Consider the following 50690-nt stretch of genomic DNA (forward strand, 5'->3'; position numbering starts at 1 on the left):
ACAAGGGTTTGCAGTGTAGTTCAGGCCCCACGTGGGCTGGTGCTGGCCCTAGACTTTGCCACTCCTCAGCTTTCGGTTCAATGTCACTGCCTGAAAGAAGTTTTCCCAGGCTGCTCAGACCAAGGCCTCCTCCTCGCTCTCTCTCGGATTGCCTCCTTTCTTTACTTTGTGTGCCCTTGCACAAGAGCGCAAGTCCTCCGAAGGCAGGGCTTAACCTGTGCCCTCTGGGGACCCCAGAGTGCAGCAAGGTCCCTGACACGAAGGGGTAATTAGTGATATGCGATGTCCACATGGGCACTCAGGTCAGTTGTGGGCCGACCCGGCCAGCTCCTAAGCGGATCACTCGGGTCTCATCCCTCCCAAGGGTGCGGGGGTGAGCCGCTCCTCTGGGCGTGGGTGACGCTGCCGCACCACTTTGTCCCGGCCTCCTAGGCTGGGGCTCCTCTTCTGACCCACAAGCCACAACACGACAAAGTCGGCCTCCCAGGTAGGGCCGCAGTCACTAAGCCTGAGGAGGCTCGCCCATCTAAGAGCCCGGCCGTACACGTGTGCCTCCCGACGTAGGCCCGGAAGCCACCAGCCGGGCAGAGGGCGGCCCAGCTGCCCGCAGTTTCCCCCAGGCCCACGTGCAGCCCAGCGCAAGCCGCGGCGCACATGCACTTCCGGCAGCGGTGCACCATGGGCCTTGCAGTACGCGGACAAAGGATGCGTCCCGGGCGTGGCGGCCGCGCTGCATGTTGGGAACTATAGGCGCCGCGTGGCATGCTAGGGGCGCTAGGCGCTGAAGAGAGATGCAGTCCCCCGGGGCTCGCTTCGTCCGCCGCCCTACAGGTTCCCGGGGACATTTGCCCCGTGCTGTACGAGAAACCGGGTCTCGGAACCACCCTTTGCCTTTACTGGGCGACCTCTTGACTTAGACGGGAAAATGGCCTCCCCCCGTCGTCATTGGCTGAGGGCCCTGTTGCGTCATTCTGAGGCGCCCCCGTACGTCGCCGCGCCCGAGGCCCAGAGGCTTCTGGGTAGCGGTTTACCCCCGCCCCCTGCGGCGGTGCTTTCCTTTCCCTCCCAGACACCGCCGGGGTTGCACGCGTGAGGCCTCTTCGCCGCCGAGTGAGTGTGCCGGCCGGGCCGCGGGTGCTGGGGCCGTGGAGGTGGGAACGGTCCGCGGGAGGGGGGCCTCGCTGGGGCGGGGGCCTCCGGGGTGAGCCTCGTGCGGCCTCGCTCGGCCGGTGCGGCGGCTTCGGGGTCGGGAGGCGGGAGGCCGCCGGAGTAACGCCGCCGCCGCGCGCTCTCCACCTGCCTCAGGATGCGCTACGTCGCCTCCTACCTGCTGGCTGCCCTCGGGGGCAACCCGTCCCCCAGCGCCAAGGACATCAAGAAGATCCTGGACAGCGTCGGCATCGAGGCGGACGACGACCGGCTCAACAAGGTAGCTGTCCCCGCGGGCCCGGGGGTCTCACGCGGGTGGACTCGCTGTTGCCTGACCCAGTTTTCCGCCGGGGCAGCGCAGTTAACGTGCTGCAGAGTTGGGAAGCGGTCTGTGCCCGTCGGGGTGGTGCTTTCGTGGGTAGCCAAGTGAGCAGAAGGGAGTGGGAGGCAAAGCCCTGACCAGCGTAATTCAGAAGTTTAACGCAGGCGGGTTGTAGAACACAAAACAAGTAAGAAAAGGCAAAATCCATTTCAGTTTTTCTGTATTCCATGCAACTTGTTTGAAACAGCTTTTTTTTTTTTTTTTGATACAAGATCTAGTTGTGTCTGCCAGGCTAGAGTGCAGTGGCGTCATCACATCTCAGTGCAGCCTCAAACTCCTGGGATCAGGTGATCCTTCTGTCTCAGCCTCCGGAGTAGCTGGGACTACAAGGCTTGAGACACCGTGCCCGGCTAATTTTTTGTTGTTGTTAGATATAGGGTCTAGCTATGTTGCCCATGCTGGTCACTAAAATGTTTCGGTGCCTAGTCAACATAAGCAACAAAACATTCTGTACTTTTTTATTCAGTATGGTGTCTTAGAATTTTAGTGTCTAGTTTGCACTTAGAGCACATGTCAGCTGAAAAGAGTCACATGTGGCTAATGGTTGCCTGTTGGTTTAAAAGCTCAGAGCATTTTTCCATGTAGTACCCCTACCCTAACTCTAGAAGACAGGGTCAAGGCCAGGGATGCAATTGCATATTTTCGGTAACTGTTGGCTGTGGTTGTGTATTCCAGGTCATCAGTGAGCTGAATGGAAAAAACATTGAAGATGTCATTGCCCAGGGTGAGTTTATGTGGAGAGGATGTTCATTTTCGTGGTCCATCCTAATCCCTGCTGGCCTCCTGTGGCCTGCCAGGTTTCGCTTGTGGACTAGAGCACCCTAGAAGCCTCACCCAAAGAGTGAGCAGGGCTTCAGCTAGCTCATGACAAGGATGCTTCTAGACATTAGTAGGAGTAGGGCAGCAGGGGGTGCCCTGCACTTTCACTGGACCTGCTGGTGGCCTGACTGCTCCTAGCCCTGAGTCCTTCCCCCAGGATTTCTCTGAAACTTAGCGTCTGGACAACTGAGCTTTCGTCAAAACAATTCTCACCAAGTTCTTTCCATGAAGGGGTGGGACTAAGAGTGCCAGGGATGGCCACAGGCTTCTGACCTCTTCGCTGGGCAGATGGTTTTCCGTTGACGTCAGGCTGGAGCTGACGGGATTTGTTTGGAAGTTGAGCTGTTGGGACAGCCACTCCTGTCCTGTGCGTGTGACCTGGCGAGGCCAACTCAGCAAACAGCCTATTCCACGAGCTCATCGCTGTGGCAAAGCTCTGGGTGCTGGGGCAGCAGACTGGTTCCCTGCCCGGTTAGAAACGTGTTTGTGTCAACTTATCTCCAGGGCGTGGGGGCAGAATTCCTAGAAGGCAAATTCTAGACAGAAGAATTGCCTTGGTTGGACAGGGTAGGGCAACAGAGAAGTGTCAGGCAGTGAATGCCAAGGAGTCTCTGGGTGTGGCAGGGTGGGGAGTGACATCCTGAGTCCTGGAAGAAGAGGGGAGCTTTGACACTGGCCGTGTATGACGGGGCCCTGATGTGTTCGGTTCACTGTGCGGTGCCTGGTGCAGTCTGGTTTCCCCAGGTCTCTAAAGCCTTGTGGAGCAACCTTCCAGACTGGGCACCTGCTCTGCTCACTTTCCGTCTCCTCATGTAGGTATCGGCAAGCTTGCCAGCATACCTGCTAGTGGGGCTGTGGCTGTCTCTGCTGCCCCAGGTGCTGCAGCTCCTGCTGCTGGTTCTGCCCCTGCTGCAGGTGAGTGGAGGCCTGGGAACGGTCGGGCCGCTGAAGGGGCCTGAGGCTCAGACCAGGTCCACCGGGAGTCTGGCCCTGGCAGTCGGGCTGTGGGCTGTGGGCTGTGGGCTGTGCTCTGTGCTCTGTGCTCTGTGCTCACTACGCTGTCTGCTTTTCCACAGCAGAGGAAAAGAAAGAGGAGAAGAAGGAGGAGTCCGAAGAATCAGATGATGACATGGGATTTGGCCTATTTGATTAAATTCCTGCTCCCCTGCAAATAAAGCCTTTTTGTGTATCCCTTGAGTGTCAGAGTCTGTCCTTAGCTGCTGCCACACCACAGCCCAGGCTCCATCACAGGGACAGGTGTGGGGCTGCAAGGTGGGTGGGGAAGAGGTTGTCTGTGCAAAATGAGCATGAATCAGGGAATCTGGTCATCACAGCTGCCTGAGGCTACTTCCTTGGACTTTGAGCAGTTTCCTGGGTTTGGGGGACACTCTCTTTAAAAGTGTGGACGGCAGAAAAGCTGATAGGAAGTGGAGTGCCAGGGTGATATCCAGGGCTCTGCTGTGAGGGTCTTGGTACCTGGCCAATGCCCGGGCTGGTGGGCTCTGGGTTTTGCAGATGGAGGCAGGCCCTGAGCCTAGCTTGGGGATTGGGGTGTGTCCCTGGGTTTCTCTGCTGTGGTCACAGCTCCATCTTAACATCCTGAGCTATGTGGGCAGTCACTTCTGGGCCTGTTTTCCTGCTGTTCATGAGCCAGCCATTCCCTGTTGGGCAGGTGTGGATGGGGCTGGGTGGGCCACATGCTCAGCTTAGTAAGTCCTGGGTGGCCTGCCAGGGCTGCACAGGCTCTGGCCTGGAATGTGGAACTGAGGGCGGAGGCTGCCTCCACTTGTGCTCACCCATGCAGGCCTCCCCCATGCTCTGCCCCTCCCTCCCTCTGCTCAGCATCCTGCCAGCTGGCTGTGTGAGGTGTGTCTACTGTGTGCCCGGTCCTCTGGGAGCTGGGGCACTGTGGTGCCTGCCTTAGTTGTGGGGGTTCGTAAGATAAGACAGCTGGGGTGGCTCCAGGCAGACCTTAGGCTGGAGCCAAGGCCTGGAGGGGGCAGAGGCCTTGGAGCAAAGTCCTCATGGGGTATGGAGGAGAGGCAGGAAGGCAGTCCTGAGATGAGGGGCCTCTGGACTGTTTTTAAGTCTCAGCTGGGCATAGTGGCTCATGCCTATAATCCTAGCTCTTTCGGAGGTCGAGGCAGGAGGATCGCTTGAGGCCAGGAGTTCCAGAGCAGCCTGAGAGTGAGATTAGCCCTTGGCCACAGATGAGCCTGGTGTGGTGGCACCTGTAGTTAGGGGGATCACTTGAGCCCAGGAAGCCCAGAAATTTGAGATTGCAGTGAGCTATGACGCCACTGCACTCTGGCCCAGGTGACAGAGGGATACCCTGTCTCAAATAATAAAAGGCCCCTCTGGTTGTCCACTGGAGCAGAGACCAGGGTGGGCTGAAAGCCAGGTGAGGTGTGGAAGAGGCTGGAGCCAGGGTGTGTGTGTTGGGGGAAGGTTACTGGGGATGGGGGGTGAGAGAAAGAAAAGACCAAAGCAGGGGCCCCAGCTCTGCGTGCAGTGAGCAGTGTGCACCATGGGGCTGGGGTGAGGGTGGGGCTGTGGACACCCCAAGCTTGGGGAGGAGCCCTCAGAGGAGAGGACCCAGGCTTCGGGGTGCAGAGTCACAATTCCAGGCTGAGACCCTAAAGGCAGGGCCTGACACTGCGGAGGAGGGGAGGCCTTCTCACTGGGCTGCGGTGGCCTTCATGCTTCTGGGGGACGCCCAGTCCCAGCCAGGGTTCTGGGAAGGACAGCTTTGTTCCCGGCATCCTGGCCTCCCAGGGGCCTGGAGGGAGCCATATGTACCGAAAACAGCTGTGGAAATGGGGGCAGAGGTTTCTTTGCACTAGGGCAGTCACCAGAGTCACCAGCCAAGACACAACAGTCCCTCAGATGGGGGAAGGGCCTGCAACCTGGCCCTTGCTGGACCTCTCCTGGGAGCAGGTCGCGCAAGGACCTTGAAGCGCTGGCTTCCCCCTCCGTGGTCACTCTGATGAGTCCCTGGACTTCCCAGGATGGCCTGGGGGGTCTGCCCCATCCCCACTGTACAGCACCCAGGAGGCTAGTCACCAGGGGTCTCCTGGCACCCCAATCATGCCAATCCAGCTGTGCCCTCCACGCCGCTCCAGCCCTCCTTCCCTGCTCTCCGGTGAGTTTGCTGCACTGTACCTGCATCCAAAGCATTTGGGGGACGGCCCCGGCACAGAGAAGGCCTCTAAGTCAAATTCAGTCCCATCGCCGAGCTCCACCCTCTCCCACTGACCTGGCCCCAGCTCCCCTCCCCTCGGTCCCCCACCCCGGGGACTTGCATGTGCTGTTGGCTGCCTGGGCAGCCCTGTGACCTTGTCAGAGCTCGGTTCAGCGGCACCTCCCCAGGGAAGCCCCCCAGAATCTCTGTGGTGCCCACACACCCAGCTACCTCCTCTCACTCCTCATTTTGAGCTCGTGTAGACAATGCCCACTGGCCCCCCGTAGGGCAGGCCTGGGTTGACCTTCCTCCACTGTGGGATGGCTGGGAGCACGTGGGGAGGACTGGGTAGCATGGCCCTAGGAGGCCCTGTCCTGGGGAGGGCCTGCCTGGACTTGGTGGCCTGAGCCTGGGTCGGGGAGAGCCCCAAGCCCTCGACCCTTCGCAGCGCTCACACCAGCTGGGGCAGAGCTGAGCTCCCGCCTGGGCAGCGAGTGTTCCTGGGGAGACAGGGGCACGCCGCCTCCCACCACCCCAACCTGGGCAGGCCCCTTATTTGGGGGGGGGGTGCAGTGAGGTGCTGGGCTAGATCCTGGATCCAAGCCAAGTCTGGCCTGCTTGTCCAGGCGAAAAATGCGGAAAAGGGGAGGAGGGTGACATCACCCGAGCGTGCTCCACCTCCAGGGGCAATTAGCTGGGGCGGGGCGGCCCCAGTCGACCCAGATAGACCCCGCAGCGCGAGGGGCCAGGGTCCGACCCAGCGACAGACTCAGGTGACAGGCGGAGGTACCCAAGGGCTGCGGGGTGGGAGCGAGCCGACGCCCGGGACGTCAGGGCGTGGGTCAGTGGAGCTGGCGTCCCTCTGGGAAGGGTTTGTGTGACTCGCGTCAGCCTTGGGTGTTTACAGAGTCCGCAGGTGAACCAGTGGGTCCTGGCGGCCCCGAGACCAAGTGGCTGTTGTCGGGTCCTGATCGGCCCTGTCGCTGGGTACCTGTCCCGGGCCAGCTCCTCCGTACCCGGGTGGGTGCGTGTGCGGCGGGCAGACCCCGGAGGGAGGGGCGGCGGCTGCCCCTCGCGGGCGCCCCTAACCGTACGAGGCGCCCCAGGCTCCGGGCCCGGCTCGGCCCTCCGCACCCCGGGCCCGGCTCGGCCCTCCGCACCCCAGGCCCACGGTCGCGGGGAGGCCGGGAGGGGGGGCGCGCTTGGCCCGCGGTGGCTGCGGCTGCGGGCGGCAGGTGTCGCGGCCCCAGGGCCAGAGGGGCGGGCGGGGCGGGGCCCAAAGGGCGCGGCCGTTCCCCGCGCGCCCCGATTGGTCCTCGCGGGCCGGCCCGGCCCCGCCCCGCCCCTCGCCCCACACTAAAGGCGCCGCCCGCGCAGCGTCTCCACCCGGCCGGCGGCGACTCGGAGCTATACTCGCAGCAGGACCGGCCGCTCGCGGAGCCGGAGCCCGGCGCCGCCGCGATGTTCCCCCGAGAGACGACGTGGAACATCTCGTTCGCGGGCTGCGGCTTCCTTGGCGTGTACCACGTCGGCGTGGCCTCCTGCCTCCGCGAGCACGCGCCCTTCCTGGTGGCCAACGCCACGCACATCTACGGCGCCTCGGCCGGGGCGCTCACGGCCACGGCGCTGGTGTGCGGGGCCTGCCTGGGTGAGCGGGCCGGGGCGGGGCTCCAGGCGAGTGCGGGGCGCCCACTGCTCGTCCCCGCGCATGGGATCCGGCCCGCCGCGAGTGCAGTGGGCGCCGTGGGGAGGCATCTGCCTCTGCCCTGGGGGGGTGGCCGAGGGTCCGGTCCGGCGCGCTGGCCCGGGGGCGGGACCAGTTTTGTTTTGCTTCGAGGGTGCCCAGGGATTGGGGTCAGGCCCGGCGCGCTGCAGAGGACGCGGCTGCCGCCCAGGGCCCGCCTCTTGAGCGCAAAGCTTGGGGGGCGGGCAGGTGCGGCAGAAGCTGTTTCATTGGAAAGCGAAAGTCGCTCATGGGCGGGACCGTGAGAGTCGGAGGAGGGACCTGAGCCGCCCTTGTTGTCCTGGACATCCGACCCGGTGCCAGCGATCACTGTGTCCTAGGGCTCCGCTTCCCAGGCGGCCATCCCAGGGGCCCTGGCATGGGGGTGGCCTCCGAGGGGCGCTTGGGCACTGTGGCCTAGTCCCTCCCGAGGGCCCCTGGAGGAGGGCCTGGCTCCCCAACTGTGGGCCACCATTTTGCCCACGTCATGGGGTAGGGAGCTGGACTCTGCAGCTGGAGCGCCTGGGTCTGCGTGTGCCGGGCTGGGCTTCTCCCCTCACACACCTCCGGCCACCACGTGGGAGAGATGTTTACGGCACACAGAGCACTTGGGGCATCCTGGGAACTGCTGCCCAGCCCTCAGCCTGTGAAGGCAGCCAGGGTGACAGAGGTGCCCTGCTCAGAAGGAGCTTGTCCAGGGTTCACCCCTGCCCTCTTCCCATGGCCTTTGTTCTGGGTGGGGGTGGAATGAGCACAGCTCTAATTGTCAGGACCTGGGGGGCTCACGTCTGTGGCTCAGCCCCCTTCCCTCACAGACACCCTGGCCAGTGCCTCTCGCCCACCTGCTGGACATACCTAGGTCCCTGGGACCTGAGTGGAAGGCACTGCTCCCACGGTGCTCCCCCCCAGCAGGGCTCCTTCTCACAAGTGGTCTCGGGCAGCCGGAGCGCCCAAGTTGGCAGCTGTTGGCTGAGGAGAGGCCCTGGCCCCACACTGCCCCACTCTGGACCAGGGTGGTGGTCCCCGAGGAGGGCATGGTCCTTAGCACCTCTCCTGGGTGCCCTGACCACTCCTGGGGAATGGCTCTGTTCTGGTGTTGTCCTGGGGGTGCCCATGGGTCCCCAAGAGGAGTGTTGGGGGAGCTTGCTCTTGGCTGCAGTGGCACCCAGGTGTGCCATTGTGCCTTCCCAGGTGGGAGGCCCCCACTACTTCCAGCTCAATGCTCCCAACTCTGCTACCCCTGGGCTAGGCTGGGCTTTGCGGCTGTGGCCCCCCTGGATCTCGCCAAGTGGGTGAAGGCTGAGGTCAGTTAGGGCTGAGCCTCTGCCTCCCCCCTCCTCGGCTGGATGCCACGCCAGGCCTGGTGACTCATGGGGACAGGCAGTTGGGAAATACAGGGCAGAGGGCAGGTCCTGGTCCCACTTGGCCAGCCCCTGCTGCCTGCTACTCCAGAGGTGGTGGCCTGCCTCTCTTTCCCCAGGGACAGGTGGCAAGTCTCAACTGTGGGCACTGGGAGTCCTCTGGGTTCAAGGGAGGGGCCACACGTCTGTGTGCCATGGGACCCTGGGCATGGAGCCCCAGAGGGAAGGTGGGTCGCTGAGCCAGGAGTGCTGCCCTCTGAGCTTGACCCTGCTATTCCAGGTGAGACTGGTGCCAACATCATTGAGGTCTCCAAGGAGGCCCGGAAGCGGTTCCTGGGCCCCCTGCACCCCTCCTTCAACCTGGTGAAGACCATCCGTAGCTGCATGGTGAAGACCCTGCCTGCTGACAGCCATGAGCACGCCAATGGGCGCCTGGGCATCTCCCTGACCCGCGTCTCGGACGGTGAGAATGTCATTATATCCCACTTCAGCTCCAAGGACGAGCTCATCCAGGTGAGGCCTGGTGGGGCCAGTGGGGGTGCAGCGTGTACCCCAAGGCCCCTGCTCACCACCTCCCTCTCTTCCCTGCCCTGAAGGCCAACGTCTGCAGCGCCTTTATCCCTGTGTACTGCGGCCTCATCCCTCCCTCCCTCCAGGGAGTGGTGAGTATTCCTGCCTGGCCCAGCCCTGGGCGGCTTTTGTGGGGTGATGAGAGTCAGCTACTGTCTGGGCTGTGGGATGGGGGAGTAAAGGAGGAGGCCATCAGAACCCTGTCCCCCACCCCTCACCGTGCCACCACCTGTTGCCTCACTTCCCTGTGTTACTCAAGAGGCAGGCCAGCCCCGCGGAGAGGCACACTTCCTGTGGCTGTCTGTGCCCTGCCCCCACCGTCCGGCCATCTGCTCAGTGTCCAGGCTGGCCTGTGGCCAGTGCCCAGTGGGGAAAGGGCTCAAATCAAATAGCCACTGGGCAGGGCCCCTGTGGGCTCAGTGGGGTGGCCCGCATGCCCTGCAGGCCCCTCACCATGTGACCCTGTGTCTGTGTCCTGCTGAAGCGCTATGTGGATGGTGGCATTTCAGACAACTTGCCACTCTATGAGCTGAAGAACACCATCACAGTGTCCCCCTTCTCGGGCGAGAGTGACATTTGCCCGCAGGACAGCTCTACCAACATCCACGAGCTCCGGGTCACCAATACCAGCATCCAGTTCAACCTACGCAACCTCTACCGCCTCTCCAAGGCCCTCTTCCCACCCGAGCCCATGGTGAGCCCGCCCTAGTGTGACTGTGGCCTGCATAGCGTCTCACTGAGCTCCAGGGGAGACAGCTGCCCCTTCGACTTCTCCCGAGTGCCTGGGGGTGGGCTGGGCTGGGGATACGTGCAGCCTCTTCCACTGTGTTGTGGCCTGCACAACCTCTCTGGGGCAGTCTGTCCAGCCTCTGTTCAGCCTGGATCTGGATCTTGTTCTGGGTCCAACATAGGTTGGTGGGGGTTGGGGGTGGGGGGTGGAGGTGGCTGTTGCAGGGAGGCCAGTGGATCTAAGGGGCAGAACAGGGCATGTCTGACCCCCTCTGCTCCAAATCATCCACCCCCCTCCACAGGTGATGCGGGAGATGTGCAAGCAGGGCTACAGGGACGGCCTGCGCTTCCTGCGGCGGAACGGTGCGTGGGCTCCCCGGCAGGCCGGGCACACCAGCTGGGGGCCGGCTGGCTGGGTGGGCCAGGCCCGCTCTGCGATCCTGCCCTGTTCAGGCAGTAGGGGCTATGGCCACACTGATCGCCTCTCCCTTTGCCCTCCCACCCCTACCCAGGCCTCCTGAACCACCCCAACCCCTTGCTGGCACTGCCCCCTGCCCACCCCCATGCCCCTGAGGACAAGGCCGAGGAAGAGGCCGCAGAGAGGGCCCAAGAGGAGGATCACCTGCAGCCTCCTGGGGAAGATCACATCCTGGAGCATCTGCCTGCCCGGCTCAATGAGGGTGCACACCAGGGGAGCGGGCAGAGTGGGGAGGGGGAGACTGTGGGAGAAGCCGAGGCCAGAGTGGTCCTGGGGCCCTCAACCAGCCGCCAACCTCCCATCCGTGTCCCACCTGCAGCCCTGCTGGAGGCCTGCGTGGAGCCCAAGGACCTGCTGTCCACCCTCTCCAACATGCTGCCCGTGCGTCTGGCCACAGCCATGATGGTGCCCTACACTTTGCCTCTGGAGAGCGCCGTGTCCTTCACCATCCGGTGTGCGCCATGGTGGTCAGGAGAGGGGTGCTGGGGACTGAGCTTCGGGATTGTCCACTAGTGGTGGCCACTCGGGGAAGGTGGGGGCGCAGATGCCGCCTGAGGACGGCGGGTGGGCTCGAGGGCCTGGCCGTAGCCCTGAGGCTGTGCCCTTCGCCCCCTCGGCAGCTTGCTGGAGTGGCTGCCTGACGTTCCTGAGGACATCCGGTGGGTGAAGGAGCAGACCGCCAGCATCTGCCAGTACCTGGTCATGCGCGCCAAGAGGAAGCTGCGCAGCAGCCGCCTGTCCACCCGGTGAGCCCGCCTGCCTGCCCTGCCCACCCGCGGCTCGCGCCAGGGGCGGGGGTGGGGGGTGAGGGTGGGGTGGGGTGGGAGGTGGGGTGGGAGTGGTGGGGGGAGGGCCCACTGAAGCCCTCCCTCCCGCCGTCCCGCCCCTCCCGCAGGGTGTCGGAGCAGGTGGAGCTGCGCCGTGCCCAGTCGCTGCCCTCGGTGCCGCTGTCCTGCACCGCCTACAGCGAGGTGCTGCCCAGCTGGATGCGCAACAACCTCTCCCTGGGGGACGCGCTGACCAAGTGGGAGGAGTGCCAGCGCCAGCTGCTGCTGGGTCTCTTCTGCACCAACGTGGCCTTCCCGCCAGATGCCCTGCGCATGCGCGCGCCCGCCGGCCCCACCCCCGAGGACGCCGCACCCGGGCCGGGCCTGCCCCCTTGCTGAGCGGCTCTGCCGAGTCCCCCGGCCCCCTGGGATCCGCGGGCTGAGCACCTGGCCCCGCAACATTTCTGCCCCGTGAGTCGGGCGGGGGCTGGCCGAGACCCGATCCCAGCCCTCTCCCCCACCCTCTGTGGAGCGAGGAGATGGCCCGTCGCAGCTGCAAAGAGGGGGCTTTGCCGTGAGCCACTCACGCGCCGCGGGGGTTGGGAGGATCGGAGTTCCTTCGCCTCGGCCACGGAGGCCTCACCTGTGCCTTAACCAGTGCAGTGCTGCTCCTGAGAACTTTGCACCTGCTCCTCCCTCCCCATTTTTCCCGTTTTGCTGAAGACTGTGTGTTAAGATTTATTTATTTTCGCCAAAGCAGATGTAATAAATGCCACAGCTCAGCCTCTGCCTACTTCACTTGCATAGGACTCCCCTCCTCGCTAGAAGGCATGGCAAAGAGGCTGCTCCCAACCCCCAGCTGGCCAGGGTCTCCACACACAGCCACATGGCAGGTCTTCTAGGTCGAACTCTCTGCTGGCATTGGGGGCCTGGGCCAGGCCCTCTCCTGCAGGCTTGGGAAACTGCGGGGTTCCCACCCGCTCCTCTAGCTGGGACCACCCGCCCCAACACTGCCCTGAGGCCCCCTGGCTGACCTTTGGGCACAGCTTTGTGAGAACCAATGGAAATATTTGGGACCAAGATCCTTGTTAAACAAAAAGTAAAATGTTTGCAAAAGGTGGGGTCTGCACATCCACTCCACACAGTGATATGGCTGGGGCGTGCAGCTGCTTTTGGGGTTGGATGGCTGTGGAGGGTGAAGTTCCTGGAGCTGAATGCCAAGGTCCTGGGAACGTTGGGCCCCTGCTCCACCTTGGGATTCTGGCCCAAAGCTGTGTTCCTCTGCCATCGTTGCGAGCCTCCTCGGCCAGGTGCACCTGCCTTCTTGTTCCCCTGGCCCCACACAACGTCTCCTGCCAGTATATGGGAGGGGTCTGCAGTACTGAGGCAGGTCCTAGCTGAAGGGCGCTCAACCTTGCTCTGGAAGACACATGGTTCCCTGAAAGCATCCTCTGTGGGGAGTGGGGCCGAGGCCAAGAGAATAAGTCCAGCCCCCCCCCCACCCCGTAACCAAAAAGGAACCATGGTGAGGGGTGCTGGCGCAGGCTTGGCTGGCTACCCAGATCTCTTAGCACTGCCAGGCCCAGCCCCCACCTGCCCCTCCCAGAAGGCGTGGGGCAGCTGTGGCCACAGCCCCCAGCCAACAATAACGGTTGGTTGTGGGACCTGGGACCTGGGACCGGGCGAGCCGGCCAGGCAGGTCCCTGGTGAGCCTGTGCCAGGGGCCACCCCCCTCAGTCTCAAGGTCCTGTCCTATAGGCCCAACCTGCGGTGGTTCAGCTGTATCCAGGCCCCTTCCCTCGAGAAGCAGAGGCCTCACCGGGCCCCCAGTACTGCCGGGCAGGACAGCGAGGCAGGCCCTCCAGGTGGGTGCAGGTGCCAGACTGGGGCTGGGAGGGGACCCTTGGGAAGTGGATGGGGCTTCCTCCCCCAGCAGGAGGGCGGCATTCAGGCTTCACCCAGCTCCCCTTCCAGTCCTCCCCCAAGGGGAACTCCAGTCAGGGCTGTGCCCCAAAAGAGTGCTGTGGGGCCTGGGGAGGTGGGACCTTCCTCTGCCCCCACACTCCCCCTCATATGCACTCAGCGCTGGTAAGTTAAATACCGTTTTCTAGCATATATGTATATTGTTTAAAAATAGGACAAACCAAAATTGAGAAAAAGTAAAGCCTCCCCACCCCTAGAGATAACCATTGAAAGCATTTGGTCCATTTCCTGCCCGGGTTTTCCTACAAACTTTTTTGGCGCCTTAGTTGGGCTCCTCCGGACAGGGGCGGCCCCTCGCCAGACTCTGGTGTCAGCCCCCCGTCCCTGGCAGCCTTGACCCTGCTCCGGGAGGGTTCCCAGGACTCCAGGGGACATCGCTGCCCCACTGCTCTGCTGGGACAGACGCTCTGGCCCGCTGGGGGTCGGGACTTAGTCCTTCCGAGAGAAAGGGACGCGGCGACAGCAGCACACGGCGGCTCCGCCCGGACCCAGCCCACGCAGGGGTCTCGGTGCCTGCAGGTGCCCCAGGCGCGCAGTCAGGGTCCCAGCGGGGCGGGGCGCGCCGCGCGTTTCCGGGAGGAGAGGTCGGGGCGCACGGCAGGTGCGGCGGCGCAGCTCGCAGGTAGGAGCTCGCGGTCCGGCCGCTGAGGTCCCACCGCCGCGCCCGCCCGGCACCCGGCCGCCCGCACCGCCCCTCTGGGCCGCCGTGGGGGACGCGGACCCTGCACGTGGCGGTCGGGGACTCTGGTTGCCCCTCGGGGCGCGCGGCGGCAGGGGCAGGGGCGGGCTTGGGCTCCAGAGGTGCGGGGAGCGCGAGCTGCTCGTGGGCCCCACCGGGCCAGCCCTTCCTTCCCGCTCCCTGGGGCCCAGCTGCAGCGCAGCTTCCGGCTGGAGGGACCGCCGGTCCAGCCCTCAAGACGCCGGCGGGGTGGCGACCCTGCCCCGGTGAGGCGACTACGCGGCCTGGGGGTCAATGACCCTGGTCCCTCGTGTCCCCTCCTCTCGCCCACCGCTTCCTCAGACCTGCCATCTTTGGAGATCTCCCCGCTCCAAGGAGTATCCGTGGGGGAGGATCCCAAGGTCCAGGTCTGGGGGGACGGGAAGTAACTTTGGGAAATCCGGGGTCAGGACGTTATGGGAACAACAGGTGGCTGTGATTAGGGGGCGGAACGTCCCTGCGAGGGGTTGGGGAGGGAAGCCCCAGGAGGTTCTGGAATGGGGAGGGGGCAGGCCCTAGTGGGAGGGAGAGCGGGTGCTAGGCCCAGAGTCTGGGGTGTTTCAGACAAGGGCTGTCAGGCACGGGAACCCAACGTTGGGACCTTGAGTCTGCACCCACCCTGGCAAGTGCGGGACAAGGGAGGAGTTTCCTCTGCCTGCCAGCTGTCGGAGGACAGGGTACACAGGCCCCGGCCAGGCACTGAGGACACGGTGGAGTCCTCCCGCCCAGTCCCAGCTGGAGTTGTGGCAGGCTCCTCCCTCGCAGACCACTTCCCCCCCCCCCCCATCACAGGGTCTCCTGCAGGCAGCTCCGGGGACTGCCCCGCCCCAACTCTCCCTCCCGCTCTCCTCGGGCTCCAGCCCCCTGTGATGCCACAGCCCTGAGCCTGCATCTCCCCACCAGTGATCCCCCAGCTCTGCCTGGCCTTCCACCCCCCTTCCCACCCACCTGGCTAAGCCTTCTGCCCCCTCCCCCCACTTAACAGCACGAGGCGGAGACCCTCTGCTCCCATGGCCAGCGCTGGGAACCCTGGGGCCCGAGAGGCCCAGGAGGAGGACGGGGAGAAGGCAGGGGGCTCTGCTGGGCCTCGAGGGCCGGTGCTAGAGCAGGCCCAGGAGCTGTTTTTGCTGTGTGACAAGGAGGCCAAGGGCTTCATCACCCGGCACGACCTGCAGGTGAGTCCGCAGCCCCAAGGGACTGGCCAGACCCAGAGAGAGCTCACCTCGGCTGCTCACCTCTGCCATTCTCACCTGACCAGGGCCTGCAGAGCGACCTGCCCCTCACACCCGAGCAGCTAGAGGCCGTATTTGAGAGTCTAGACCAGGCCCACACCGGCTTCCTCACTGCCCGCGAGTTCTGCCTCGGCCTGGGTGAGTCCCAAGCCCTGCCCACCCCAGCTGCCCAGGAATCTGCCCTGGGATCCTGAGGCCCTAGGCCAGCGCCTGTGGCCCTCTGTGGGGCAGCCTGTCCCTCTCCTGCACCTCCCTGCAGGGCACATGCCAGTGTCTGTACACACAGGTGCCATGGGAGCCCCCACTGCCGTGCAGCCTATGATGTGGCCTTTCTGTCTCCCCACTCCCTCTCCGGTGCCAATCCCTGTTGGGACTGGGAGCATGGCTGTCACCTCTCATTCCCAGGCCAGTAGGACTAGAATAAGGAAGAAAAACAGGAAACTGGGCCCTGAGACAGGGCAGGATATGTGTTGGGGGAGAGTGGGACCGAGCCAGGGTGGAAACCGCATCGCTCCTTCCCACCGGCAGGGAAGTTTGTGGGGGTGGAGTCGGCCCGGGCCGCGACGCCCTCCCGGACTCCTGAAGAAACCTTTGAGTCGGGCTGGTCGGCTGTGCGGGGCACCGGGGGCGCTCTGGAGGAGGAGGAGGAGGAGGAGGAGGAGCGATTCTACGCTGCGCTGGAGCAGCTGGGGGTGGCCCCGGTCCTGGGCGAGTGAGTCGGCCGCGCTGCCCGGTTCCCTCTGGCGCGCTCTTTCGGTCTGCACGCTCTGTCCCCGTCGCCCGCGTGTCTGTTCCTGCCCAGGTCCTGGGCCCGGTCAGGCCCTGCCGTTCTGTCAGCTGTGACTGCCTGGGAGGGGCCTGGCGTGATTTCCCGCAGAATTTGCATTTCGGGAGGCGGCAGCTGCGGCTGCGGAGAGGAGGGGCGGCTCGGGGCACTGGGCAACACACACGCTGGCACGGCCCGTGAACACACACCCCGCGCGGGCCACGCACAGATGCCGGGCAGGGGCGACGGCATTCGCGAGAGGGACGCCCTGCGCGCGGCACGCACGTCGGGCTGTGCGGGGACGTAGGCGTCTCCTGGGGGATTGCCCTTGGCGGAGGGGACCCCGCCAGCTCCAGCTCAGTCCCCGCGACAGGCAGCGGGCTGTGAGGACGCTCTGGCTCCGGCTGCAGCGCGAGCGACCCGAGCTGCTGGGCTCTTTCGAGGATGTTCTGATGCGCGCGTCGGCCTGCCTGGAGGAGGCGGCCCGGGAGCGGGACGGCCTGGAGCAGGCGCTGCGGAGGTGAGGGCTGGGGGCCGGGCGGGGCCTGGGGGGCACTAGAGGCTGCAGTGCTGGCGAGTCTTCACCGGCTGTCGGCCCTCTCCCTCGGAGGCGCGAGAGCGAGCACGAGAGGGAGGTGCGCTACCTGTACGAGGACATGGAGCAGCAGCTCCGCGAGCAGCGGCAGCGCCTGCGGAGTCAGGTGGGCCCCAAGCCCCGCCCCGCCGGGCCCCGCCCCCTCCGGATCGGCCCCGCCCCCAGCCCTGGGTGACCGCCCCCAGCCCGCGGGGACAGTGCCCGGCCTCTCTCGTCGCCCCGGTCCCGCCCCACCCCACTCCCGCCCCGCCCCTCCGGGAGCCTCCTCTGCATGGTCGGCGGCCGGAGGAGGCTCAGGGGCCCGGTGCGTCCCAGAACCTCCCCCGGGAGGAGCGGAGAGGTCGTCTGGAGCTGGAGCTGCAAAGCCGCGAGCAGGAGCTGGAGCGCGCGGGCCTGCGGCAGCGGGAGGTGAGCTGCGGCGCCCGGCCCGCGCCCCATCCCCGGAGACACTCTCGCGCTCCTGGTGTCCTTGAAGCCCTCCGCGCCTCAGTGTCCCCGCCCTGGGATCGTCGGGAGCCGGGGAGAGGGGCGTTCCTCGCCAGCCTCCTCTGCCCCGCAGTTGGAACAGCAGCTGCAGGCCCGGGCCGCGGAGCAGCTGGAGGCGCAGGCTCAGCACGCCCAGCTGTGGCGGGCCCACGAGGCGCTGCGGGCGCAGCTGGAGGGGGCGCAGGAGCAGCTCCGCAGGCTGGAGGGCGACGCGCGGGGTCGCCAGGAGCAGACTCAACGGTGTGGGGGCGTGTCCTGGGGGGCGGGGCCGGGCCCTCCCTTGCTCGGACCCGGGACACTTCCAACTCCACCCAAGTCCCCGGCCCGCCCCCAGAAGCCTGCCTGCGTCTAGGTCACCACCCTGTCCCCGCAGAGACGTGGTCGCGGTCTCCCGGAACATGCAAAAGGAGAAACTGAGCCTCCTGAGGCAGCTGGAGCTGCTTAGGTGCGTTCAGGCCCAGGCCGCGCCGAGGGAAGGGGCTCAGTGGAGCTTAACACTCTCGGCCGCTGCCCTGTCCCACGGTGGAGGTCCCTTCCTGTGTCTGCCTTCTATCCCTCATGCTGAGGCCCCAACCGGACACCTGTCTTCTGGCCCGAGGGGAGCCAGGGCCCGCCTTCCGCACCCCAGATTGCTGCCTCCTCTAAACCTGAGACCTCGGCCTCTCAGGGCTCGCACTCCCTCCCCAGGGAGTTGAACACTCGGCTGCGAGACGACAGGGACGCCTGCGAGGCCAAGAGGCTGGGCGGCAGCCGCAGGAAGGGTCTAGCCACCGCTCGCCTGCCTGGGCCCACTTGCTGCTGCTGCTGCTGCTGCTGGGCCCGCCCCGCCAGACGCGGCTCCGGCCACCTTCCCAGTGCCCGGTGACCGGGGGACCACAGGTGTCACCTGGAAGCGCCCCTCGAAGGCGACCTGCCGTGACGCGGGGTTGCCCATTCTGGGTGTGGGCTGCACTCGGTGGGCCCCGGGTCTTCCGACCGAAGACGGGAAGGACACAACCTCGGTGGCCGGTGGCCCGCTCTCGTGGCCCCGCTGACCTCCACCCTGCCCCCACCCATCAACTCCCCTTTCCGTTCAGCGGAAACACTGCCCCCCCAATAAAGTCCCCTGACTGCACCGCGTCGTGCCTGCTTCTCCGAGTCTGGGACACGACCTGTGGCACACGGGGGACGTGTGGCAGGCACTCGCCTGGCGCGGGCCCTGTAGGGCCGGGGGAGTCTCGGGTCAGGCCCACTGCGGCCCGTGGAGCGAACCCACACTTCACAGAACTGGGGGATCTGGAGCCACCGGTGGCCTCCAGGTTGCGGGTCCCCGAAGCTCCGCCCCTGTTCGCCCCTCGGTCCGCACCGCTGTCGGCGCTCGCCCAGGGGCCGCAGGCCGCGTCAGAGGAGCTCAGTCCTCTTGCGCCGCGCGGGCGACTCCCGCCCCGGCGGGCCCATGGGAGGGCGGTGCGGTGGGGGCGGGCCCCGCGGCGAGGGAGGGCGGCGGGGCGGCCCTGGGCTGTGGCGCGCTGGGCCCGCGGTCCCAGGTCTACGCCCGCCTGTGCCGGCGAGGGCGGGGCGATGCAAGGGGCGGTGCTACGTGGGCGGGGCCTGCGGGCCGGGGCGGGGCCGTGGAAGGGCGAGACCGGCCTGTGGGCGGGGTCTGCGGGCCGGGGCGGGGCCGTGGAAGGGCGAGACCGCCCTGTGGGCGGGGTCTGCGGGCCGGGGCGGGGCCGTACGTCCCCTCGCAGGTCCCGGCGGTGCGTTCTCTGCGCGCCGAGCTGCCGCCCCCGCAGCTGCAGCTACCCCCGCCCGGACTCCGACGCGTGGTGGGTGAGTTCGCCGCCAGGTCCGGCCGGCCGAGGGGACCTAGCGTCCCGAAGGCCCTGCGCGCCCCGGTCCCGGGGGCTCGGTCGCAGGCGCCCGGAGGGCCGGAGAGGCCGCTCCAGCCGACCCGGCCCAGCCCCTCGCCGGCCCTTCCGGGAGGGAGACGAGCGCCCGGCCGGCGCCAGGTGGGGGGGCGCGAGGGAGAGGCGCTTCCCGGGTCCTCGAACAGGCCTGGCTGCGCCCTTCGGCCCAGGGGCCCCCACTGCGCAGCCTGAACGCCCCACTCATTGTCCCTGGACACCAGCCCCCTCCCTCCGCCCGCAGGCCCGCCCAGTGCCCGGGTGCAAGTGGGCGGGGAACGGCGGCGGTGATTTCATCGCGGTACCCGGTATTCCTCACCGAGCCTGGCAAAAGCAGTCCCCGGTTTGGGGCGCGGGCCATCCAGGGGCCTGGTGCAGGTCCAGGGGCCTGGGGGTGGGGCCGCAGGAGCTATTTCTGGCCGGCCCAGGCTCCCACGCCGGCCCTTTCCCAGTGGGTTCACATCCACCAGGCATTCCTGGGAAGAGGGGCCACTCAGCGCGTCGCCTGCGTCCCGGCTGTGGGGGCTGGATCCATGTTCAGAACCAGCACCCCCGGAAGGCCTGGGATCTCAGAGCCAGGCCCGGACACATCCGTCTGGCTCAGTGGCGGGGGTCTGCCCGCGTTCCCCTCCGTGATGGGCGAGTTCGGGCCCAGCTGAGTCATGGAGGGCGCGTGTCCCGCCCAGCTCGGGGGCTGAGGTCTGTGCCTTCTGTCACAGGCTGCAGCAGCTGCTGTTGGGAGCAGGGGGCTAGTGACAGGGCTGGAGCTAAGGCCAAGGGTGGGACACCTGGGGAAGGCGTGAGGTCCCTCCCAGGATCAGACTGTCCAGAATGTCCTCTGCCCTGCCCCGCCCCAAGCAAGACCAAAATACTGGGCCTGGCCGCTCCTCTTGCTGCCTCCGGAGTAAACCCTGCCTGCTCTGGAAGTGGCTGTGGCCCACAGGCCAGACTGGTGACCTGTGACCTGTCCTTGCTCTTCTAGCCAAGTGTCCTGGGAACGTCTGTCTACCTGTCTGTCTACCTGTCCTACGGGAGTCGGGCCCAGCCAGCCTGGTGAGTGCTGGGTGGGGCAGCACCTCTGCGGTGAAAGTCCAGCCCGTGGCAGCAGTGTCTGTCTGGAAACGTGGCCTGGGGCGCTCAGCCGCTGTCTGCGCTCCTCCCCCGCCCAGAGGAGCCGACTCTGACTGAGAGCAGCAGGGTGCACCTGGGGGCCTCTGGCTGGCACGGCTCCTGCCTTTCCAGGAAGAACCTCTCCCCTGGGTCTGGAGGAGCGCGGGTCTGCCAGGCTCCACCTGCCAGGCCTTCCATTCTTCTCGGGCTGGGAGGAAGGGCTGCCTTTAACAGAAAGGACGCAGGCAGGCCCGGAGAGCCTCAGCAAGGGTCCCCGCCCCTCTGCTGCCTCTGGGGACGTGTCTCCGAGTGGCCTCCTCCCCCTGCCCCCTCTGCAGGCCTGTAGGGTCCTGCCTGTCTAATGTGAGGCCCAGGGAATGCTGCGGGGCGGGCGGGGCCTAGTGAGCTCACCCCGAGGTGTCCACTGCAGCTTCCTCCCCTGGCTGCCAGCAGGGTGAGTCAGCCGGTGATGGCTGGGGGTCCTCCATGACGCTTTCCTGTCTGTGGACACACCAGGGGTCCGCCCTGGCTGCTGGAGGTCAGGGCTCCTGAGCAGGCCACTCTAGGAAGTGACTCATGTCCTGCTTCTGCCAGGACAGGTGGTCGGCTCAGCCCCCAGCCCCGGGCCGGCCTGGGCATCTGTGTCCCCGACTCTGTCCCCACTGGTGTCTAGGTCTAGCTGTCCTCCCAGGCAGGGCCCTGGTGCTGTGGGCTATCTGACTCCCCGGCCCCAGGATGGGTGAGTTCAGCGAGAAGAAGGAAACATGCGGCACCGTCTGCCTCAAGTACCTGCTCTTCACCTACAACTGCTGCTTCTGGGTGAGGAGGGGACGCCCTGCCCACAGCCCCTCCCCTCCCCTCCCCTCCCCTGGCCCGCTGCAGGCCAGGGCCAGAGGTGGTGACTGGCGTGCACTGCTCGCAGCTGGCCGGCCTGGCCGTCATGGCCGTGGGCATCTGGACGGTGGCTCTCAAGAGTGACTACATCAGCCTGTTGGCCTCAGGCACCTACATGGCTACAGCCTACATCCTGGTGGTGGCTGGCGTTGTCGTCATGGTGACCGGTGTCCTGGGTTGCTGCGCCACTTTCAAGGAGCGGCGGAACTTGCTGCGCCTGGTCAGAGGCTGGGGCGGCACGGGGTGGGGGTGACGGGCTGGGTGCCCAGGCGGGGGCTCCTCACTAGCTGCCGGGGGCTGATCCGGGCCCTGGCGGGGTCGAGTGTGCCCCTGCAGGCTGTGGACAGGGCCTCGCTGTGCGCACCTGGGGGCAAGGTCCTTCCCTGCCTGCCCAGTCATGTGGGTCCCCACACCCAAGCTGCACCCGCCGAGGGAAGACACCCGCTTTGTGAGAAAGGGTCAGGGAGTGTGGCAGCTCCCAGCCCCCCCTGCTGCTTGGAGGCCTCAGGGGTGACCACTTGGGAGCTGGGGTCGGGCGTGCTCTGAAGTGCCCGGACACGGGGAATCCTGACTGTCTCCGCCCCCCAGTACTTCATGCTGCTGCTGCTCATCTTCCTCCTGGAGGTCATTGCCGGGGTCCTGGCCTACGTGTACTACCAGCAGGTGAGGGGCCACCCTCGTGCACACACCACCCCCACCCCCACTGCTCCAGAGCCAGACGGCCTGCCCACAGCAGCCAAGCTGCCTTAGGACCCACGGAGGGTACAGGTGTCTGTGTCCAGGGGGTCTGGAGACCCTGCCTGCCTCTCCCCATGGTCACCCTGGTGACACTCCTCGTCCCACTCAACCCCCTCAAGCTGCTCTCTGACCCCAGCCCTCCTTGGGCTGCTCTCCCACAATCCTGGGGCTCCCTTGTCCCACCTGGGAGGGCCTTGGACTTTGAGGCTGAAGTTCCCCGCACCACCCCCAGCTGAACACAGAGCTCAAGGAGAACCTGAAGGACACCATGACCAAGCGGTACCACCAGCCAGGCCACGAGGGTGTGACAAGTGCTGTAGACAAGCTGCAGCAAGAGGTGAGTGGGTGGCATCGGGAGGGCCGAGTGCTGCCAGGGCCTCCCCACCGCTCGTCGGGGACACTGTGTGGGGAGCACCGTGTGTGCGGGAGCACTCTGTGTGTGCGCGGGAGCACTGTCTGTGCAGGGGCCTCTGGCCTCGAGGCTCACCCGCTGCTCCTGCTGCAGTTCCACTGCTGTGGCAGCAACAACTCACAGGACTGGCGGGACAGTGAGTGGATCCGCTCGGGGGAGGCAGGTGGCCGAGTGGTCCCCGACAGCTGCTGCAAGACCGTGGTGGCTGGCTGCGGGCACCGGGACCACGCCTCCAACATCTACAAGGTGGAGGTAGGTGGGCACCCAGGGAGGGGCTGAGCTGGCTGGAGCCTGTGCCTGGTGCTAGGCGTGGGTGTGGCCACACCCCAGATAGCTGAGACCAAGGGGGCCAGGTGCTGCCACGTGAGAGGAGCCACCTGGGCCCCCTTCAGCACCCCACCCCCCACCCCACTAGGGCGGCTGCATCACCAAGCTGGAGACCTTCGTCCAGGAGCACCTGAGGGTCATCGGTGCCGTGGGCATCGGTGTGGCCTGCGTGCAGGTGCGGGCTCGTGGGGGACTCGAGGGGCCGGGGGCCGGGGCCCCACAGAGCCTGCTCACCCTGTGCCCGGCTCCTCACGCAGGTCTTTGGCATGATCTTCACGTGCTGCCTGTACAGGAGCCTGAAGCTGGAGCACTACTGACTGCCTGGGGCTTGGCCCCGAGGCTCCCCACGTCCTGCCGCGGCTTCGTACCCGACTACTGAGCTCCAGGTGGCTGGGGTCCCGGGATCCCACCCACCTGTGCCATCACTCTGACCTCTGGGGACCCCAATGCCAGAGGTGGCTTCAAGTGCCTTTTTCTGCACTCCAACGTCCTGAGGCCTGAGGAAGGGGGAAGGGGTGGCCGTCCTGTCTGTCGGGGCCAGGTGGGGTGGGTTTTGACAATAAGGCACCCTGTCCCACAGGGCACCTCTTTTGTGGTGGCCTCATGGGGTCTTAGGGCCCCTCCATGCCTGTGTTCAGCCCAGGGGAGGGGTTTGAGCTGGGCTCCCTGGACATACTTCCTGCCTGGTGGCTACAGGCAGCTGGGAAAGGGCCCTGCTGGGTGGGTGCTGGGCAGGGCCAGGCCCTTGGTGCCAGTGGCCACACGTGCCCAGGCCCTTCAGGTGCTGGCCTCTTCCTGGAGCCATGTGGCCCCAGGGCACTTGGAGGAAGCGGAGTGCTCCCCGACCCTTGGGCCTGTGCCTCCCTCCTCTTCACAGGGCTCAGCCGCACCCCTAACGGCCAGAGCCCCCGCTTTTTCCTGTTGCTGTCACTACCCTGTAAAATGCCACGTGTCCATTTGTGCATTGCCGTGTCCCCATGTGGGGGCAGGCGTTTACTGGTTTGTTCACTGCTGTATCCCAGGTGCCTAGCACTGCCTCTGCCACACGACAGTGCTCAATAAACCTGCTGTGGAGTGGATGGTGGCTTGCTATGTTGCTGACAGACGTTTGTCCTCGGGGCACGCATGGAAGCCAGGAGGGCCTGTTCCAGGGTCCAGGTTGGCTAGTGTTAGCTGCAGGGAGGGGAGGTCCCATGGCAGGGACAGCACAAAGGTGGTGGTGTAGTCACAGCCCCTTGGGACAGGAAGAGTGGCCTTGGACCTGGACAGCAGAGTTGGGGGTGCATGAAGGAGGCCCCAGGCCTGGTGTCTGGCAGGATGTGGGGTGGAGGCGCCCTGGAGATGGGAGCCAGGGCTCAGCCACGGTGCCCATCAGCCCTGGGGGCTGCCCTGGTTCCTGTCCCTGAGGCTGGCTTGGATTGTACACCCCCGGGCAGACCCCATCCTCCCCCCAGAGGACCTCACCTGGGCAGGTGACGGCCAGCACTGACGGTGCCCAGAGAGGAGCTGCTCCCCCCACTCCCGACTGGTACCCTCCTGCCTCTGCCAGCGGGAGGGCAGTAGGGCCCATCGGCCCCCCAGCCTTGAGTCACAACTCCCACCTCTCTGGCTAAGCCCAAGTTGGAACAGGACAGCAGGGCCCTGGGGGCATCGAGCGTTAAACCCGGCACACTGGGAGCCCAGCTATGGGGGGCTTGGGGCCGGCTGTGGAGGCTGGACACTGCTCTCGGCCCTCCGCACGAATCTGGCCAGGGGTGGGGCCGGAAGTGCTCTGGGAGGAGGACCTCAGGAGGGCAGCAGGAGGGCAGGCAGCCGTGACTGCAGCAGACACTGTTCAGGGCCCAGATCTGGTTCGTTAGATTCTGAGAAGACACGGGAGCCTCTGCTCGGCCCGAAGAGCACCCAGAGTGTGGGGGGAAGCAAGGGATGCCCCAAATAACCCTAACCCTCAAACGCGCCCGGCTGTCTGTGCCTCGGTTGGGCCACAGTGAGCTCGCTGCAAACGGAGACTCCCTGCGGGCTTGGGGTGGCCGGTGGGGACGGTGCTACCTCCTCCGGGGAACGGCCACCCCCAGGTGCCCACCAGACAGCAGGCATGAGGGGCGGGTGTGGAGAGGCCGCAGAGAGCCACAGGTGGAAGGCTCTCTGCGATGCCGCCCACAGGGGCACCTGTGGGACAGACCAGCCCCAGAGCCTGGAGGCGCCAGGACCAGCCAGCTGGCGTTCTGCCTACTGCCGCAGGCTCTGTGACAGTGCCAGGGCTGGGACCAGGGAAGCAGAAACAAAAGTCCCCAAGACAGGCCAGGCAGGACCAGCCTTGGGGGAGGAGAAGCCAGGCGGCAGAGGAACGTGGACACAGGGAGCCCCACAAAGCCAGGCCACCAGGGGGACCTCGTGGTGGTTCTGACTTTACTGGGTGTTCCTTCCAGAGTGGGGGTACACGCCCCCGTGCTGTGGCGAGGCATCGCTCCCAGCTCCTGACACCGGGGTTTAATGAGCTCCGGGCAGGACGCTGACTGCCCCTGGGCGGCGCCGCGGGCAGGGCCCGGCTCCAGCGCAGTCACTTCTCCAGGGGCGCGTAGTTGAGCAGCTTCTCGATCAGGTCCACGTGGGCCAGCAGCATGCGGCGGCAGCAGTAGCGCTTCAGGCCCAGGGCGTCCAGGGCGTCCCTGCATCAAGGGGTGACACAGTGAGGCCAGCTGTGGTGTCAGGTCTGCACAGGCCTGAGCCCACGTCCAGGCCACCTCGGGGCACTACCGCCTGCTCACCGCAGCCCCTTGGCTCGGGCAGGGTGGACACAGCCGCGGGGGACCTGGGACTGAGGCCCAGCAGCAGGATCCCAGCTGGAGTAACCTGGAAACGCCCGAGAAGTGCACCCAGACACCTGGGGTGCAGCCTGGTGACCCCCACTCTGGCCATATTTGTGTGTGTGTGTACACAGATATGTAAACATATATAATGAATGCACGTAAAATAAAAACAAAAAGTCATCTGAAGGAACTTAGAAAACCAGGGCCACCAAGCTGCCAATTCCATGAGCCCCTCATTCAACGCAGGCCCCCCACCAGTGGCTCTCCAAGGGCTGTGCCTCAGTTCCCCTTGGCACCTGAGAAAGTGTACCAGTGGGCTTCCCCCTGGCAGTTGCCGCCAGATGCAGGTGCCGTGCCCTGGCCGGAGCCAGCCCCGCTCCGCTGCTCCAGGCTCACCTCTGCTCCCCAAACCACGGCAAGAGACTCTCTACAGGGAGCCATCGCTCCCACATCCCAAGCCCATCAGAAGCTTCCATTTCCCTGGGACCTGGTCCCTGTCAGCCTGAAGGCCTTCAGAACATTCCCATGGCAGCTTGGGAAAGGGAAGGCCAGATGGGGGCCCCCTGCCCATCTGTCCCTGGGAGAGGGGCCTGGACTGGCCGCCAGCCACACACTCCTAACCTGGTCACCCCTGCAGCCTGCCCGCCCACGCATTTGCTTCCCTTGCTCATGTGACACACTCACAGCGAAAGCCTACGGTGCCCTGGCACACATGACCCCCAAGGCTTCAAAGGTGACCAAGACACACAGCCATCCACAGGGGGCAGAGGCTCAGACAGGCATGGTGGTTAATTGCAGTACTCAGGGACAAGAACAGGAAAAGCTCGATGATGATGGCCAGGTGGTCAGGAAGTTTGTCCTGCACCTTAAAGGACTAGCAAGGTTTGCAGGACATGGGGATAGGCCCTGTAGCAGGGACAAAAAGTTAGGGAGGGCCGGGCGTGGTGGCTCACGCCTGTAATCCTAGCACTCTGGGAGGCCAAGGCGGGTGGATCGCTCAAGGTCAGGAGTTTGAGACCAGCCTGAGCAAGAGTGAGACCCCGTCTCTACTAAAAATAGAAAGAAATTAGCTGGACAACTAAAAATATAGAGAAAAAATTAGCTGGGCATGGTGGCGCATGCCTGTAGTCCCAGCTACTCGGGAGGCTGAGGCAGAAGGATTGCTTGAGCCCAGAAGTTGGAGGTTGCTGTGAGCTAGGCTGACGCCACAGCACTCTAGCCCCGGCAACAGAGTGACACTCTGTCTCAAAAAAAAAAAAAAAAAAAAAAAAAAAAAGATTAGGAAGCAAGTGGAGGAGGCTGAGGGCTATACTGTCGGTCAAGTGGTGCCTGTAACCCGATAGGACACCTGTCTTGGGAGACACCAGTAGTTTGACGCCCACTCCCCTCATCTCTCTAGACTTTGGGGAACAATGCTCTCCTGAACAGGTTGGAGCTTGGATGGAGGAGACCTCAGGCCTGAAAATCCTGACATGAGCGCCCCAGCCCCCGAGCCAGGACCCTCCCCACGACCCCGGCCCATCCCGCAGGCTGGGAGCACCCCCCCCCCCAGGACCCCAGCCCATCCCGCAGGCTGGGAACCTCCACCAGGACCCCGGCCCACCCCGCAGACCGGGTCTCCCCCTCCCCACGACCCCGGCCTGCCCCGCAGGCCAGAACCTCCCCACCCCACGACCCCAGCTCACCCAGCAGGCCGGGACCCCCACCCCACGACCCCGGTCCGTCCCGCAGGCCGGGTCTCCCCGCCGCGCTCAGAGCCTCACCCCTCGGTGTACTCGGCCTGCAGCAGCCCCAGGTAGGCTTCCCACTTGTTGCCGACGATCTTGCCGCAGGTGAAGCAGCGCACGGGGATGATCATGATGGCAGCTAGGCGACCCGTCTCCGCACTGCGACCCCGGCGCGACTGCGCTGCAGGCTCCGCCCGGGCGCGTCCACCGGCGCGGGGGTCCTGCTCTGCCCGGCCCGCCCGGCTCGCCCCGGCCCCCCGGCCTCGGCGCCGCGGACGTTCGGGCCCCGCCGCGACCCGCTTGCTTCGCGCGGACGGGCTCCCGGGGCCTGCGCGCCGCGGGAGGAGCAGACGGCGCCCCCCGCCCGCCGCTTTGGTACGTCCCGGCGCGACGGCGTCCGAGCGGGGCCGTAAGAGTGCGGCGGCGGCGGTTCGCGATTCTCGTGTCCGCTTGACTGACAGCTGCGCGGCGGGAGCGCACTGGGGAGCGGACGGCGCGGGCGGCGGGCGGCGCCCAGGTAGGTGCCGCGCGGGGGTGCGGCCGGGGTCCCTCCGCCCGCCGCCCGAGCCCCGCCCGGCCGCGCCAGGACGCGAGGTGGGGCGCGCGAGTTCGAGCCCCGAGACAGACGCAGCAACAAGTGGGGGGCCGGGCGGGGGGCGCGGCGATGCGCGCGGGGCCGGGACGGAGGGGCTGTCGGAGGTCCGGCGGCCGCGGGCGGGCTTCCCGCCGCCCCCGCTGGCCCTGTCGGGAACGCGGTGTCTCCGCCTGGAGCCCCCAACCGTGGGGTGCCGGGGCTCTGCCGCCGAGTTTGGGGCGTTTCATGCTTGCCGCGGGCCCGGACCTTCGGGGCGCCGCCCCAGCCCCCGCCACGCTCGGGCCGCGCAGGAACGGCCCCCGCCGGGTACTTACCTGTAGCCCCGACGGCAGGGGACGGATGGGGGCGGCGGCTGCTCGCCCTGTACCGCCTCTCTGCGCCCCTGTCTGCTATCTTCCGGCTCCTTCCAGGAAGGGGAAGGGGGTCCGCGCCATCCCGGCCCTCGATCGGGGCATCGGCGCTCAAATGCACCTCCGAACACGGGGACAGGGGCCGGGGAGGGAGGTCCGGGAGGACGTGGTTTGTGATCTTGGGAAAGGGCACCCTTGGGCAGAGTCCTGAAGGCTGTGCCTGCAGGACCAGATGACCCCTGGAGGTGATGGGACCTCTGGGGACTTCAGGGATGGGGTGCTTGTGTCTCTGGGATGGGGTGTGGGGAGGCTGGCACCGGCGACCTTCTTGCTGTGCTGGTGGGTGACCCTGGAGGGGTGGGGTCAGTGCAGGGAGAGGCAGGGAAGTCTCCTTGGAGGAGGTGAGCTGTGGATTGTGGGGGCTGGGGTGTTGCAAAGTGGCACCTGTGAGGGCTCAGGGCAGGTTGGGGCTGTGTTGGGTCCCGGGCATCAGCTAACTGCTCTCTGGGCAAATGCTGGAATTTTGCCCTAGTTGCAGGGGAGGGGGATGAAAGGTCTCATGGGGCTGGCCAGAGCCACTGTCCATCTGGGGTTTTTGGTCCCACCCTGGCCTGGGCCCTGGGCAGCTTCCTCCTGGGCATTAGCCGTCCCCCACCCAGCCACGTGCAGAGCCACGAGACACGAGGCCACTTCCCTTCCCTTCCCCCTCCCCTCAGGCTGAGTGGACGCACAGCCTGCCCTGGCCTGGCCAGGGGCCTGGGGTCAGATCTGGCTTGGCTGCCCAGGCTGCTGGTGGCTGTGGAGGTGAGGGGGCGGGGGCGTGGGATCCAGGATGTCAGGAGGGTGGGCCCTTGGGAGCGGGTGGGGGCTGAAGGCTTCCTGGAGGAGGGACCCTGGGCCTGTCCCCCCCAGTTCCTGCCAGGAGGAGTTGTTTACTCTGGGAGACTTGGGGCAGCGAGCCTCCCTCCCAAAACCTGGCTGAGCCAAGTTGACATTCCTGGAATTCCGAGCGTGTGTGCTCCCTGATTTCCCGGGAGGGCCCTGGGAACTCAAGGCTACCCCTGTGCACTGCCACCCGCCTCGCATGTCCGCATAGGCCCCCACATGTGCACGGAGGCCCCTGGGCTCCTCCCTGGCTCTGCTGTGGCTCAGGCCTGTCCTTTGCCCCCACCAGGCTAGACTTGAGGACCCTGGGCAGCCTCAGAGGTCTGCCCTGCCTCGGCCCTGGGTGGCCTGTCCCCCCCGGCACGTGTGTTTGGTGAGCAGGGGTAGGTGGGTGTGCAGTGTCTGTGGGGCCTGGCCTGGGCCTCTGGGAGCATCGGGTGGGGTTTCACAAGAATGGGGCGTCCAGTCCCCTATGGTTGGCGTCGAGGGGCACAAGGAGAGGGAGGGTTTTCTTACATGTGGTTTGGAACCCGCTTGAAGGGGTCACTTCAGGGAAGGGGACAGGGGAAACTCGTGACTGGAGTTTCAGTTGCCCAGCCCCTCCCACCCTGGGTGTTGCCATGGAAATAGGCCAGCCACGGGGGAGGGGAGGGCGCTAGGCAGCTGGGTGGAGCACTGGGCTGGGATTGGGCAGACCTTGCACCCTGGTCTTGGATCACAGCCTCAGTTTCCCCATCTGTAAAGCTCTGGTCGGACCAGAAGCTGCCCACCAGGAGGGTCTGCATCCCCAGGGGGTGTGGTGACAGCCCCTCTCCCCAGCCTGCCCCCACTCCTGTGCCTCTGGCTGGGCAGGCGCAGATGTGTGTTCCCCCGGAGGGCATACCGTGGAGGGCCGTGAACGCGTGTGCCGAACACCTCCCTGGTGCACACACGCCCCGGCCAGCGCCTGCCGCACCCCGGACAACACGCGTTCAGCACTGTCCGAGTGGCCCTCGAGACCTGGCAGTGTGGGCAGTGGTGTGTGCCTGAACCTAGTGACCCACACCTCTGGTGGCATTCGGCCGCCATCCCGCTGCCTGGGCTGACGTGCCCCTGAGACTGTTCTGTAGGGTCCAGGTGACATGGGTTAGGGCCAGGGCTGCGGTGGGATGGACACCTGAGGCTGGGCTGCTCCTGGAGCCTGGGCGGGTGGAAGGGCCCCTCGGCCCCCACAGCCCCCGCAGAGAAAGACCTGAGGGTGCTGTGGAGGGACAGGGAGGACACCAGCCTGTCGGAGCGGGCCTTCATTGGCCCAGGAGAGGTGGGAGGGGCCCTTGGTTGCCTCCCCTGTAGGGGCGTCTCTCCCTCCCCTGGAGTGGGAGGGGGCGTCCCGCCCAGGCTGTGTGTCAGGGGGTGCCGGCTGCCTGGGGCCTGGGTGTCTGCGGTGCCCCTCCCCCATAGTGAGCGGGGGAGGGCCTGTTTGTGTTGGCGGGCCTCCCTGCCTCCTCAGATCCGCCTCCCAGCCTCCGGCCTGGGGGACCAAGCTGCTCTCCACCCCCGCTGCCCCTGCCTGGCTGTGCACACAGGCTGCGATTTGTCGCAGCATCTGGGGAGGTCCCTTTTTGAGTGGGACCTTGGTCTGGCCAGGTGGGTGTCCGTGGCCTCCTTGTGGCTCACATTTCCCCAGCAGCCCACGTGTCTTGGAGCCCTCAGTCAGCCAGGGTGGGGTGTGGAGCCTCTAGGTCCCCTCCTGCCCTGGGGCTGCCAGAGGGCCACTTGCCCCACCCCCAGGCTTGGTCTGAGAGGCCAGGCAGTTGGGCGGCGTTGGGGTTGAGCTGGTGGGGCGAGAGGGTGGTGCCCACCTTCGGCCCCCCGTTGAGCTCCCCCCAGGTGAGCTTCCCCCGGCCCCCACTGCAGTTGCTGGGTGGTGAGACAGGCAGATGGGTGGGCCTTGTGGGTCAGCACCGATGGCCCCTGCGGAGGGCCGAAGGGAGGGGTGAGGGGGGGCTGCCGGGCACCCTGTGGGAAGTGGACACACAGGCTGGTCTCAGGGTCAGGGGCCCCTGGGGGAGACACCACTGCATGTCTCTGTGTGTGCCACGTGTCTGCATGTGTCTGCGTGTCTCTGCGTGTCCCTGTGCTGTGAGTACGTATCTCTGAACATATGTGTTCTCCGCCCCCGCTGCCCCTTCTGCCCTGTAGGGACCTGGCCCCGTGGGGGCTCCCTGTCCCCTGGGTGCCAGCCCCCACACCTCTCCCTGTGTGGTTGTGTGGCTGAGGGTGGAAACCAGGGCTCCGTCTTTCCCTCCGCAGAGCTCGGGCCTGCCTTGGACACCGTCGACCACTCGCCCAGCCCCTGGCCAGCCTGCAGGCAAGCCCAGGTATGTCATGGCCTGGTTGGGCGGTGCGGTGGGGGTGGCACTGGGCCTGCCTCTGGGTGTCACCTGTGCCCGGCCCAGGGGCCATGCCAACTAGACACTGAGCATGTCTCGTTGGGGCCCCACCTCGGGGGGCACTGGGACTCCTGTGGGCGAGGAGCTGGACTTCGGGGCCGCGGCGTTGGGGAAAGACCCTCGCCATGCCGAGCTCTGCCAGCCCGGCCTTGCCTGGCCCCCTCTTTGGGTCTGGACAGCCTGGTGTGAATTCTGGACCTGCGAAGTCCAGACTCAGAGCGAGCCCAGTCCTCACCCTGACCGGCCCTGTCACCTGATTCCTCCCAGGTAGGCTCATCTGCTCATGGGGTGATGTGTGCAGGCTTTTGTAGACTGGAGGGGTGCAGGGGTTTTGGGGACACAGACTGCATCTGAGTGCTGGGCTCAGCGCAGGATCCCAGACCTGCCTTGAGACCCATGAGCAAGTCCAGGGGAGCCCTGAGCTGCCCCTGCCCCTCCCAGCCTCATCCGCCTGCGCTGCAGGAGAGATGGGCTCCAGATTCGTCCCTGCCCCGGGCAGCGTGACCCCACTGCCGCCCTGGGAGCCCCCACCTAGGGGAGCCTCCTCTACCACGGCCCAGCAAGTCCGCTCCCGGCAGGAGCACCCCCAGCCCAGCGTGCCTTCAGGGAGGGCAAGGACGAGTAGTGGGCTTATTTAGGCACCCCTGGAGGCCCATCTCCCTCGGTGGAGTCTGCCTGACGCTGACCTCTGACCCCACCAATGGCGTGACGTGGCAGGGTGCTGTTTTTAGTTCCAAGTCTGGCCTCTCTGAGGGAAGGCAGGGTGGGACTTCTGCCATTAGCCCTGGTCCTCCCTGGGCCCCTGTGGCTCCTGCCCTGCCCGTGTCTGGAGTGCCCGCTCCCCGCTCTCGCCCTCTCGTGAGCACGCCCCGAAGGAAGGGGCGCCTGAGGGTCTGCTGTCGGCTTGGGCACGCCAGGTGGCTCAGTCAGGCCAGGGGCTTTTGGGGGGGTGCCAGAAGTTTCCGGGGGCCGCTGGTGCCACAGGCTCTCTTGGTGAGCTGTGGGGTGGTCTCTGCTGGGCCCCTGGTGCGCAGTCACCGTTTTGACTCTTCCCTGGGGCCCAGACCCGACAAAGAGCCCTCAGGGAAAGCACAAGGTGGGGGGCCATGGGAAGCCCCAGGCTAGTCTGGGGCGGCAGGGGGCCTCCAAGCAGGCTTCCTGCACTGGGGGGCTCAGGCCGGCTGCAACCCACTCAGCGACGGCCGTGGCTGCAGTTCTCCTCGGCGCCACCAGGGGCAGCAGAGGGCTGCCGCCCTGAGCCCTGGTCTCAGGCCCGGGACCTGCCACCTCCGGGCTCCCAGCCTGGCCCTAGGGGGGGCCCGGGCCCGCAGGGCACGGCAGCCTGCCAGTGGCACCCCTATCCCTCCTGCCCTCCTTTGGCCCTTCCTCATCCCTCCCCTTCCTCTCCCCTCCTCTTCCTCCCCCTTCCTCTCCCCTCCTCTTCCTCCCCCTTCCTCTCCCCTCCTCTTCCTCCCCCTTCCTCCCCCTTCCTCTCCCCTCCATTACCCCTCCTCCTCTTCCTTTGGACTTCAGTTCCTGGGACTATCCCATGGGACGTCCACTTGATGGCTCTGGTGACCAGGGAGGTTTTGCCACAGCCCCGAGCCCAGGGTGCAGGGCATGTCTGTGCCTGCCAAGGCTCTTCACCCCAGGCCTGGGGCTCCCCTCCACCTCTGGGCTGCAGATCAGGTGGGGGGATCTGGACCACCTGCTGCTGCCCCCCACACTGGGGGCGCTTCTACCCCTAGCCCTTTGGTAGGGATGGCGCTTCAGAGAATCGAGGTGGGCCATGGGGCCACTGGCGGGGCATCTGTCCCCCGGCTTTGATTGTGGGCACCTTGTGCACACCCAGGGTGATGGGCTAGTGTGTGTCTGCTAGTGTCTGTGTGCACACCCCTGAGTGCAAGGTGCATTGGTGTGTTTATATGTGTTTGGGAGGGAGGTGAGGTCTCTCAAAGGTTGACTTCCAGTGTGGGCTGGACCACAATGAAATTCTAGGCCTCTCGTTCAAGAATTAACAAAAATTTGGCTGGGCGTGTTGGCTCACACCTATAATCCCAGCACTCTGGGAGGCTGAGGCAGGAGGATCACTTGAGCTCAGCAGTTTAAGACCAGCCTGAGCAAGAGTGAGACCCCGTCTCTATTTAAAATAGAAAAATTAGCCGGACGTGGTGTGCAGCTGAGGCAGGGGGATCGATTGAGCCCAGGAGTTGGAGGCTGCAGTGAGCTATGATCACACCACTATACTCTAGCCTGGGTGACAGAACAAGACTCTGTCTCAAAAAAAAAAAAAAAAAAAAGGCCGGGCGCGGTGGCTCACGCCTGTAATCCTAGCACTCTGGGAGGCCGAGGCGGGTGGATCGCTGGAGGTCAGGAGTTCGAGACCAGCCTGAGCAAGAGCGAGACCCCGTCCCTACTAAAAATAGAAAGAAATTATATGGACAACTAAAAATACATATAGAAAAAATGAGCCGGGCATGGTGGCGCATGCCTGTAGTCCCAGCTACTTGGGAGGCTGAGGCGGTAGAATCGCTTAAGCCCAGGAGTTTGAAGTTGCTGTGAGCTAGGCTGATACCACGACACTCACTCTAGCCCGGGCAACAGACCGAGACTCTGTCTCAAAAAAAAAAAAAAAAAAGTCACTGAGAAGTTCAAGAGGGTGACAGTAGAGCATCTAACCAGCGGGGTGCATGTGACTGCCCTTGGCCTGCTCCAGGGAGGCTGCACAGGGGCAGGAGCCCAACTTGGGCCCTGGGAGCCCTGTGTGCCCCAGTGGGGCTGCCAGCCTCCCACCGGGCTCTGGGGGTGCCTTGGGACCACTCCCGCACTCCTGTGTCTGTTCTGGATCCTCCTGTAAAGTCAGGAAACCTTGCGGACACCCCCTCCATGTCCTGCAGAGCGACCCAACATGCCGGGCACCTAGGGTTCCCCAAAACGCCCCAAGCCAGAACCTCCCCAAGTTGCCACCAGACAGCAACTGGGTCACCCCTTCCTTTGCATAGTGCTTTGCATATGGTTTGCGTGGTCGGAGGTCCAGGCTCCCCGGATGGCTGGGTCCGGGCCAGGCACCATGGGCGCAGGTCCCCTGGCTGGGAGCTGCCCAGGCCTCAGCCCCGGCGCTGGCCCCAGCCCCTGCCCTCCGTGAGCTTCTTCCCTCCTAGCGGGCGACAGTGGGGAGGGGGGCGGGCCAGTGCCGGCAGAGGGGCCGGGGCGGGGCGGGGGCGTCGCTGCGGGGCTGCGATTGGTCGGCCGGGGCAGAGCGCAGCCATTTGCGGGGGTCTGCGCGGGGGCGGGGCCTCCTCGCATTGGTCGGGCAGGGGTGGGCGGGGCGGGGGTAGCCGCGGGTCCGCGGGCAGGTGTCCGGGGCCCGCGGCCGGGTCCGAGCGGAGCCGCGCCCGCTGCCACTGCGGGGCGGGAACGGGCGGGCGCGGGGTCGGAGCCGGTGGGCGGGCGCGGGGCTGGAGGGAACCGGTGGGATGGCGCGGGCCGGGGCGGCGGGCGCGGGGCGCTGAGCAGCGGGCGCGATGCGGCGCTCGAGCACCGACGAGTCCACGTACCGGCGCAGCCCGTCGCCGGAGGGCAGGGGCTCGGGCTTCGCGCGCGGCGGCCCGTTCCGCCGCTGCAGCAGCCTGTGCGGGCGCGCGGGCGCGGGCGACGGCGGGGGTCCCTCCTGCGGCCTGCACGCGACCCCCGGCCCCAAGGCGGCCCAGGCACGCTACACGTCGCCCAAGGGCAACAAGTACGTGGTCTTCTACCTGGACCTCTCCTTCATCTTCCTCCTAGAGCTGAAGCGCTGCAGCATGGCGCGCGGCTGCCTCCAGGGCGTCAAGTACCTCATGTTCGCCTTCAACCTGCTCTTCTGGGTGAGTCGTGGCGGGGCCGGCAGCAGGGTCTGGGGGCGCCGGTGTCGCCGCTCCGGCTGGGCGTTGGGTCGAGCGAGCCGCGGAGAACCCAGGGTCGCTGCTCCGGCCAGGGCTGGCGGCGGAGGTTTCCGCTACTGCGGGTGCCCGGCCGGGCCTCTGCCCCAGGGCTGCCCTGCCCGGCACGCTCCCCTCTCTTGCGCATGTGCGCTCGGGACAGGGCCGCCCAGGACAGGGCCACCCAGGCGCTGCGCCTGTCCCGCCGCGGGGGTGGCCCCCGCCCCCCGCCGCGCCCCTCCGAGCGCTGACCCAGGGACCCACCTCCGGAGCTCTGCGAGGAGCGGCTGCTGGGCCCCTGTGGGAATGGGGTGGGGCCCCCGACACGCGGGCGATGAGTGCCTGCAGGGAGGCGCCTGGCTTTCCCGCCTCCTGGTCCTACCAGAGCTCCCCTAACTTCTGCGAAGGTGGGTTTGGTTTGCTCGGCCTTGGGGCGGGGGTGTCCCGTGCGGCTTGTGTGCTGGGTGGAGTAGAGCTGAGGGGCGGGGAGGACAGTGTCCACTCCACCGCAACCCACCCCACCCCATAACAGTAGGTCTCACACCTGGCCAAGGTGGAGCAAGCCTGGTGCGACCTGGACCCTGTCCACCCCTGGACCCTCAGGGGGGCTGGGCTGGAGTTGGGGGCGACCTCGGATTACCTGGGCCGTGCTGGGCTTCACTGGCTGGGCCAGGGGAGGCTCGGTGGAGAAAGGATGCCAAGGTCATTCTGTCTCTGGTCTTGATTCCCGAGCCAACTCTCCTGCACCTGGGCGCACAGGGGCGTGGCTTCAGCTCCTGCCTGGACAGCGGACTTCAGAGGGATGCTCACTTGCCTGTGGTCTAGTCAAGGCCAAAAGCCCAGAAACCTGGGGCCACCTTCCTGCTCTTTCCTTCGCTGCTGGTCCCTGGCTCTTCTCTCTCCAGCTTGGGTAGGGGCTGGGGGTCCCTGGGAGGGACAGCCAGCCTGGGCTGCCTGTGGGGTACGACCCAGGGAGGTTCCTGCCCCAGATGTCCACCTCCAGAAGAGGCCACCCCAAGGGTCTGTTCTCTGCTAGAGGTTCCAGGGAGGGCCGAGGCCCAGGACCAGGCCCGGAGGGTGCCCTGGAGGCTGGGGGCGGGCAGCGGAGTTGGGTGCGGGCTGGAGCCATGGCTGGGGCATGGGAAGAGGTGAAGTCTGCTCGGGTGGCTGGCCAGCAGCACCAGGCACCAGGGTAGTTAGTGCTAAGCACTGGCAGTGTGTGGGTGGGTGTGGCTGTGATGGCGGGGGTGTGGTAGGTGACGGAATGGGGGTCACTGCATGTAGGGGCAGTTCCTGGGAGGTGGGCAGGTCCTGCTTCTCTCTCCACCTGCTCTCCTCGGTCACCTGGACACCTGCCTTCAGGGAAGAGGAGGAGGGGCCTCCAGGGGGCCTGTCCCAGCCTCACGGGTCCCCAGGCGGAACTCGCTCTGCCCCAAGGGCCCTGAAGAAGCCTCCCTGCCCACTGTGGGGCAGACACGCTCCCTGACCCCTGTGGCGGATGGCAGCGGCTGACCCCCTCAACCTGAAAAGAACAAATCAGGAACCCTTGGGACCCCCTCCTAGGCTGGAAAATTCACTTGCTTTTTATTATCTAATTATACTCCCAGCCCAGCGAACTGCAGCCCCCGCTGCCAGCCCCCCCAACCCCAGCCTGGTGTCCGGTGGGGGTCTGAGACCAGAGGGCTAGAGCAGGGGGCCCTGCCCTGCCCAGGGGCCTGCTGGGGCTTGAAGCCACCATGCAGAGCACATGGCGGGGTGTGGATGGGTGGGGGCTTTGTGGAGGTGACAGGCACCCTCACCTTGTCCCTGAGTCCCTGCTGGTGACAAGGCTGGGGGTAGAAGGGCAGGGCCAGTGTACCCCTCCCCCAGCCCCAGCTCCTCTGCTGAGGGGGTGTCTGCGCGACCGGAGGAGGGATTTTTTTCCGTCCAGTTCCCAGTCACGTTGGGAGACCAGAGGACAGAACTTTCCGTGGTGTTGCCTCAGTCTCCCCACTGGAGCCAACCGTGGGGGCTGAGGCTGTGGGAGACGGTCCCCACCGGCTGGACCTCAAGACCCCTCTGTGTCTGTCCTGACCCCACCCTACAGGGCCAGGTGCTGGGCCTCCAGGGGTGCCCTGGCCGGTGGGGAGGGCAGTGGTGGGAGCCGGGTGGGGGGCTGTGCCCGTCCTGGTGCGGCTCCCGGAGACGGGTTGGGTATGGTTGGCCCAGGGAGTAGGTGGGCAGGACGTGAGCCTGCAGGCAGGAGGAGAAGGGGGGGGTGTGGGAATCGGGGGCCCATGCTGTGCACCTGCTCAGAGGTGGGTGCAGTGGTCTTTCTGTAGCTCCCTTCTGCCCACCTGCCTGATCAGGCTGCTCCTCGGTTTCGCTCTCCTGTCCCCCAGCTCCACCCTGGCACCCCTCTCTCCTGCCTGTGCCCCAGGACTCACCTCAGAGCCCCCATTCCCTGAAAGGCAGACCCTCCCCAAGGCCTCCCCTGACACTTGGCTTCCTGAGACCTCTTTCTGGGCCGAGACCAGACCCCTCCAGCACCCCTCACTGTAGGGTTGGGCCCCTGGTGAAGACCACGGTCCCTGACCGGGCCTAGGGTGGCCTTGGGGTCCTACTTGGGGGAAGGGGGAGGGAAGGTAAGGTAGCGCCAGAGGTCAGCTGACTCTTGTTTACGTGCTGAATTTGGCCAGAGGTCAGCTGACTCTTGTTTACGTGCTGAATTTGCGGGCCCCTGGAGGGGGCGCTGCCAGTGAGGGTCTGCACAGGGCCTCCAGCCATGGGGGGAGGGGAGGGGTCCTGAGGCAGCCAGGACGGGTAGATGGCATGTGCCATGGTCCCGGTGGTGGGGCTGGGTGTCCCCTGGGAGCCCTGTCCTCGCGGGAGAGGGCTGCGTAGGGCCCATGAGTGAGGACGGCCGGAGGTGGGGAGGGTAAGGGGTCCCCGCCCCCTTGCTCTCAGCCTCTGCCAGCTCTTCCCGTAATGGAATCGAGGCCCCGGGGGTGGATGGAGAGGACAGGCCGGCTCTTCCTGCCCTCCCCTCCCCGGCCCGACGGGCATCTGGGTAGAGGCTGTTTCTGTGGCTCCCTCGTGGCCAGCTGCGGGCTGTGTAAGGGCTGCCCACGGTCCTGCCTGGGCCCCAGCCAGCAGCCTGTCTCCTCCCAGGAGGGCCCGGCGAGCCCTCCACGCTGCCCCGTCTCCTTCCCACCCACAGCAGCCGCTCGGTGGTTGGGGCCTGCCCGGGCAGCCAGGGTGGGACCCAGGGCAGGTCCTGCCTTCCCCAGGCCTCAGTTTCCTTGTCTGCACCACAGGGCACTGTGCTGGGTCAGGGTCCCCTGACATGGGCTGGCACAGGAGGTGAGCGGTCCCCCTCAGCTCCCACCCAGCCTGCTGACCCCAGCTGGGCAGAGGCCTGGCTGGAGGAGGTGTGGGGTCAGTCAGGTGTGCAAACCCTGCCTCCCCCTGCCCTGCCAGGAGGGGACTCGGGCTGCCCCGGCCCTGCCCAGCAGGTTTGGGGGTGCTGCAGCCTCAGCGCCCCTCTCTCACCCCCAGGGCAGGTCCTGGCAGTGCTCCGGCGTCGATGGCGACTTGCTGGGAGAGGCGCAGGCTGGGCCCTTGGCTTTCTTTCCCTTTGATGAGCTACGACGACGTCCGACGGCCATGCCCAGCCTGCCTGCCACTGGCCTCCAGGCAGGGCGCTCTGATACGGCGGAGGAGGAGGGGACCCCGAGGGTGGCCAAGGGCCCTGGATCCAGCTCCCGGGGCCTCCTTTGCTGAGTTCAGCATCCTGGGTGTTCTCGGCGGGGACGGCAGCAAACACACAAGTCCATTTCTGCATAAGCCACCGTGCGTCTGCTCTTTGGGGAGTTCATGGCTCCTCTGATGGCTTAGGGGTGGCAGCGGTTGGTGGGGGGACCCTGCCTGCCCAGCTGTGGGCCCCAGGCGGCTCTGTCCACCTGGTGACCCAGACGGGGCTCCATGGGGCCTCTGTGGGTTCCCAGAGTCCAGCGTGGTGGCAAGGCAGGCAAGCCTCTGTGTGGAGAGAACTTTCTAGATATAGAGCAAAAGTGGAGGGCTCTGTCTGGGGCAGAGACATGGCCTCAGCTGCTGAGGGCTGCAGGGGACAGGCGGAGAGGCCAGGAGGCCTGTGCTCGGGAAGGGGGAATGCATGTGGTAGGTGTGGGGTCTCAGCTGCACCTGCCCAAGTGAGGCCCTGGCCCTCCGCCTCCTCCACAGTCTCTCCCCTGGATGCCCCTCGCCCCTCCCACAAACTCCTACTCACCCTGCAAGACCCAGCTCTGCTGCCCTGGGAGGGGTGAACTGCTGGTGAGGGCCACTCTGCTCTCCCTGCCTTGGACTCTGGCCTCAGTGGGTCCTTGGTCAGTGGGCGTGGCCAGTCTCCTCATCTGTGAGCGTGGGGGCACCTGGAGAGCCCCCAGGGTCGGGGTGAGTGGACAGGGAGGGTGATGTAAGGATCTGGTGTCTTGACCACTTCCCGCGAGTGCAGTTGCTCAGGGCTGGCTAAGGAAACAAGTCAGGGCTGGCGCGGTGGCGCACGCCTGTAATCCTAGCACTTTGGGAGGCTGAGGCGGGAGGGTCACTTAAGGCCAGGAGTGCAAGACCAGCCTGAGCAGCACAGTGAGACCCAATTCTACAAAAAGTGAGAAGAAAATTAGCCAGGTGTGGCAGTGTGCACCTGCAGTCTCTGCTACTCGGGACGCTGAGGCAGGAGGATCGCTTGAGCCTGGGAGTTGAGGCTCCAGTGAGCTGATTGTGCCGCTGCAGTCCAGCCTGGACGACAGAGTGAGACCCTATCTCTTTTTTTTTTTTTTTTTTTTGAGACAGAGTCTCACTCTGTTGCCCAGGCTAGAGTGAGTGCCGTGGCGTCAGCCTAGCTCACAGCAACCTCAAATTCCTGGGCTCAAGCGATCCTCCTGCCTGAGCCTCCCAAGTAGCTGGGACTACAGGCATGCGCCACCAAGCCTGGCTAATTTTTTCTATATATTTTTTTAGCTGTCCATATAATTTCTTTCTATTTTTAGTAGAGATGGGGTCTTGCTCTTGCTCAGGCTGGTCTCGAACTCCTGAGCTCAAACGATCCGCCCACCTCGGCCTCCCAGAGTGCTAGGATTACAGGCGTGAGCCACCGCGCCCAGCCAAGACCCTATCTCTTAAAAAAAGAAAAATGACAGCCAATTGCACAGATTTTAAGTGACAGGCTCTTCATACTTGGTAACCAACATCGCAGCCAAGATGGGGACATTTCCTCCACACACAGCCTTGGCCTGTGCGGGAACCCAGCCCTCCACTGGGCCAGCTGCCTGGCCATCTGCCACACCAGCCTGTGACTGGAGGGGCAGTGGGCAGAGGGCCAGCCAGCACTGCCCCCCTGGCCGGGAGGGGAGCACATGCCATGGTCCCCACCCCCAGCCTGAGGCCAACCCCAAAATCCACAGACAAGAACATCAAGGGCAGAGGAGGAGGAGGTAAAAGGATGTCAGCAGCACCTGCCACGTGCCAGGCCTGGGTGCCAGGGGTGACTGAGCCTCTTGGCCATCGTTGGCTCAGTCTTGGGCAGAGCCCACAGTCGCTGGTGAAGGTCAAGGTGGGCCGGTGCTGAGTAGGGCTGGGCTGACACCAGCCAGAGGACAGTCCCACACAGTGCTGGGCTGGGGCCCAGATGCCGGGCGGAACACAGGTGTTGCCGCCAGGGCTGCGTTTGACTGGGGAGGGACCTGGTGCTCCTGCCCTCCGGGGCCTCAGCCCTGCTTACCTGGCCTTTGGATGTTCTAATGGGGCCCATTTTCTCTTGCACTTTGAGGCTGTAATTTTCCTGCCAAAATGTTTCAAAAGCTGCATACATAGAAACATTTTCAAAATTACAGGTCATTTTATTAAGCACGTGCATGTATTCTTTAGTGCTGGCGCGTCTGAGAGTGTGCAGGGACGGGGCAGCCTTAGGGCTGGAGGGGAGCGCCGGGTCTCGAGGCGAGCCCGTGACCGTGGGCCTGCCTGTGACGGTACAGGGTGTCTATGATGGTGTGGGCTGGTGGTGTCTGTCTCAGTGCTTGTGATGGTGCCCGCCTGGTGGCGGTGAGCAGGTGGGGGAGGAGGTGAGGATGTTTCCTGGAGTGTTCTTCAAGGAAGTAAGTTCCTACCAGGCTGGGGCAGTTGTGGAAGGGGATGTGGCTTGGGGTTGGGGTACAGGGCTCCTTCCTGCCCAGGCCCCCATGGAACAGGGTGTTCATCCCCTAGCCCAGGCCTGGCGCCAGCCACTTTGCGTGGCATCCTCCCCGAGCCCTTCACGCATCCCTGTGGGGCGAGGGGAGCTCAGAACGGCTCGTTTTCCTGCTGACTTGAGCGGTCTGCTGTCCTTGGAAGGCAGAGGTGGACAGCTCGGGCAGTCTGGCTTTTAAATGACAGTTTTTCCTGTTGAACCAGCACCTCCTCTCTGCTGAGGGACCTGCCATCACCTGGCCTGATCGTTCAGCCCCGGGGGTATGACCCGCAGTGGGCTGCTTGGTTCCTCAAGGGCAGGACATGCTGTTAGCGGGGCATTGTGCCTGGGGTCACTCTGGCAGGCGGCCATTTCCCGGGGCCTCTTCTGTGGGGCAGACACAGAGCTGGGAGGGTGCCCCCCCTTGGTGATCGGGACCCAGGGCCTCACGTCCCCGGTCCTAGGGGCAGCAACAGGGTAGGGCCATGTGTGTGTCCTGTCTGCTCCTCCACTTCCCCCGAGTCACCTCCTGGGTTCTGGAAGGTTCCCTGAGACCTGGGAACCGCCAGAGGCCATGGGGGGCTCCTCAGCTCCCCATGGCCCCATCTCTCCATGTCAGGATGTGTCTGGTCGGAGGATTGAGCCATCGCCTGTCCAGGCCTCTCCTGTGCTCAACAGTGTTACAAGTGTCACCTCCCCTAAGATGGGGGGGGGTGCCCAGAGGCGCTGCCAGGCCCAGCCTCACCCCCTCCTAGCGGCCCTGGCTGCGGTCAGCACCGTGTACATCCCATGGCAGGGGGCCTGGTCCCACAGGAAGGAGGGCGTCTCTGTAGTGCTGGCAGACCCCTGCCCTGCCCTGCAGCTGTGCCCCAAGCCCAGCTCTCCCAGGGGGACAGACCCTGGTTCTGCACACTCAGGCACACCATGCTCCAGCTCGCCATACCCCGGGTGCACCCCTACCCTGGCGAGGCCCAGGCTGCCCTCCTTGGGCTGTGCCCACTCCCACCTCCACGCCCTTTCCAGGTCTCCTGGGTGTGCCCCTCGCCTCTGGGCCGGGGTTGGGCAGAAGCCACCCCAGGCTGGGCGCTGTGCTGAGGCCTCTGTCAGCTCCAGGGCAGCCCCTCCAGGGCCGTGCGGCCAGAGTGGGGGCAAGTCAGCCCTGCATCAGGATGCCCCCCATCCTGGTGCCCAGAGCACAGAGGCTGACCCCTCTGTGCCCAATCTGCCCATTTCTGCCCAGCCCCCACTCCCTGTGCCCTGGGAGAGGCCCTGGGCTCTGGGTGTCTCGGCTCGGCAAAGCTTCCCAGGGCGGGCCCTGAGCCCCAAGCTCCAGAAATGTCTTGTTTGTAGCTGTTCAGCAGAGGTGCTGGCCTTCCGTGGGAAGCCCCAGCAGGACAGAGCCTGCATTCACCCCAGGATGGACTGGGCAGGTGGGGGCTCTCAGGTGTGCTGGGAGGGCGGATTTTCCTGCTCTGCAGAGTCTGGCCCTGAGGGGCCTCAAAGGACCCCCGACATGAGTAGAGGCCTGAGCCTGCACCCCTGGGCGCCTGTGGCTGCTCCTGCCCTTGGGCTGGGAGCCCGGCCATGGCAGTCCTGCGTCCGGCTCTCCCCGGCCAGTGCGTGAGAACCCAGCAGCTGCTGCCCCAGCCCTGGGCTGGGGAGGGGTGTGCGCGTGTGCACCTGGCATTTGTCCCCAGGCCTCCCGGGGCAGGGTCTCGGGCCTGCCTGAGTGCGGGAGGTCCCTGTGTGGGCCCAGGCCCTGGGCCTGCTCTGGCCGGGCGGCTGAGGTGGTGGGATGGGGGCTCCCGACGGCCCATCTCCCAGCCCTAGTTTCTTTGGAAAATGGGTGTGAGTTTGGCCACTGGGGCTCAGGAAGCTTTTGTGGGGTGATGTGGGTGGACGCCGTTTCCTCAAGCCCGGGGGCTCCACGGAGTGGAGGGGCAGCTTTACCAGTCCACGCTCATGTCCTGTCCACTCCTCCTGAGCCTGCCCCCAGCCCCGGGGCAGGAACACACCCTCCCGTGTCATCCCGGGGTGACCTAGAGCCCACAGCCTCAGAGTCTGAGGAATGGGGGGCCAAAGCCACAGCCCACCGGCCAGCCGGGCTGAGCCTTGCTCCCCCAGACTGGACGTCTCATCACGAGAGCCCGCGAGCCCTCAGACCCACTGCCCTTCCCTTCCCCCGACTCCCGTTCCCACTGATTTTCACTGTGACCAGCACCCACCAAATGCAGTGAAAGCCGCGTCCTGGAAGGCCCCGTGGGGAGGGGGCTGTGAGCAGGTGCTCCTGGAGACCCTCCTGTCCCACCAGTGCCCACGTGGTTGAGATGAACCCTGATTAATTATGAGCACAGGTGTGAGGGCATCAGAGCTTCCTTGCCTAGGGCGACGGGGGCACAGGCAGGGATGCCGGCCGCAGTGTGGACGGCAGACACCTGGGGTCTGGTGTTTGGGACCCCCAGGACCACTGGCCAAGAAGCCCGGTTTGGGAATGAGGGGGCAGGGGCAGAAGTCAGCATGGTCCGGGGCATCTGTCCAGGAGGCAGACCTGGGGGGCAGCATGGGCGGGTACAGGCTGGGCCCTGGGGGCTAGAGGAGACGCAGGCCCTCTGCTCCAGGCAAGGGGGTGGGCGGACACTTCCTGGGAGGAGTGGCGTTCTGGAGAGGCACTGCGGGCCCCCCCCCCCCCCCGTTGGCTGCCACAACATCAAGGTCATCTCAGGCAGGGGCTGGCACCCCAGCACTGTGGGTTGGGGGGTACCTGCCCAGGGTGGGGCGCCCAGCCCCCGTGACCCCATAGGATTCCTGTCCTGGGAGGCCAGCAGGGCAGGTGAAGATGGGCCAGGGGCCTGCCCTGGACACCCCCAGGGCCGTTGCGGGCATTTAGTGGGACTCTGGGTGGCTGGGGCTCAGGCTGAGGGGCAGCACAGCCTTGGGGCGGGCTGGGCTGTGCCAGGGGCGGAGCCTGTGGCCCTGGCTCACGCTGCCTCTCCTGCTGTGCTTCCAGCTGGGAGGCTGCGGTGTGCTGGGCGTTGGCATCTGGCTGGCCGCCACGCAAGGGAACTTCGCCACCCTGTCCTCCTCCTTCCCCTCCCTGTCGGCCGCCAACCTGCTCATTGTCACTGGCGCCTTTGTCATGGCCATAGGCTTCGTGGGCTGCATCGGGGCCATCAAGGAGAACAAGTGCCTCCTGCTCTCGGTGAGTGCCGGCAGGGCCTGTGCGGGTGTCGCGGGGGCAGCGCCAGGTGGGGGCTCCAGTGGCTCCCCAGGCCTTGGCTGCTGAGGTCCCCCTGACACGGGGCCTCACCTCGGGGGCCTGGCCTGGAGGGACAGGAGGACCACGCTGGGGCAGAGGGTCCGGGGGCCTGGAGCAGCCCTGGGGGGCCTTGCTGGGTCCTCCAGGCCAGGTTGGGCTCGGGGGCTACTCACCCAAGAGAACATGCTGCAGCTTGGTGTGGGCCTCCCTTGACAAGGTGTGGACGCACGTGAGCAGAGGCACACCCCATACATGTGTGCACACACGTGTGCAGCCACTACTGGGCTTGTTCTCTCCAAGCCTCATCCCTGACCACCTCCAGCCCCACCCTGGGCCTGGGCCTGACCTCTCAGCTCCCCAGGACCCTCTGCTGTGAGCCTGGCAGCCCGGCCGGCCTCAGGGATGGATCTTTGGGCAGGAAAGTGTTTCCCCTCCTCAGAAACGCTAATCACGGGTAATTAAAAAGGGGAAGGATTCCTGAGTGAGCCCAGCTGAGGCCTGGGGCCAGGTGGACACCTGCTCACATCTAAGTCCCGAGGCTGCAAGGTGTCCCCTTGTCGGAGGGGCCTTCCTCAGGTCCCGGCCCTGGTGGAGCCAACCCACGCCCCTCCACGCCCCCATCTGTCAGTCTTCACAGAGTCCAGCACGTTCAGGAAGACGTTCCCAGTTGGGGCTGGGAACCCCGTGGAGGCAGTGAGGGGAACGCAGGGCACAGTGGGGTCTGTAGAAGCCCTGCTGGGGCTCAGGGCTCCTGGGACAGTGGAGGAGGCTGCAGTGTGGCCCCCGCAGGAGCCCAGCACCCTCTGCCCAGGGGCTGGCTCAGCATCCGGAGCCCAGTCTCAACAGAGACCAGGCAGGGACGAGGGATGATGATGCCTGCCCGTGGGCCCGCCCCACTCATGCCCACCCTGTCCACATCTCCCTGCCTCTTTGGGGGTGTCAGTGACCCACATGGAGGGACAGGCTGGGAAGGCTGCCTCTCCCGCTCAGCTGGCCAGGGGCACCCAGGGTGGGTTTGGGGCCGTGCCTTGGTGCTCAGTATGGGGGGGCTGCCTGGAGGGTGAGGTCTGTGCAGTCCGAGCCGGAGGCTTCCTGCAGCTGTCTCAGGCACCTTGGTCTCGCCTGAGGGGGCGCTGGCCACCCTAGCTGCCCTGCGGGGTGTGACTTGGGAGTTGGGGGGGCACTGTGGTCCAGTCCCGCCCCGCCACACAGGTGGGCAGGCACTGAGTGACACACTCAGGAGTCCTCTGCCTCCTGTGGCCACACGACGTTTGGGATCCATCTCAAGCGTCCCAGCCGAGGCAGTCTCAGTGCAGCTGACAGGCTGGTGGCTGGGGGCCTCAGAAATGGGGACTGGTCCTTACTTGGGGGTGTCTGGGTCACTCTGATGGGGCAGAGGGAGTCCAGGCCAGCCCAAGGCCACAAAGCTGAGAGGCCGAGCAAGATACGATGTCCACTGTCCTCAAACCTGGGACCGAGGGTTCCTGGCAGGGTGGGGGTGGCACTGGGGTGGGGGGCCTGGTGCAGGGATCTGGCTGGGGTTTCTGGCAGCACCACGTGGCCCTTGGCATGCTGTCAGGCTTGGGGGTGGCGGGGTCTGGGGTGGCCAGGGTCCGGGTCACCGAGGCCCGTCCCCCCGGCAGTTCTTCGTGATGCTGCTGCTCGTGTTCCTGCTGGAGACCACCATCGCCGTCCTCTTCTTCGCCTACACTGACAAGGTACAGCGACCTGTCCCCTGCCCAGTGAGCACCACGGCTGTGTAGACGGGAGGGGGCCTAGGCACCGTGGGCATGCACTTACCCACAGCCTCGAGGGGTTGCCGGCAGCACTGGGGGCGTGTTTGTGGCTCCCCACGCCCAGGGACGCTCAGCCAGGCCGACCCCCAGCCCTCCGGCGAGAACCTTACGGAGCCCGCGGAGCCCCAGCCGCTGCTCCCCCTCACGCCGCCCTCCCCTGCGTGTTGTCTGGAATTCCGATGGGACGTTCATCTCCTGTCCTGCCTTGTGTACATCAGGATGGGCCTGTTTGTGTTGTACACCCTGGTCACGATCTGGTAGTTTTGCTCACGTTGTTCCGTCTGTGGCCACGGGGAGCTCCTCTGCTCGGCTCCTGCATCCCTCTGACGTGCCCATCAGTGGACTTTCCCTGTGGGAGCGCTTCCGACTTTCTGACATGCGGGGTGCTCCAGGCTCCTTGTGGGACCCCTGCCCAGGCCCCAGGTCAGCCACTTCTCCAAGGAGCCCTGGTCTCCGCTGGAGGGGGAGCCAGAGACCAAGGCCCGCGCGCTCGCCGCTCCTGGGTGCCGCAGCTGCTGGCCCTCAGCTCACGGCAGGAATGCGTGTTTGTGCTAACAAGTGGATGCACACGTATCTGCTCGCCCCGTCCCTGAACCCCAGGATCCCATGGTCCTCCCCCAGCCTGAGGAGGAAGCCGGGGAAGGGCCTCCTGAGCGGACACCAGGCCTGGACTGTGCCCTCAGCTTGATGGGTGCCGCCAGGCAGTGACTTCATGGGGCAGATGGGGGCTGGAGAGAGGTGGCACAGTGAGGGGCCCTGCTGACCCCGCCGCACCCCCAGATTGACAGGTACGCCCAGCGAGACCTGAAGAAGGGCCTGCACCTGTATGGCACGCAGGGCAACGTGGGCCTGACCAACGCCTGGAGCATCATCCAGACAGACGTGAGGCGGGTGGCCTGGAGGGGTGGGCGGGGCCACAGGTGCACCTCTGCCGCGGGCTGGCCTGCCCTCCCCCCCCCAGCTGCAGCGCCAGGCCTGTGCTTGCCCCCCAGTTCCGCTGCTGTGGCGTCTCCAACTACACTGACTGGTTCGAGGTGTACAACGCCACGCGCGTACCCGACTCCTGCTGCCTGGAGTTCAGCGAGAGCTGCGGGCTGCACGCGCCCGGCACCTGGTGGAAAGCGGTGAGCAAGACCTCGCTCCCTGGGGGTTGGCAGGGACCTGGAGGGTGGGCGCTGTGAGCCAGGAAGGCTCCAGCCTGGGTGACGCGGCTCTCCCCCAGCCCTGTTACGAGACCGTGAAGATGTGGCTCCAGGAGAACCTGCTGGCCGTGGGCGTCTTCGGGCTCTGCACGGCGCTGGTGCAGGTACAACACCTGAGCTGCGAGGGCTGTGCCCTGGGAGGGCAGCAGAGCAGCAAAGGCCTTGCCCCTGTGGGGCCGTGATCGGGTGGGCCTGGTAGTGAACGCTCCCCTGCAAGGAGCCAGTGTCCTGGACAGAGGCAGGGCCGCAGGGGATGGGCAGGGGTGGACAGGCTGCCCTGAGTGCCAAGCGTGGCTGTCTCCCAGCAGAGGGTGGGGGGGTGTCAGCCAGGTTCCTGCAGCTCTAGGCCTGGGAGGGTCTGAATCCCGCAGGGCAGGGCCTGCTCACCCAGGCATGGGGGGTGGGGGGGCAGGTCCCGGGGGTTTTAGGGCTCAGCCCTTAGGCACCCCCCTTCCTGCAGAGTTTGGCCACCCACCCTGGGCTCCACTGGCAGTTCTGGGGGTGTGTTCTGGGCCCTGGCGTCTCTGTGATGACCCAAATCGAGGAGCTGGGGGTGGGTGTGCAGAACTCTGCCCGCTGCATCCTGTGCCTGGGTGCATCAGGGCCAGGGCACCTGCTGGGGGCGGGGCCCCTGGGCAGTGGCCTGGGCTCCCTGAACAGCCCCACCCTCCTGTCCCCACAGATTTTGGGCCTGACCTTTGCCATGACCATGTACTGCCAGGTGGTCAAGGCGGACACGTCCTGTGCGTAGGCTGCCTGCCACCTCGCCGCTTCTCTACCAAAGGCTGCCACCCCCCAGGAGATGGCCACACGCCCACCTTTCCCACCACAGGACTCGGTGCTGCGCTCTGGCTGGGTTCTCGGTGCACCTGCTCTGAGCAGGTGCCTGCAGCCCCTGGGAATCCTGTCCCTGGAAGGCCCTGGGGTCTCTGCACCAGGCGGGAGGGGTGGCCAAGTGCTGGCTGCGGTACCCAAGGCTGGGGGCGGGAGGGGCCACCAGCACTTTTTATATCCATGTATCCTCCAGAGCAGTGTTCACACGGGGTGGGGCGGCCAGGCTGTGGTCCCCAGCCTCCCACAGACACTGGGTGGGGTGCAGGGGCTGGATCGCAGCTGCCCTGAGGCACCCACTGGTCCTGGTGCTCCAGGCGGGGCGCAGGCCCCGTCATCCACATTCCGGCGGTGCCCGGGCTCCAGGTGCCTCTCAATAAAGAGTGTGAGCAGCAGCCTCCGTGTGTGTCACTGGTCTGCCCCCAGCTGGCTCTCCCTGCTGGCGCCAGGCAGACTCCAGCTGCCACGCAGCAGGGACGCTCCCACCAGTGCAGCCTGGTGCCTGCCGGGCTGGCCAGGAAAGCGCAGGCCTGGGTCAGCTGCCGCAGGGGACAGAGCCACGGGACCCCTGGTTAAGGAAGTCCATTACATGAGCCACAGGAAGTGGCACAGAGGCCCCTGAGAGATTCCTGAGCCCCTCACTGCGGACTCCCCTGGGGTGTGCTCGAGGTGGGGCTCTGCTCTCCCCCGATCCCCACACCTGTTCTGTTCCCAGGCGCCCTGCCCGTCCAAGTGGGCCAGCAGAAGCAAAGCAGTTGTCAGGCCCAGAATTAGAGAAATGGTCAAAATGTATCAAACTACCTCAAAGACAGGATTCTTACAACCAGAGAGTGAGGAGGGTTGTCAGGGGGACAGCCAGTACTGGGATGACAGTTGGGGGGTCCAGCCTGGGGCAATGGGCACCTCCCAGGAGCCCCACTAGCTCTGGGGCATCTGACCCCCCACACCGCACCCCACAGTCTCCAGTTCCAGCTCACTCCTGCCACCTCCAGGGCCCTACCTGCTCCCCATCACCCTGGGGGCACACTCGGTCCCCCTGGCTGTCATCATCTGTGTGGCACATACACCTCTCTGCACCAAGCACTGACCTCGGGGGGACATGGGCAGGGTGCCGAGTGCCTGGCCCAGAGCTGGGGCTGCCCCTCCCTCCGCCCCTCCCTGGCCCATGTCCCAGCTCTCAGCTCTGAGCTCAATTCCTGTCACAAACCCTTGTGGCTAAACTGGCCCCCGCCCCACCCAAGGTGCGTGGCCCCACTGCTGGCCCTAAGGCATCCTCAGTGGCCAGAGAGACACTGGCAGCCTGGCCCTGCCCACTCCCACTTGGTGTCTCTCCCCACCCAGGACCCCTGACTGGGACACTCATCCACCTGTGCCCTGGGGTCTGAGGGAGCACCCGACGGCCTGCTGCCCCAGCACTGCCGTCAGCCCACGTGTGGGTGGTGATCTGGTGCCGCGGGCAGCGCCCCCAGACCCCAGCCCTCCCTACTTGCCTGGGTCTGTGATGCTGGGGAGGAGCTGGAGGGGCTCCGGTCCCAGCCTCACGCCCTGCGGGCAGGGCACACTGTGCATGCCCACCCCCCATGGGTGCCACACACGCAGCCACAGCACCTGAGCACAGCGACTTCCTGGCAATCTGGGTGGCACGAGGCTGCCCACTGCTCCTGCCACCTGCTCAGGCCAGTCCCACCCCCTGAGGGCCCCTTGGGGGTTGGGATAGGGTGGCTGGCTGAGTCTGTCCACCCCCAGCTCCCCTGACCATCCTGAGCCCCTGGCCTGTGGTCCACACTGGTGGCACTGGGTGGCCAGGGGCTGCCCCAGCCAGAGCCGGGAGGGATGCAGCCAGGGGGTGTCCTGAGGCTGGTTTCCGCCATGGCCCACCCGGCGGCCAGGCTGGACCTCCCACCCACACTGAGAAGCTCCCTCGGCCGAGTAGCCCCGACTAGGGGCCCAGCCAGGCCTGTGAGTTGGGCCAGGCCCTGACCCCAGGGCCAAACATCTGCCCCCTTATTACCCTCCCCCATTCCCGAACCCATGGTGGGGGCATGACTCCTGTGCCCCAGACCCCAAGGGCTTCACGGAAGCTACAAAGCTCAGGGCCGGTCCTGGTTAGAGGGTCTGGCCAGCATGACTGGGTGGGCTCCAGGCCCTTGGTCAGTGATCACAGAGGATCCACCCATGCGGAGCCAGCAGGAGGAGAAAACCCCACCGACACTGATGCCCAGGAAGGGCTGAGGAGCCTCACAGCCATGGAGGTGGGGGCAGCCACACCGGGGCACATGGTGCCTCCAAATGCCCAGACGCCTCCCTGACATCTGGGCTGGGCCCGGCCACGGCTGCCCCGCAGGGCAGGTGGAGCCGCCAGCCTCGAGCCTCATTTTACC

At 65.8% G+C, this 50690-nt stretch overlaps 5 protein-coding genes and 1 non-coding gene across 24 annotated transcripts; all 6 read left to right on the forward strand.

Moving 5' to 3' along the window:
- The first annotated feature begins 1045 nt into the window (after positions 1-1045).
- Positions 1046-3539, forward strand: RPLP2 (ribosomal protein lateral stalk subunit P2). Of its 2 annotated transcripts, none has more exons than XM_069470424.1 (5): positions 1046-1110; positions 1306-1429; positions 2207-2255; positions 3167-3265; positions 3427-3539. In XM_069470424.1, the coding sequence occupies exons 2-5, from the start codon at positions 1307-1309 to the stop codon at positions 3501-3503; spliced, it is 348 nt and encodes a 115-aa protein (XP_069326525.1). In that variant the 5' UTR covers positions 1046-1110; position 1306; the 3' UTR covers positions 3504-3539. The 2 variants fall into 2 exon arrangements, with proteins under 2 accessions (XP_069326525.1, XP_069326526.1); XM_069470425.1 differs by having other exon boundaries at positions 1074-1151.
- On the forward strand, positions 2288-2420 carry LOC138385611 (small nucleolar RNA SNORA52). Its single transcript, XR_011233831.1, has one exon. It is a non-coding gene; the product is annotated as a small nucleolar RNA SNORA52 (small nucleolar RNA).
- Positions 3540-6857: 3318 nt separating the features above from the next.
- PNPLA2 (patatin like phospholipase domain containing 2) lies at positions 6858-12246 on the forward strand. Its single transcript, XM_069471869.1, has 9 exons — positions 6858-7179; positions 8896-9128; positions 9212-9277; positions 9670-9879; positions 10217-10277; positions 10427-10594; positions 10712-10844; positions 11013-11138; positions 11288-12246. Exons 1-9 carry the CDS (start codon positions 6993-6995, stop codon positions 11556-11558), a joined length of 1455 nt encoding a protein of 484 aa, XP_069327970.1. The 5' UTR covers positions 6858-6992; the 3' UTR covers positions 11559-12246.
- Positions 12247-12923: 677 nt separating this feature from the next.
- Positions 12924-18027, forward strand: CRACR2B (calcium release activated channel regulator 2B). 8 transcript variants are annotated; one of them, XM_069470431.1, is made up of 10 exons: positions 12924-13024; positions 14846-15035; positions 15119-15230; positions 15621-15804; positions 16232-16378; positions 16469-16559; positions 16769-16861; positions 17013-17179; positions 17313-17384; positions 17627-18027. In XM_069470431.1, the coding sequence occupies exons 2-10, from the start codon at positions 14871-14873 to the stop codon at positions 17802-17804; spliced, it is 1209 nt and encodes a 402-aa protein (XP_069326532.1). In that variant the 5' UTR covers positions 12924-13024; positions 14846-14870; the 3' UTR covers positions 17805-18027. The 8 variants fall into 8 exon arrangements, with proteins under 8 accessions (XP_069326532.1, XP_069326535.1, XP_069326533.1 ...); XM_069470434.1 differs by having other exon boundaries at positions 17607-17695; XM_069470432.1 differs by having other exon boundaries at positions 16769-17179; positions 17607-17658.
- Positions 18028-18663: 636 nt separating this feature from the next.
- CD151 (CD151 molecule (Raph blood group)) lies at positions 18664-23385 on the forward strand. 7 transcript variants are annotated; one of them, XM_069471879.1, is made up of 9 exons: positions 18664-18751; positions 19808-19878; positions 20670-20754; positions 20858-21049; positions 21418-21492; positions 21800-21904; positions 22073-22231; positions 22395-22481; positions 22564-23385. In XM_069471879.1, exons 3-9 carry the CDS (start codon positions 20671-20673, stop codon positions 22621-22623), a joined length of 762 nt encoding a protein of 253 aa, XP_069327980.1. In that variant the 5' UTR covers positions 18664-18751; positions 19808-19878; position 20670; the 3' UTR covers positions 22624-23385. The 7 variants fall into 7 exon arrangements, with proteins under 7 accessions (XP_069327980.1, XP_069327981.1, XP_069327976.1 ...); XM_069471880.1 differs by having other exon boundaries at positions 18664-18747; XM_069471875.1 differs by having other exon boundaries at positions 18665-18751; positions 20609-20754.
- Positions 23386-27278: 3893 nt separating this feature from the next.
- Positions 27279-48698, forward strand: TSPAN4 (tetraspanin 4). 5 transcript variants are annotated; one of them, XM_069471883.1, is made up of 9 exons: positions 27279-27360; positions 30966-31033; positions 34889-34968; positions 44232-44423; positions 46124-46198; positions 47057-47158; positions 47269-47400; positions 47499-47582; positions 48161-48698. In XM_069471883.1, the coding sequence occupies exons 3-9, from the start codon at positions 34906-34908 to the stop codon at positions 48227-48229; spliced, it is 717 nt and encodes a 238-aa protein (XP_069327984.1). In that variant the 5' UTR covers positions 27279-27360; positions 30966-31033; positions 34889-34905; the 3' UTR covers positions 48230-48698. The 5 variants fall into 5 exon arrangements, with proteins under 5 accessions (XP_069327984.1, XP_069327986.1, XP_069327983.1 ...); XM_069471885.1 differs by lacking the exon at positions 27279-27360 and adding an exon at positions 30192-30299; XM_069471882.1 differs by lacking the exon at positions 27279-27360 and adding an exon at positions 30338-30542.
- The last annotated feature ends 1992 nt before the right edge of the window (positions 48699-50690 follow it).

Source organism: Eulemur rufifrons, chromosome 6, assembly GCF_041146395.1.
Source record: "Eulemur rufifrons isolate Redbay chromosome 6, OSU_ERuf_1, whole genome shotgun sequence".
NCBI lineage: Eukaryota > Metazoa > Chordata > Mammalia > Primates > Lemuridae > Eulemur > Eulemur rufifrons.

Coding starts and splice junctions, on each gene's coding strand:
- PNPLA2 (XM_069471869.1), top strand. CDS start 6,993: ATGTTCCCCCGAGAGACGACGTGGAACATCTCGTTCGCGGGCTGCGGC. Junction 7,180..8,895: donor GGTGTGCGGGGCCTGCCTGG/GTGAGCGGGCCG, acceptor CTGCTATTCCAG/GTGAGACTGGTGCCAACATC. Junction 10,595..10,711: donor GCCTGCCCGGCTCAATGAGG/GTGCACACCAGG, acceptor TCCCACCTGCAG/CCCTGCTGGAGGCCTGCGTG.
- CD151 (XM_069471879.1), top strand. CDS start 20,671: ATGGGTGAGTTCAGCGAGAAGAAGGAAACATGCGGCACCGTCTGCCTC. Junction 20,755..20,857: donor CCTACAACTGCTGCTTCTGG/GTGAGGAGGGGA, acceptor CACTGCTCGCAG/CTGGCCGGCCTGGCCGTCAT. Junction 22,232..22,394: donor CCAACATCTACAAGGTGGAG/GTAGGTGGGCAC, acceptor CCACCCCACTAG/GGCGGCTGCATCACCAAGCT.
- CRACR2B (XM_069470426.1), top strand. CDS start 14,871: ATGGCCAGCGCTGGGAACCCTGGGGCCCGAGAGGCCCAGGAGGAGGAC. Junction 15,036..15,118: donor TCACCCGGCACGACCTGCAG/GTGAGTCCGCAG, acceptor TCACCTGACCAG/GGCCTGCAGAGCGACCTGCC. Junction 16,560..16,768: donor GGCAGCGCCTGCGGAGTCAG/GTGGGCCCCAAG, acceptor GGTGCGTCCCAG/AACCTCCCCCGGGAGGAGCG.
- RPLP2 (XM_069470424.1), top strand. CDS start 1,307: ATGCGCTACGTCGCCTCCTACCTGCTGGCTGCCCTCGGGGGCAACCCG. Junction 1,430..2,206: donor ACGACGACCGGCTCAACAAG/GTAGCTGTCCCC, acceptor TGTGTATTCCAG/GTCATCAGTGAGCTGAATGG. Junction 2,256..3,166: donor TGAAGATGTCATTGCCCAGG/GTGAGTTTATGT, acceptor CTCCTCATGTAG/GTATCGGCAAGCTTGCCAGC.
- TSPAN4 (XM_069471883.1), top strand. CDS start 34,906: ATGGCGCGCGGCTGCCTCCAGGGCGTCAAGTACCTCATGTTCGCCTTC. Junction 34,969..44,231: donor CCTTCAACCTGCTCTTCTGG/GTGAGTCGTGGC, acceptor CTGTGCTTCCAG/CTGGGAGGCTGCGGTGTGCT. Junction 46,199..47,056: donor TCTTCGCCTACACTGACAAG/GTACAGCGACCT, acceptor CCGCACCCCCAG/ATTGACAGGTACGCCCAGCG.